Raw genomic sequence first — 71,687 nt, 5'->3', positions numbered from 1 at the left:
AAAGTGCAGGTGATTTACACGGAGAATACCAAACATTAGGAACACCTTTCTGATATTCAGTTGGGGTCATGGACTCTACAAGGTGTCAAAAGCGTACCCCAGGGATGCTGGCCCATGTTGACTCCAGCTCTCCTTTGGGTGGTGGAACATTCTTGATTAACAGTGGAAACTATTGAGTGTGAAAAACCCAGTAGCATTGCAGTTCTTTTTTATATATAATATGTTTATTTTCCAATAGAAAAAGAGGACAAAACAAAACTTAACTCACATATACAAAATAAAAATCCTATTAGGTGGTACATATTATAAGAAGACAGCATATAGTCATTCCAAGCAGTGTAGTTAAGTCAAAAATAAATATTGAGTGGAGTACAGCACAGAGTAGCAGCAGATCATCAACCCAGTTATGAAGGGGGAATAGACCATTTATCCTGTATCAGCTGCCATATTTAGTAAAACATTGGACTTCTATTGGAGGTATCGTATCTTTTCCATTAGCATTACATATCCTAAATCCAATCATCGAATTTTTTTTCAACTTAATTGAGGAAAATAAGAACAATCCAAAATGTATTTTTGATACTGTCGCAAAGCTAACTAAAAAGCAGCATTCCCCAAGTGAGGAAGGCTTTCACTTCAGCAGCGATAAATTCATGAACTTCTTTGAAGAAAAATCATGATCATTAGAATGCAAATTACGGACTCCTCTTTATATCTGCGTATTCCTCCAAAGCTCAGTTGTCCTGAGTCTGCACAACTCTGCCAGGACCTAGGATCAAGGGAGACACTCAAGTTTTTTAATACTGTATCTCTTCACACATTGATGAAAATAACCATGGCCTCTAAACCTTGCATACTGGACCCTATTCTAACTAAACTACTGAAAGAGCAGCTTCCTGTGCTTGGCCCTCCTATGATGGACATAATATATGGCTCTCTATCCACCGGATGTGTACCAAACTCACTAAAAGTGGCAGTAATAAAGCCTCTCTTGAAAAAGCCAAACCTTGACCCAGAAAATATAAAAAACTATCGGCCTATATCGAATCTCCCATTCCTCTCAAAAATGTTAGAAAAAGCTGTTGCGCAGCAACTCACTGCCTTCCTGAAGACAAACAATGTATACGAAATGCTTCAGTCTGGTTTTAGACCCCATCATAGCACTGAGACTGCACTTGTGAAGGTGGTAAAGGACCTTTTAATGGCGTCAGACCAAGGCTCTGCATCTGTCCTCGTGCTCCTAGACCTTAGTGCTCAAATTAAACTATGAAGGACCTCTGCGTTACTCTGGACACTGATCTCTCTTTTGACGAACATATCAAAACTGTTTCAAGGACAGCTTTTTTTCCATCTACGTAACATTGCAAAAATATGAAACTTTCTGTCCAAAAATGATGCAGAAAAATGTATCCATGCTTTTTTCACTTCTAGGTTAGACTACTGCAATGCTCTACTTTCCAGCTACCCGAATAAAGCACTAAATAAATTCAGTTAGTGTTGAACACGGCTGCTAGAATCTTGACTAGAACCAAAAAATGTGATCATATTACTCCAGTGCTAGCCTCCCTACACTGGCTTCCTGTTAAGGCAAGGGCTGATTTCAAGGTTTTACTGCTAACCTACAAAGCATTACATGGGCTTGCTCCTACCTATCTTTCCGATTTGGTCCTGCCGTACATACCTACACATATGCTACGGTCACAAGACGCAGGCCTCCTTACTGTCCCTAGAATTTCTAAGCAAACAGCTGGAGGCAGGGCTTTCTCCTATAGAGCTCCATTTTTATGGAATGGTCTGCCTATCCATGTGAGAGAAGCAGACTCGGTCTCGACCTTTAAGTCTTTATTGAAGACTCATCTCTTCAGTAGGTCCTATGATTGAGTCTGGCCCAGGAGTATGAAGGTGAACGGAAAGGCACTGGAGCAACGAACCGCCCTTGCTGTCTCTGCCTGGCTGGTTCCCCTCTCTCCACTGGGATTCTCTACCTCAAACCCTATTACAGGAGGTGAGTCACTGACTTACTGGTGCTCTTCCATGATGTCCCTAGGAGGGGTGCGTCACTTGAGTGGGTTGAGTCACTGACGTGATCTTCCTGTTCGGGTTGGCTCCCCCCCTTGGGTTGTGCCGTGGCGGAGATCTTCGTGGGCTATACTCGGCCTTGTCTCAGGATGGTAAGTTGGTGGTTGAAGACATCCCTCTCGTGGTGTGGGGGCTGTGCTTCGGCAAAGTGGGTGTGGTTATATCCTGTCTGTTTGGCCCTGTCCAGGGGTATCGTCAGACGGGGCCACAGTGTCTCCCGACCCCTCCTGTCTCAGCCTCCAGTATTTATGCTGCAATAGTTTGTGTCAGGGCTAGGGTCAGTCTGTTATATCTGGAGTATTTCTCCTGTCTTATCCGGTGTCCTGTGTGAATTTAAGCATGCTCTCTCTAATTCTCTCTTTCTTTTTCTCTCTCTCTTTATTTCTTTATTTCTCTCTCTCAGAGGACCTGAGCCCTAGGACCATGCCTCAGGACTACCTGGCCTGATGACTCCTTGCTGTCCCCAGTCCACCTGGTCGTGCTGCTGCTCCAGTTTCAACTGTTCTGCCCGCGGCTATTGAACCCTGACCTGTTCACCGGACGTGCTACCTGTCCCAGACTTGCTGTTTTCAACTCTCTAGAGACAGCAGGAGCGGTAGAAATACTCTGAATGATTGGCTATGAAAACCAACTGACATTTACTCCTGAGGTGCTGACCTGTTGCACCCTCTACAACCACTGTGATTATTATTATTTGACCCTGATGGTCATCTATGAACATTTGAACATCTTGGCCATGTTCTGTTATAATCTCCACCCGGCACAGCCAGAAGAGGACTGGCCACCCCTCATAGCCTGGTTCCTCTCTAGGTTTTTTCCTAGGTTCTGTCCTTTCTAGGGAGTTTTTCCTAGCCACTGTGCTTCTACACCTGCATTGCTTGCTGTTTGGGGTTTTAGGCTGGGTTTCTGTACAGCACTTTGTGACATCAGCTGATGTAAGAAGGGCTTTGTAAATACATTTGATTGATTGATTTCAAAGTAAAATTTCCAAAAATGCAATATAAGCCTTTTGGTTAATAGAGTACAAAGAGAAACAGCCTTCCCTTCCTGGTTATTCCCATCAACTGTACCAAACAACGATCAATTGGTCTGGGGCTATCAAAGGCTTTAGATAAGTTATCAAAAATGAGAGCCCAGTAAGCATGTAACTTAAGACATGTCCAAAATAAGTGTGTCAAAGTCTCCTCATCCTGCTTGCACCTCTCACACAGTGTTGAGGTGTCCGGGAATATTGTATGCAGTTTCACTTTCGAGTAATGTAACCTGTGTATCACCTTAAACTGTACAAGGTTGTGTCTGGCATTCACTGAACTGTGGTTTATATTCCTGAGAGCTTCTACCCAGTCCTCACCTGAGAGCTTCTACCCAGTCCTCATCTGAGAGCTTCTACCCAGTCCTCATCTGAGAGCTTCTACCCAGTCCTCACCTGAGAGCTTCTACCCAGTCCTCACCTGAGAGCTTCTACCCAGTCCTCATCTGAGAGCTTCTACCCAGTCCTCACCTGAGAGCTTCTACCCAGTCCTCATCTGAGAGCTTCTACCCAGTCCTCACCTGAGAGCTTCTACCCAGTCCTCACCTGAGAGCTTCTACCCAGTCCTCATCTGAGAGCTTCTACCCAGTCCTCATCTGAGAGCTTCTACCCAGTCCTCACCTGAGAGCTTCTACCCAGTCCTCACCTGAGAGCTTCTACCCAGTCCTCATCTGAGAGCTTCTACTCAGTCCTCATCTGAGAGCTTCTACCCAGTCCTCATCTGAGAGCTTCTACCCAGTCCTCATCTGAGATTTCTGAACCAAGTTCTTGTTCCAAAGCCCTTTTAATAGTGTCTGTGGATACCCATATGTGGGCCTGTAGCACATCATACAGTCTAGAGACCGACCCTTTTGAATGGGGTTTGGATCAGGCTATCTAATGTAGGATTATTTGGCTTAATGCCATACTGTGGGATATGTGTCCTTAAGTAATTCCTGATTTGGAGGTATCTGAAAAAATGTGTTGTTGGCATGTTGAACTTACCCTTAATTGTTGAAATGAAACTAACTGACCGTCAATGTATAAGTTTACCAATTGTTGTGAGCCCCTTCTCCCTCCACTGTGAAAACACCACATCAATCCAATGCAGTGTGAAAAGCAATATTTCAGGCAAATTGAGCTGTCAATGGATGCATTGGGTATGTTAAGAAAAGACATCATCTGTTTCCAGATCCTAAGAGTGTGACAAATGACTGGGTTAGAGACATAAATGGCTTTTTTTCACACACCTGGGCTAATAACAAGTGCAGGGAGTGAGGAGTATCGACAGGAGACCTGCTCAATCATAAGCCATGAAGGCATATAATTTTGACGGATACCAGGTAAACTTTCTCTCCAGAAACGCACAATATTCAGATTGGCAGCCCAATAATACAGTTTAAAGTGAGGAAGGCCAAAACCCCCCTCTATATTGTACTTGCATGAAAGCTTCTTCTACTGCCTTATCCCATAAAAATGAAATTACTATTCAATCTAGTTTCTTAAAATAGCTTTGTGGTATTGGAAGAGGTAATGAAACCTGGGTAGGACAACCATTTTAATAGCATTTATACGACCAACCAAGGAAATAGGCAGAGTATTCCAAAAATTGATACTTTGTTTAAGCTGATCAATTTTCATGTCCCAATTCGTTTTCAATAGCCGATCAAATTTTTTTTGTCACTACAACGCCAAGGCTTATGAACTTGTCCATCACAGTTCTAAATGGGTAGATTGCAGAAATTGCATATCCACAGGACGTGATATCGGCATCAGTTCACTTTTTTGCGAGTTTATCTTGTAACCAGAGAAGGAGCCAAATGTATTTATCAAGTTAAGTAAGGGGGAAATAGAAGTTTTAGGCTTGGATGAAAACAAAAGAACATTGTCTGTATAGAGTGAGATTTTGTCTTTTATCTTAACAGGAGCTATATCAGCACGTACACAAATGAGAGTGGCTATAGCGAAGAGAGCAGGCGAAATAGGGCACCCCTGTCGACAGCCTTTGAACAGGTGGAATGACTGCGACATCTCCTGATTGGTTACCACGGATGCCATTGGGTGTGCATAAATAATTCTTATCCAATTAATAGATTACTTTCCAAACCCGAAATGCTTCAGAACCAACGTCATATACTTCCACTCAATCTGCCTTCTTTGCATCAAGAGCACTGCTTCAACTTTATGATCATGATACTGTGGTATCCCGGGAGTTTTACCCCGGGGGTTGGTGATAGAGTGGAGGTACGTACCGTATTTGGCCACTTAGCCGGCTGACACAACAGTTCTGTATCCTCAGCCAGTCCTGATCCCTCGACTGTCACCTTAAATCGAGCTGGGAAGAAGAATCCATATCGGGTGTTGGCCGCCCTGCATTTCTTGCGCAACTCATCATACTCTTTCCGTTGGTTCCTCACCTCCAAAGAAAGATCTGGGTAGAAAGACACCCTGGCTCCGTTGTAGTTAAGGGGGAACTTTTAACCAGCCAGCTTGAGGATGAGGTCCCTGGTCTGGGGATTGTGCAGCCGTGCAATGAATGGCCTTGGTGGCGCGCCTGTGATCTGTGTGCGCCATCGATCAGGATGGGCCGTTTTGAAGTGTTCACTCCCCAGAAAGATCGGTATCAGCTCCGATACAAATTCAGTGGGTTTCCCTTTCTCAGTGTCCTCCTGGATCCCAAATATTCGGATGTTCGGGCGTCTTGAATGCGATTCGAGCGTTTCCAGTCGGGCTTTCAGTGTTTTGTTGTCATTTTTGAACGTTGTGCACTGTTTCTCAATGTCCTGTAGCCTGGCCTCGTGATCAATTGTCGTCTGCTCGACTTCATGCACCCGTGGTTGCCTTCACAGTTTCAGACAAAGTCCCAATACTCTTTGAGATATCAGCCAACCTTGTGTCCACCTCTTTGCTTAGTGAGTTTATAGCAGCCAGTAGGTCACTTTGAGTAGGTTCTGTGAGGAGCTAGTATCTTCAGCTAACTCCTCGTGGGTCGGTGATGTTGACATTGGTTTGTTTTCTGCCTCATCCAAATTATCTTGTTTAGCGCCTCCTTTTTTGATGCCTTTTCCTTTTGCCAGACAATGTTTGAAGTTATATGTGGTGAAAGATTAAAATAAATATGATTTTGTTTCAAAATTGAGCAGATCTCAAACAAAACACGTCTATTCCATAGCACGCTCTCTAGCGCCCCTCCGCGTTGCAGTTCTTGACATAAACCGGTGCGCGTGGCACCTAATACCATACTCCATTCAAAGGCACTTAAATGTTTTGTTTTGCCCATTCGCCCTCTGAATGGCACACACACACAATCCATGTCTCAATTGTCTCTAGGCTTAAAAATCATTCATTAACCCATCTCCTCCCCTTCATCTACACTGATTGAAGTGGATTTAACAAGTGACATCAATAAGCGATCATAGGTTTCACCTGAATTCACCTGGTCAGTCTATGTAAGGGAAAGTGCAGGTGTTCTTAATCTTTTGTACACTCAGTGTATCTTATCACGTGCCTTTGCATATAGAGAAGATACTTTATTGTCAGTTTTGTGGACAACACACACTCAATTTCACTGTTCTCTCGCCGCCCATCTCCTCGCGCACACACTCTCTCTCCCTCTCCTTTCATTTTGCTCCATTCACCCTCTAACTCTTATAACCTGCTGACGAAGTGAAGCAGTAGGATGCCCGAGAAATTGTTCGTAATCAGATGGCAACAGAATGCCGTGTAGTCAGTGATAATAATAGCTTGTGTGACTGGCAGACCACCCTGAAGTTCAAAGTATCCAGTGTTTACTTATTTCCATTTTGTTCTTTTTTAATGCCTTCCAAAAGGCATCATTGGCAGAGTTTAGTGAGAGGACATGAAAACATTATACCTCCTTTACCCCAGAGGCAGTACACAACCACTGGCATGGAGCCTCCATTCGGGCACTTCTCCATGGGTACGCACCCCAACATTACACCCCTACCCCCCTGCCCCTCTCTATCTCCGGGGCACTTTTCCAACAAGAGATCATTAAGAGGCTTGTTTTAAGCTCATCAGAATTGTTTTAATTAAATTTGTCTGTTCATGTTGCTAAAGAAGGGGGTGTATGACCATTAACACAACATTAACAAGCCCTTAAAAACCAACTCAATACATTATGCATAAAGCTCTAGCCACATAAACAAGCTAACATTACTGTTTGGCAACATTAACATGCAGTTCCAGCAACATCAAAATACTCCCAAATCACAGAATGTTTACCACAGGGCCTTGGCGTTTGCACTGTTGCCGTCCATTCATGTATTTTGTACAATAATATGATGTTATATTTGATTGAATGATCGGTTAAATTATTTTTCTGTATTGGACTACTGAAATATTATGTGATTCCTTTGAATCAGATATATCTGTCCATAAAGAACATGCAGAGTTTGTAAAAATGGTACTAATAACAACAGAATAAGTGAGATCATTTTGACTTGTCAGCAGACCGTTCCCTTACAGTGTTTGACTCCCTTTCAAAGCTATGCTTCCCTACAAGACTATTCTTTGAAAGTAGTATGTATGTAATGTTGGTGGTGTCACCCTTCAATTACCCAATTTGTATGCTCTCTAAGAAGGCTTGAATCTTTGTTTGATGCACATGATAAAATGTTCCAAGATGGCGTAGCAGTCGGGTGTGTGTTTGTCTTTGTCTTATCCCGTGTCTTATCCTGTGTAAATTTTTTTACATATTTTAATCTCACTTTCTATCTACGAACTAAATATGCTTTCCTGCAACCCGCCTCACCCAATGTGGTACGGATCTGCTATTTTTATTCCTTTCTAACTGGAACCTTCATCAGGAGCTAGCCAGCTAACTAGCTACTAGCTATCAGTCTTTGTTAGCCACGGCTAGCGGCTAGCGGTCTTCACCTTTAGCTCGGACACCAGCCAGCTTTAGCTCGACAATACCTGCCGGTCTGCACAGCGCGATATCAACCCAGCGCATATCGGACTACTTCTCTCTACCACATTACCGGATTCCTGATGCAAGCTCTGGACCATTACACCGGATCATCGCAATCGAGTGGCTACTGTTAACTAACGCCTCTGTCCCGAAGCAAGCACCAGTTAGCCTTGAGCTAGCCTCGAGCTAGGCCCATACACCAGCTAACTACTTGGGCTACAATACCTCTTTTGCCAATTGGCCTGGACCCTTTATTGTCGACACGGAGCCCCGCCAATCCATCACGAGTGGTCTGCCGACGTAATCGTCCGATGTGGTTTCAACAGGCTTTTCCGTTGCGATGTCGCCGAAGACCCATCCGCTAGCCTCGGCCCGCTAGCTTTCTGAATGCCGTTGTCTCCTGCTCGCCTAGCGTAGTAGCGACTACCGAACGGCTCCCTGACTCACCTATTGCTGCTCTTTCGACCCAATGATCACTCGGTACCTGGTGCCTGTGATCACTCGGCAGCTGGTGCCTGCTGGATTGTTCACTAACGCGATACTTCTTTTTGTTTATCTGTCGGCCCCAGCCTCGAACTCAGGTCATGTGCGTACCTAACTGACCCTCTGCCCATTCATCGCCATTTACCAATTGTTGTCTTAGCTCTCCCGACCAACCCCCCACACATGCGGAGACCTCACCTGGCTTAACTGGTGCCTCCAGAGATACAATCTCGCTCATCGTCACTCAATGCCTAGGTTTACCTCCACTGTACTCGCATCCTACCATACCCTTGTCTGTACATTATGCCCTGAATCTATTCTACCACGCCCATAAATCTGCTCCTTTTATTCTCTATTTCCAGCGCACTAGACGACCAGTTCTTATAGCCTTTAGCCGTACCCTTATCTTACTCCTCTGTTCCACTGGTGATGTAGAGGTTAACCCAGGCCCTGTAGCCCCCAGTACCACACCTATTCCCCAGGCGCTCTCATTTGTTGACTTCTGTCAACGTAAAAGCCTTGGTTTCATGCATGTTAACATTAGAAGCCTCCTCCCTAAGTTTGTTTTATTCACTGCTTTAGCACACTCCGCCAACCCTGATGTCCTTGCCATGTCTGAATCCTGGCTTAGGAAGGCCACCAAAAATTCTGAAATTTCCATCCCCAACTACAACATTTTCCGTGAAGATAGAACTGCCAAAGGTGGCGGAGTTGCAATCTACTGCAGAGAGAGCCTGCAGAGTTCTGTCATGCTATCCAGGTCTGTGCCCAAACAGTTCGAGCTTCTACTTTTAAAAATCCCTTTCCAGAAACAAGTCTCTCACTGCTGCCGCTTGTTATAGACCCCCCTCAGCCCTCAGCTGTGCCCTGGACACCATATGTGAATTGATTGCCCCCCGTTAACTTGACTTAGAACCTTGAGCGTGGCTGAGATCGAACTGTTAGGTGACCTAAACTGGGATATGCTTAACACCCTGGTCGTCCTACAATCTAAGCTAGATGCTCTCAATCGCCCACAAATGATCAAGGAACCTACCAGGTACAACCCTAAATCCGTTAACACGGGCACCCTCACAGATATCATCCTGACCAACTTGCCCTCTAAATACACCTCTGCTGTCTTCAACCAGGATCTCAGCAATCACTGCCTCATTGCCTACGTCCGTAATGGGTACGCGGTCAAACGACCACCCCTCATCACTGTCAAACACTCCCTAAAACACTTCAGCGAGCAGGACTTTCTAATTGACCTGGCTCGGGTATCCTGGAAGGATATTGACCTCATCCCGTCAGTAGAGGATGCTTGGTCATTCTTTAAAAGTGCTTTCCTCACCATCTTAAATAAGCATGCCCCATTCCAAAATGTTTTAACTAAGAACAGATATAGCCCTTGGTTCACCCCAGACTTGACTGCCCTTGACCAGCACAAAAACATCCTGTGGCGTACTGCATTAGCATCGAATATCCCCGCGATATGCAACTTTTCAGGGAAGTTAGGAACCAATATACACAGTCAGTTAGGAAAGCAAAGGCTAGCTTTTTCAAACAGAAATTTGCATCCTGTAGCACAAATTCCAAAAAGTTTTGGGACACTGACACATGGAGAATAAGAGCACCTCCTCCCAGCTGCCCACTGCACTGAGGATAGGAAACACTGTCACCACCGATAAATCTACAATAATCAAGAATTTCAACATGCATTTTTCTACAGCTGGCCATGCTTTCCACCTGGCTACCCCTACCCCGGCCAACAGCTCTGCACCCCCTGCAGCAACTTGCCCAAGCCCCTCCCCCCTCTTCTCCCTCACCCAAATCCAGATAGCTGATGTTCTGAAAGAGCTGCAAAATCTGGACCCCTGCAAATCAGCTGGGCTGGACAATCTGGACCCTCTCTTTCTAAAATGATCTGCCGCAATTGTTGCAACCCCTATTACTAGCCTGTTCAACCTCTCTTTCGTATCGTCTGAGATCCCTAAAGATGGGAAAACTGCCGCGGTCATCCCCCTCTTCAAAGAAGGAGACACTCTAGACCCAAACTGTTACAGACCCATATCTATTCTGCCCTGCCTTTCTAAAGTCTTCGAAAGCCAAGTTAACAAACAGATCACCGACCATTTCGAATCCCACCGTACCTCCGCAATGCAATCTGGTTTCTGAGCTGGTCATGGGTGCACCTCAGCCACGCTCAAGGTCCTAAACGATATCATAACCGCCATCGATAAAAGACAGTACTGTGCAGCCGTCTTCATCGACCTGGCCAAGGCTTTCGACTAAGTCAATCACCGCATTCTTATCAGCAAACTCAACAGCCTTGGTTTATCAAATGACTGCCTCGCCTGGTTCACCAACTACTTCTCAGATATAGTTCAGTATGTCAAATCGGAGGGCCTGTTGTCCGCACCTCTGGCAGTCTCTATGGGGGTGCCACAGGGTTAAATTCTCGGGCCGACTCTTTTCTCTGTATATATCAATGATGTCACTCTTGCTGCGGGTGATTCTCTGATCGACCTCTACGCAGACGACACCATTCTGTATACTTCTGGCCTTTCTTTGGACACTGTGTTAACAAACCTCCAAACGAGCTTCAATGCCATACAACACTCCTTCCGTGGCCTCCAACTGCTCTTAAATGCTAGTAAAACTAAATGCATGCTCTTCAACCGATCGCTGCCCGCACCTGCCCGCCCGACTAGCATCACTACTGTGGACGATTCTGACTTAGAATATGTGGACAACTACAAATACCTAGGTGTTTGGTTAGACTGTAAACTCTCCTTCCAGACTCACATTAAGAATCTCCAATCCAAACTTAAATCTAGAATCGGCTTCCTATTTCATAACAAAGCCTCCTTTGCTCATGCTGCTAAACATACCCTCGTAACACTGACTATACTACCAATCCTTGACTTCGGCGATGTCATTTACAAAATAGCTTCCAACACTCTACTCAGTAAATTGGATGTAGTCTATCATAGTGCCATCCGTTTTGTCACCAAAGCCCCATATACTACCCACCACTGCAACTTGTACGCTATCGTTGGCTGGCCCTCGCTTCATATTCGTCGCCAAACCCACTGGCTCCAGGTCATCTGTAAGTCTTTGCTAGGTAAAGACCCGTCTTAGCTCACTGGTAACCATAGCAACACCCACCATTAGCACACACTCCAGCAGGTACATTTCACTGGTCATCCCCAAAGCCAACACCTCCTTTGGCCGCCTTTCCTTCCAGTTCTCTGCTGCCAATGACTGGAACGAATTGTAACAATCACTGAAGCTGGAGACTTATATCTCCCTCACTAACTTTAAGCATCAGCTGTCAGAGCAGCTTACCGATCACTGCACCTGTACACAGCCCATCTGTAAATAGCCCATACAACTATCTCATCCCCATATAGTTATTTATTATTGCTCTTTTGCACCCCGTTGTCCCTACGTGCACATCATCATCTGCACATCTATCACTCCAGTGTTAATGCTAAATTGTAATTATTTTACCACTCTGGCCTATATATTTCCTTACCTTCCTAATCTTACTACATTTGCACACACTGTATATAGATTTTTCTATTGTGTTATTGACTGTACGTTTGTGTATCCCATGTGTAACTCTGTGTTGTTGTTTTTGTCGCACTGCTTTGCTTTGTCTTGGCCAGGTCGCAGTTGTAAATGAGAACTTGTTCTCAACTGGCCTACCTGGTTAAATAAAGGTGAAATAAAAAATACATTTAACAAATTTTATTAAGTAGAAAAATGAAGATGTGAATGCCTTGCGACAGATAAGACTCTGGTCTTACGATGATGATGAAACTCGGAGTCGAACTCATAATGCAGGCATTAGTCATCCAGGTTTTTGTGTGTGTGTATGTCCGTGTGTGTGTGTGTGTGTGTCCCCGAGAGTGTATGACAGAGAGTGGAGTATGTAGTCTGCTAGTCTGTGTCCGCACTATGCTGCCGCTGATAGGCTTTCCTGTGATTAGAAAAGCAGCTGCAAGCGTCCGCCAGTGTTGACTCAGGGCCCTGCGGGGGCCGCCGTGTTTTCTTTCGGTGTTTAGGGGGCTGGGCAGCTGGAGTACCCGAGGTGATAGAAACTCACCAAAGGAAATTTGACGTCCACTGCTTTATTTTAGCCTTTTTGGGTCATCCCTGCCAGAGAAAACCTTCCTGAAGCAGAGAGTGAGGCCAAAATGCAGGATAAACACTAAACCCTCCAATCACAATACGACCCTCCCTGCTGGTGCTTATTTTGAAGAGGGATCACATTCAAATTTTGCCCTATTAACATTTCAAAGCGTGATCAAATAATGAAATAGCTCAAGTTCTCGTGCAAAATGGGTGCACCTTGTTTGAAAGTGAAACCTCGGGCACCCAATAGGAGGAGGAAATCTAATTTAATTTCCTCCCTTGTTGTCCATTACAGTGATTCGATTTAAGTGTTCCAAAAGACCTTTGACATCAGAAAGAAAGACACTGAAAGTCCTCTGAAGTTTATACAACTGCCTCGAGTAGGCTCCATTTTTAATAGTGGGCCCTCGTCCAACGTATATATTATTCCAACTTTCTTACTGCCACGAGACAGTGCCTGCTCTGTTCACATAGAGCCCATAGATGGCCCTCCCCATCCACAACGCTCTGCTCCACACCACTCTACCAAACCAGTCCAATCACACCGCTGCCAGTGGAGCACACACTGATTTGCAGTTCAAATAAATCCCGTGTCTTACGCTGGGGTGTGGCATCGTACACTTTTCAAGCTAGCCCATTCAGGAGCACACTTCTATTTTCATTTCGTCGTTCCTTTTCATCATGCTGTTTTCCCCAGGAAGTACTTAGGTTAATGTAATGTGCAAACAAACACCATGCCCTTTCATCTTGACACATTTCGCAGTCGTTACAGTACAGTACAGAAATGTCATGTTATTTAAAACGTGTCTACAGCCACCTGGAATTTGAACACAACGTGACTTGTAGACGTATCCAGAAATGAACCCTAAAAGTATAAGTCGTTGGAGGGGGTTCTACTAAGCTAGCATAAGCAATTGTTTTAACATGATGATACCATGGATCATTTCGCTATTTAATTTGGAATTTTAGGACCCTTGTAGGTACAGTGGGGAGAACAAGTATTTGATACACTGCCGATTTTGAAGGTTTTCCTACTTACAAAGCATGTAGAGGTCTGTAATTTTTATCATAGGTACACTTCAACTGTGAGAGACGGAATCTAAAACAAAAATCCAGAAAATCACATTGTATGATTTTTAAGTAATTCATTTGCATTTTATTGCGTGACATAAGTATTTGATACATCAGAAAAGCAGAACTTAATATTTGGTACAGAAACCTTTGTTTGCAATTACAAAGATCATACGTTTCCTGTAGTTATTGACCAGGTTTGCACACACTGCAGCAGGGATTTTGGCCCACTCCTCCATACATACCTTCTCCAGATCCTTCAGGTTTCGGGGCTGTCGCTGGGCAATACGGACGTTCAGCTCCCTCCAAAGATTTTCTATTGGGTTCAGGTCTGGAGACTGGCTAGGCCACTCCAGGACCTTGAGATGCTTCTTACGGAGCCACTCCTTAGTTTCCCTGGCTGTGTGTTTCGGGTCGTTGTCATGCTGGAAGATCCAGCCACGACCCATCTTCAATGCTCTTACTGAGGGAAGGAGGTTTTTGGCCAAGATCTCGCGATACATGGCCCCATCCATCCTCCCCTCAATACGGTGCAGTCGTCCTGTCCCCTTTGCAGAAAAGCATCCCCAAAGAATTATGTTTCCACCTCCATGCTTCACGGTTGGGAGGGTGTTCTTGGGGTTGTACTCAACCTTCTTCTTCCTCCAAACACGGCGAGTGGAGTTTAGACCAAAAAGCTCTATTTTTGTCTCATCAGACCACATGACCTTCTCCCATTCCTCCTCTGGATCATCCAGATGGTCATTGGCAAACTTCAGACGGGCCTGGACATGCGCTGGCTTGAGCAGGGGGACCTTGCGTGCGCTGCAGGATTTCAATCCATGACAGCGTAGTGTGTTACTAATGGTTTTCTTTGAGACTGTGGTCCCAGCTCTCTTCATGTCATTGACCAGGTCCTGCCGTGTAGTTCTGGGCTGATCCCTCACCTTCCTTATGATCATTGATGCCCCACGAGGTGAGATCTTGCATGGAGCCCCAGACCGAGGGTGATTGACCGTCATCTTGAACATCTTCCATTTTCTAATAATTGCGCCAACAGTTGTTGCCTTCTCACCAAGCTGCTTGCCTATTGTCCTGTAGCCCATCCCAGCCTTGTGCAGGTCTACAATTTTATTCCTGATGTCCTTACACAGCTCTCTGGTCTTGGCCATTGTGGAGAGATTGGAGTCTGTTTGATTGAGTGTGTGTACAGGTGTCTTTTATACAGGTAACAAGTTCAAACAGGTGCAGTTAATACAGGTAATGAGTGGAGAACAGGAGGGCTTCTAAAAGAAAAACTAACAGGTCTGTGAGAGCCGGAATTCTTACTGGTTGGTAGGTGATCAAATACTTATGTCACGCAATAAAATGCAAATTAATTACTTAAAAATCATACAATGTGATTTTCTGGATTTTTGTTTTAGATTCCGTCTCTCACAGTTGAAGTGTACCTATGATAAAAATTACAGACCTCTACATGCTTTGTAAGTAGGAAAACCTTCAAAATCGGCAGTGTATCAAATACTTGTTCTCCCCACTGTATATATTAGTTGTAGGCCAAACCGTTCAGACTCTACATCACAATTTTCAGGATGTCTCCTGGTCTGACAAACAGTGTTGGAGCTCTGTCGGTGGATTGAGACCCATGCAAAAAAACAAACAGATATCTTTAATTTAAACATACTTTTTTATGGGGATTTTTATATTATGTTAATTAGATTGACACGCGGGTGCTTCAGTCGACTCTAGTTTTTTTTTTTTTTTAAAGATTACGCAAGGCTCCATAATTTCAAATAATGAAACAACCAGTCTGTTTGGCTTGAGACTTGAGAAAAAAAAGACTTATGTTTCCTGACCAATCGTGTGGTGTAACAGCAGGTGACGCCAACAGCAGTAGACATTCTAGAATGCACTCCTGCAGTCTGAGACTGTCCAGTCATTGACATGCAACATTGTGCTTCGGACAGATTGTTCCTGTATTTGTCATGGGGTTTTCAGATGGCTGTCACTTGCCAGATTCAGTGCGCTGTGACATTTAGTGCCAAATTCGCAGAGGCGTTTAGGGGCGTGTTGTTTACGAGACCACTGATTGTTTTACCAGAAGATCATTTTTTATAGTTTTATTCTATTTATAGAGGAATAGTCTAAACCTGTGCAGTTGCCTCACCTCCACAAAAATCTATTTAATGTATTTCATATGTTAAAGATGATTACCAACATCTTCTTTAATGCGGTGTAGAATGGGTGTGACTACCTCATGCAAATAAAATGGCTGTGTATGAGTATGTGTGTATGTGTGTTTGTGTTGTGTTAGTGAGTATGTTTGCAGTCACCAGTCAGATGCATCCATCAGGAGGTATAGTCCAGGTGAAAATTGCTAGTCAGCTACCTACGTTCCTCTCTGATGCTGAGACTGTGAGTGCCAGACTGCCGTTAGTGGTGCGGTGGTTGTCTCATTCATTGCAGGGTTGAAGGGGAGATGTTTGGGATTCAGACCAGATATATTTGGGATTACCACCCCCACTACCTCTGTAGGCACTCTATCCAGGGAGAGTGGGACTGTACTCTTTCATATCCACTGGTCCCTCTCATCCCAGCATGGAGAAATGGACCTCTAGCTAGCCGTTAGCCACGTGTGATCATCCCCATCACAGGTAGTCTGCAGACCGGTAACTGACCTCCTAGTAATGAGCCTGACTGCCCCCCAGCACTGCTGCCTCAGCCTGTCTCCGTCTGGACTGGTCTGACCGGGGAACAGCTGGAGAGTCCCTCTGATTTATTTCACCTCACAGGAGTCAAAATGGCCCCTGCTCGTGTTTACTCTGCTAACTATCCAGTGCTGCGAGAGACAGAGGCCCGCCTGTGAGAGGAGGATGTCTCATCACGGCAAACCAGAGCTCAATCGCTGATCTAACACGTCAGCCCTGCGGCAAGCGCACACGCACATAAACAAACACGCTACCTCACTCACAGCACCACCGCCACACACAAACCATACGCTACTACTGCGGATCAAACCGCATCACGGTGAATCACACAATGTTTGCCCTGGACTGGACATATAATTTCATTGTGCGTCTTAAAGAGCGGGCGGTAGAGAAAGTGGTGCCGTCACCAGCAGGGAGCCCCCCACCACAAGCCCCACAATGTGTGTCTGTGACGCGCCACACATGGCTTTAGCTCCGAGGACTGGCTGAGCAAGTTGACCCATATCTCTGTCATCGATGCGAGTTTACCAGGCCAGACTGTGGGTCTGTGAGATATACCAGAAATAACCCATGACGCAGTAATATATAATTTCTAAATGTTGACAAGTGAAGATGTGAGTCGTTTCAGAAGACTTCAGACTTGTCTGTGGAACAGAATGATCGTGTTACCCCTGTCCTGCTGCAGCATCAGTTTTCCCACTCTCGCCTCAGCAGGCAAGTCCCATGCTGCTCTAACGGGCCAAGACAGTTCAAGTCACCCACAGCCAGACCGAGGGAAAGGGAAGGAGGGAGTCAGACAGACAGAGGGACATAGTTGTTCCACTCGCCCTGTCATTTTCTTTGTTTCATTACCCTTTTGTCAGAAACCAAAGCCCTTCTCTTAATGCGACCATGTTGTCTTTTCCATGTTTGAGTTCAGAACTCCTTATATTAGACCCAAAAGGTCAGCAGCAGCAGGGCCAGGGCGTGTTCACCCATCTGTGTTATTTAATACCCTGTCCTTCGCTCGGGCACCATAGCCACCACGGTGACAAAAAAAAAAGAGTCAAAATTATTCCGTCTGGTTTACCGAAATAGAAGTCGAAGGGAAAGAACGCCCCGAAAACGCCCCCACTCTCCCGTGGCACCCTGTTCTCACCAGAGTGGTATATAGCAGGTTAGGAGAAAGTGCCCATACCAATAGATGGGTTGGTTGTTTAGCAACTAAACTGACACGTGCGCAACTATGGGGCAAAACAGATGGGGTTGGCATACTTTGTTCACAACATGTAAACAATATTTAGTCTCCGATGTTAATTGAAAACGTAAATAAACAGACATATTTCTTCCCCATTGAAGCGTGTGCATTGTTCTCGTGACATTGTCAGCTAACCCATCTATGGCCCAGACAGACTGTGGCTAAATGGGTGGGCGGAACTGTAGTTAAGGTTCGCCACCAAGGCTTTCTTGTAGGCCAGACTCTACGCACATGGCACAAAGCACAGTATGATTAAAAACAATGATGTGTGACACACAAACAAACATCCTACTGCTGGTTATATATAGTTTGGTTGACATGCAGGGCTTTGCGTCACAGCCTCAATAACATGGCTGTGGCTTTGGGTCCAGTTCTGCTCTGTGTCTACGGTCTACTGTCCGGTGGGCACGAGCCAGGAGAGTCAGAACTTCAACTGTGTTATGCCAGCAAATTCAACATACCGTATCTATATTGTGTGTGTGTGTGTGTGTGTGTGTGTGTGTGTGTGTGTGTGTGTGTGTGTGTGTGTGTGTGTGTGTGTGTGTGTGTGTGTGTGTGTGTGTGTGTGTGTGTGTGTGTGTGTGTGTGTGTGTGTGTGTGTGTGTGTGTGCCAATTAACATTTAAATATTTTGCCTACTATTTTATATGTATAGGACATGCTTTATATAGGACATGCTTGTGTGAGGCATTACAGGGTTATGCTTTTTTATATCGAAAGAGTTAAAGAAATTAGTTTTGTTTACCTGGGAGGTTTTGTTCATGAAAAGGAAAAACATATACTTCTGCATCCTTAATTTCTTGTTTGTTGTTGGGTTTTTTTTCTCTTGTTTATGTGGCCTTCTATTCGGGCTTCGGCGTACTTACACACACATCCACAGACAGGGCCACTTTTTAGCTGTGTGCGACAGATTTCCACTCCAGCCGTGGGCCGGCTGACTCCATGGCTGACGTCAGTGCAGAGGGGCCCCGGCGCAGACACTTGTGGTGTGTCTGTGTGTGTGTGTGTGGGATGGGATACAGGGTTTTCTCGCTGGAAATCCCGGCTTACTCAGTGCCTGGCTCATTGTGGCTAGGTCACCACTGGCCTGGGTTTGCTGCTAGGGTAAGAGCTTAGACGCTAGACTAGACTAAGACACATGGGCTTTAGTCTCATCAGGTGTCATTGTAATCCATGTAATCTGATTATATTTGACCTCTCCTGTGGGGAGAGTTATGACGTTTTGAAATGGCATTGACAGATACCATTAGAACACCAATGTTTAGAAAGACATGCCAGGTTTTGGGTAGGACTTGGGTAGGACTTGGCGTCTACAGAGGCACACCCCGCTATCAAGTCCACAGCCTATGTCTGTCTGTGCGTATGTGGCTATATGTATATATATATGTGTGTGTGTGTGTTTGTTTAATCTGTGCCAGCAAGACTGCCTGGCGAGCATACCACCCTGAGTTGGTGAGACGGGTCAGCAGTGTTTAAACAATGGCCAGATGAGAATAAACAGAGCATGACCACGGGACGGTATGGGAGGGAGGTAGAGATGAGGTTCTAGTCCACATTTAAAAACTGACTCACTTTCAGCCTCCCAGACATGGGGGTGAATCATTCCAGATTAAGGGGCCCTACAATTAAAGTCCCTGACACACATTGCTATTTTCTTTCCAGCCCATCCCAACACCTTCTCATCAAAAACAAACACTCTTTTTCGTTCTTCTCTAGACTCCTTGGGGTCTGCCCACCACAAAATTTAACTCAGTGCGGATCATGTTTTACTATACATTCGACCACCAACAATCTCAAGCAGTATTCTTCTGTTTCGTCTTATGTTGCCATGTCATGGGGTTGTAGCCACATACACACACACACACACAAACACAGCACAGTACACACACACACACACACACACACACACACACACACACACACACACACACACACACACACACACACACACACACACACACACACTCACAAAGAGACAGGATTGAGCGCAAATTAATATAAATGTATATTTTATCTGTGGAATTTAAAGCTAACCCCTAACCCTTCCAATTCAAACTGGTTGTGATAGGAGTGAGTGGGAGTGAAGTAATGTGGACCGAAACATGCTGAAGCAATAATACTCTTTAATGTGTTCCATCTCTGATAAAGCACTGTACCTGGTGCCACTCTGGCTACCCCTCCACCTCATACAATCACACTGCTAGACTACAGCATCTCCCATACACACACACAGTCACTCAATCCCCAAGCACACAGTCACTCAATCCCCAAGCACATAGTCACTCCATCCCCCGTATGCTGTACTCACCTCAAATACACAGCCACACATACAGTGCACTCAAAGACATATTCACTCGCCACACTGCAAACACACACAGAAAGAGACATAAGCACACTACACTGTCCCAGTTCTATGCCACACAATTACACTCACTCTTACAAACACAGAGAATTAAAGTCAAACATGAAATAGCCTACACACATGCATGTAGACACTGCCTATTTCTTGTACCATGTATGGTACTGTACAAAGGTATGTTACACATTTTGTTCAAAGTGGTTCCTCGCTCTTTGTCGGTTCCCAATAATGGATGAAAAGACCTGAAGAGTGGTCGTATATCATTCATATAAGACGTTTTATATCTATAGAGAGGACCATACGATAATGAGGAATTCCTCCTCTCCCATCCAAGATAGGGCTGAGAGATGGAGATGAGTAGACAGGAGGTTTGAGTCAAAGGCAGCTGGCCTGGCCTCTCCACTGCTGTGCGGTATGCTGCTGTGATGTGGCTATGAAAGGTTAGGCTTCTGGGCTGCAGAGGCTACCAGGAGGGGGCGACTTCTGGGTTCAAACTAGAGCTCTGCTACCTGACCCGAGCCGGACAGGCCCCAACATTATACGTTGGGTTAGGGTAGGGCCTGTATTTTCATCAATTTGTACAATAATTTACTAATTTACTAATTTTCTAAACTTTATTGTTATGAATTCCAATTTGTTGTGGCTAAGAAGCCACCCCAAAAATGTATTTCATACATTTTAAATTCAGGCTGTAACACAACAAAATGAGAAATAAGTCAATGGGGAATGAATACATTCTGAAGGCACTGTATGGGGTTTTGTGTGTGTGTGTGTGTGTGTGTGTGTGTGTGTGTGTGTGTGTGTGTGTGTGTGTGTGTGTGTGTGTGTGTGTGTGTGTGTGTGTGTGTGTGTGTGTGTGTGTGTGTGTGTGTGTGTGTGTGTGTGTGTGTGTGTGTGTGTGTGTGTGTGTGTGTGTGTGTGTGTGTGTGTGGGTCTCTTTTATATCTCAGTTGTTTGCCGTGCTGATAGAGGCAAAGGCAGGTATAATGTTTGCCCTGCTTGTCTGTTTCACATTATTACTTAACTGTACTACATTTAAGACTGTATTTTATGTGTTTTAGACCCCGGGAAACCTTTTCATCTGGGAGAATGTGTTTTTTTCCCTCCCTAATTTGAAATGCTTGATCTTCAACACACCTGAAGCAGCAACAGGAGAGGCCTGCCTTTATAGTGGAAACATGCATGTTTTATGATTTCTATCTCACACCTTTGAAATCCATTTAAAGGGCCGCTCTCTGATACCATAACTGTATCCAACTGGGTGAGTTTGAAGTGTTTTTTACACTAGAAGCGAAGAGAAATGCAAAGAAGATCAATGTTTCCCTGTAATTCGACATTACAGTATCTGAACCAGTGGTCCAACACAGCCTGGTCTCATAGACTAGACGTGACATAGTAAATGTAAATGCGGGACACTCAAATTAGTATGGTTACATAAGACAGAAGATTACATAAGGCAAAAACAAAAGTAGGATGGTTGGTCAGGTTGGATGGGTAGGCATACAATGCAAACGTTCAAATCTCATCACGGACAACTTTAGCATTTTAGCAACTTTGCAACTACTTTCTACTTTTTAGCTACTTTGCAACTACTTGGCATGTTAGCTAACCCTTCCCCTAACCCTTTAACGTAACTCCTAACCTTAACCCGAACCTTAAACCCTAACCCCTAGCCTAGCTAATGTTAGCCATCTAGCTAATGTTAGCATTAGCCACATAGCTAACATTAGTCACACCAAATTGGAATTCGTAACGTATCATATATTTTGCAAATTTGTAAAATATTGTACGAATTGCAATCTGTAATATATTGAACAAATTGCAATTTGTAACATTTCATACTAATTGTAACTCGTAACATCATATAAAATGGATAATGGACATCCACAAATTAAAACATACCATACGAATCATATATACCATATGAACATATCATACTAATTGGAGTGTACCGCGTTTACATTTACTATGCTACGTCCTACCCCTGAGTCCATGTTGTCCCACAAGGTTTGATCCATGATCTCACCTATCCATTCATGAAAACAATAGCGTTTTAGTAGTCTCATTTGAACAGGAGTCCCCAATGCTTTGTGGCCAGCCAACAAAACCCATCCACTGAGACACATGACCCTGGTCTGCATTATTACTGTATTATCAAAGGTACGCCAAAACAATCACCACGATGGGACAGATAATCATGGTCACTGGCTTAGTCACCACTATGGAGAAAGACAAACTTCCCCCTCGCTGTCTAGCCATTTTGCCCCATGCCACCAGTCAATTCCTCAGACAAATTGAAACCATTTTACTGGTTTGGCAAGTTTAAGCCAACGGACCCACGGGGTATGTGCGTTGTCGGGAGGACAGGAGGTGAAAAAAAGAGACCGAGATGGTGTTTGTTCCTCTTCATGGAGTTTGAGACACTGGCCTGTCTGGGGAATTCATTTCCTGCTGGGCTGGGCTGCGATGTAGGTGAGAGGTGGGAGTTGGGTTTCCTGCCTTGTGCTGATGTAGGGGTGGGCCGTGGGGTGGAGGAGGCTGGCTGGAGGGCGGGCGGGGGTGTATTTGGGGAAATGTCTGAATCGGCTTCACAATTTGGTGAGAAGAATGACGTTTCGGAGGGGCGAGTGGGTTGTGCAAACATGGCTACTGACCTTTTAGGGCGTCATTTTGTCTCACTGATGGAGCTCAGGATTTTCAGCACAATGATGACTGATACTTGCCCCTTCGCTCTCCCATATAGAAAAATAAACCAGGGATGGCTGGCTGGACAGACAGCATTTAGAGAGCTTCACAATGAAACACATACTGCCATTGTGAAGTGGCCTTGGACTTTACTGGAGAAACCATAGACCTCTGAGTCTGAGAGGTCTGAGACTTTCCCCCCTATCTGTGATAACTGGCTTGGATGTGTGGGAAGGTTGTGCTGCTTCAACTGAATCAGAATGTAGGTTAGATCAACAACATGGGGACTTCCACCACTATACAGCAAGAATTTGCCAGACAAACAGTGCCACCTGTTGGCCAAACACACTGTGAGTGAGTGGAGTGCACACATTTGTTTTCAGTGAAAGCCTTAAAGACATGTTCCGGTACTTTAGTGACTAAGGAAGTAATCTTTAAACGTCCCTCTTTGGGCTGGATGTGTCAATGTCTAGTTCATACTGCTGGAGCTGCAGGCGCTAGGAACACAAGCATTTCGCTACACACGCAATAATATCTGCTGAATATATGTATGCAACAAATACAATTGGATTTGATTGGGTGTAGTTCATACATGTGTAACAGCTGTCCAGGGAAGACAAGATAACTGGTCTCGGCACCAGTAGTGTAACAGATGCGATCATACTTCGTGACTCTCTTGCGTTGTGTTTTTAAAGAAAAGGATGTCCAGCCAGCGATGCCAGTTTATTTGTGTTTATTCTGACAATAGACACAAGGAAGCGCATTAGATGTTCAGGACAACAGTATGTTGATGGCTGTAGATTTGTGATTTGTCTGTTAGCATGGAAATAACTGTGAATTAGCAGGGAGCTAATGGGACCATTACAATTAGAGCATGCTAATTGTGTACGAGACAGCAATAACAGACAAAAGCAGATCGTAGGATGTCCCCAATATCTAACAGGTACCATACACATATATACTGCATATACACATCAGGACATGTGCATAGTGAACTCGTACACATATATGAAAATACAATACAGTATTTCAGAACGTGACCTACCACTTGAATGTCAATATCAAGAGTGGGAAGAATTTACATTTGCAATCTCCCCCTATCTGCAACCATGACCAATGGCATAACACCTCATTGATATGTAAATTCAACCAACCAAAATGAACACTGTATACAGACTTTCTTTTTTTCTATTGTGTTATTGACTGTGCGCTTGTTTATTCCATGTGTAACTCTGTGTTGTTGTTTGTGTCGCACTGCTTTGCTTTATCTTGGTCAGGTCGCAGTTGTAAATGAGAACTTGTTCTCAACTAGCTTACCTGGATTAAATAAAGGTGAAATAAAAAAATTATATATATTTTTTAAATACATAAACATCCAATACATATTTATGCAGTGTCAAGTGTCAAGTGGAAACATAAACCAACCTTGTTACACATTCATAATCAATTAGCAGAATGACTGTCTTACCTCAATTAGCCATGAAACTGTTTACTTGAAGTTGTCCCGTGTCATTTTCCCTACATTTCCCCCATATGGGACAGCCCCCTAGCAATTTGTGTTCTAGCCAATGAGCTTCAGCCCCTCGCATTTGAGTGACAGCTAGTAGGAGGCCTGCCCAGCATTATCAAATGAGGTTGCAGGAAGGGCCCAACGACTCAGTGTACATTAGAGAGAGCGAGAGCAATGAGGTGGTGCACATATCTGCACATAGTACACATTTTTCGGGGACTACTTTTAGAACTACTGGCTGAAAAGTATAGAAAAGTACCAGAGAATCTCTTTAAAGGCCCAGTGCAATCAAAAATGTGATATTCCTGTGTTTTATACTGTATATACGATAATATTGTGAAAATTATAATACCCTTTTTTATTTTACCTTTATTTAACTAGACAAGTCAGTTATGAACAAATGCTTATTTACAATGACAGCCTAGGAACAGTGGGTTGAACGACAGATTTTTACCTTGTCAGCTCGGGGATATGATCTAGCAACCTTTCGATACTGGCCCAACGCTCTAACCACTAGGCTACCTGTAAGAGCTGTTTGAAAAGACTGCCTAGAATTTCTGACTGTTGTGGTGGGATGGAGTTTTGGCCTGCTTGGTTAATAGAACAATAAGAAAGAGTTCCAAACCTTTCTGCCAAGAACAGCTAGATTTCAGTTTCCCCCTCCCCACTCAGACCACTCCCAGACAGTCCTAACAAAATTCTTGCTTAAGAAATTGCTCTTTGCTAAGAAGCGATTTTTGTTTATTTTTGATCATTTTAATTGAAAACAATCCCTGTAAGGTACTTAATTGTTACCCAGAAATGATTTGATATTGAAATAAAACCGGCTGCATTCGACCTTTAAAGGGTATATTCTGCCTGTTTGTTTTTGGGAGTGTACAAATGACACACTGCTGCTGTAACAGAAATTGAAGAGGTAGAGAGCCCACACTCCTTGAAGTTCTACCCATCAGAGGCCTTGATGTCGAGGGAGGAAAATTGGCAAGTCAATTCTGATCAAACAAATTGTAGTCCAACTGCTGGCTGGTTTAAGGCTAAAACCCCATCCAGTGTGTTGTGTATGCCAAAGCCAAACAATATTGCGGCCAACATGCCAGCAATGCAAGCCTCTCAAGGTTTCCTGCTCCCTGAAGAAGTGTCTTTGTTGTCACTGGCAAAGCACCTATAAAAGGTTATGATGTGAACTGGTGGGACCAAACATTTAAAATGTCCCAGATTGCAAAGTTCACGGTAGATAATGTCCATTCTATATCTCTAATTTGTATATCCAATGTTTTCAACCTTGTGCCCTACTATTATGCCCCTGGGTCGTGTTCAAGAAGGGTAATCATTTAAAAAAAGTTTTGCAATGGGAAACTAAAATTTGACTTTCTTATTGGATAAGTCCATGTAGACCCTCCCTGTTTTAGTCTGTCGTCTTCCAATGTGGTGCTTAATGAACGTCCCAGTGTATCACAGCAACCTTTCCATCTCTGCAACAACGCAAGTGCTTAGGCCAGGCATGTAGAGGAATGGTGGTGAGACTAGGGGCCAGACCCAAGCCGTTACATAGTCAGGTACCCAGACGGGCTGGTGGCATTATTTTAAAGAGTGTGAAGAAAGCAGGAAGAGAAAGTCATTAAAGCTCTTTAGTTGAAGGCCATTAAGCCTCGACAAAAGAGATTCCAATAAAGTGTTTAATTGGTTGAAACAAACACAGATGAACTACACAGCTTCTCGATAGTGTTAGTCGGCCATTTGTAACAAACCAAGCACTCTCCATGGTGCTTGATCGTGCAGAATCTAGAATTCCATGCTACAAAAGACCATACAATGCTGATATACAGTATGTAGACTCTGCAAGACACAGAAAACCATCACATACACTGGATCATAGCCTGCCTCATCTTTTATTTAGGATCGTTATCGCCTTCTTTTATCTTAGCTAAGTAGTGTTTAAAATGTCACGCGAGTGACTAGAGCATTAACACGAATCAGTCGGTCCAGCTCTGACAAATCAGAGCAAGCCCCGGGCCCAGACTGAATGGTTGGACATAAAACACATCTACGGAGCTGTGTGGAGCAGAAAAAGACCACCCTTCCATCTGTCAATCTGGTTTAACGCCGGAATAGGCCTGAAAGGAGACGATGAGAGATACTATACAGGTGCCTTCAGAGCAGAACTCAACTTGCCAGGTCTTTCAACATTGGAAATGGAGCTACAGGGGAGTCCACCAACGCAATTGATTTCGTTTTTCTGAAGGTCATGATGCCCTGTTGCCTGGCCTGCTTCCCAGTCGGGGATGAACAACATTAGATAGACATTTGGTCTATGCTGCTAACTAGTGGACAAAGCAGGAAAAACAGGCCTCACTGGAAACTGGTACAGAAAATCCATACGCAGAAATGTTATCCAACCAACTTGCTAAATTTACAAGTGTGTGTTTATGTATGCACAGGACAGATGGAGACTGACAGAAGAGCAATGATTTAAGTATATTTATAATTGTACACGATTTCTTAAATATCTACGATAAAAAAGGCCCGACCCCTTGCACATTCATGATGATATAGATCTGAAGCTGAGCCCTTAACTCCCCACCATGGTATAAAAGCAAAAAGAAGATTGATAAAATTAAATTATTGTGTCTCACAGAATTGGGGGTGGAAGGAGCACAGATGATTCACTGGGGGGGAGGGTGGTCCTGAATCAGGGCAAGGGGTGACAGGGAAGGAGGGGGGGGGGATACAAATATTGGTTAAGGGTATTGTAACTGATGCAGGGAATCTTATTGGGTTAAGAGTGAGTAAATGGCTCTAGTAGATGTAGTCCAGGGTTGGGCAAGTGTGGTTAAAATGTTCCACGGTTTGGTTAAGTGTGGTACGATGGCTGTAGGAGATCGATGCGTGTTCCAGGATTGAGTGGTGTCACGGGGGGTTCCTCAGAGGTTTTTGTTGAAGATTGTAGGGCTAGTAGTGGTTGTAGGGCAGTCTGATTCTTTCCTTCTCCTTAACTCCCTGTCAATGTCTAAATGAATCCTGGGAAGAGGTGCTGCAGGAGCAGGACGGCTCCCACCACCATGAGGCCACAGAAGAACAGCACCAGCCAGATAGGGAAGGATCCTGGGATGGTGGAGATGCAGAGAGAGAGAGAGAGAGAGAGAGAGAACGAAGGAGGGTGAGGGAAAAGACAATACTACTCACGATGCTCTATCAATGCTACCAATTCAAACCACTTACTTCGGTTGCGTACAGTGTGCATCTGACAGCGGCAGTCCACAGCCACACTCAACATGGCTGCCTCGTTGTTCCCTTTGAGGCTCTGGCCTTTGGGAGTGTCAGGCAGGAAGGCCAGATCGGTCACCACAATGCCGTGGGACTCCTGCACATAGTACAACTTCTACAGAGACAATGAGACAAGATAATTAGGGAGTTCCACAGGGATACGCTAAGGCAGCTAATTATTTGTGTGTGTGTGTGTGTACCTGTAGTGAAAAGGCGATATAGATTGCTACTGATCCCGTCACTGTCCCAAGGCCGAGAAAGGTTCCAGAGTCACTGTGGAACACAGCGAGAACAAAAAAGAGCTGGTTAACAGGGAAGAACAAATATCTAATACAAACACATTTATTCAGGGATAGGTGGTATACCCTATTTTAATATACACTGCTCAAAAAAATAAAGGGAACACTAAAATAACACATCCTAGATCTGAATTAATGAAATATTCTTATTATATACTTTTTTCTTTACATAGTTGAATGTGCTGACAACAAAATCACACAAAAATTATCAATGGAAATCAAATTTATCAACCCATGGAGGTCTGGATTTGGAGTCACACTCAAAATTAAAGTGGAAAACCACACTACAGGCTGATCCAACTTTGATGTAATGTCCTTAAAACAAGTCAAAATGAGGCTCAGTAGTGTGTGTGGCCTCCACGTGCCTGTATGATCTCCCTACAACGCCTGGGCATGCTCCTGATGAGGTGGCGGATGGTCTCCTGAGGGATCTCCTCCCAGACCTGGACTAAAGCATCCGCCAACTCCTGGACAGTCTGTGGTGCAACGTGGCGTTGGTGGATGGAGCGAGACATGATGTCCCAGATGTGCTCAATTGGATTCAGGTCTGGGGAACGGGCGGGCCAGTCCATAGCATCAATGCCTTCCTCTTGCAGGAACTGCTGACACACTCCAGCCACATGAGGTCTAGCATTGTCTTGCATTAGGAGGAACCCAGGGCCAACCGCACCAGCATATGGTCTCACAAGGGGTCTGAGGATCTCATCTCGGTACCTAATGGCAGTTAGGCTACCTCTGGCGAGCACATGGAGGGCTGTGCGGCCCCCCAAAGAAATGCCACCCCACACCATGACTGACCCACCGCCAAACCGGTCATGCTGGAGGATGTTGCAGGCAGCAGAACGTTCTCCACTGCGTCTCCAGACTCTGTCACATGTGCTCAGTGTGAACCTGCTTTCATCTGTGAAGAGCACAGGGCGCCAGTGGCGAATTTGCCAATCTTGGTGTTCTCTGGCAAATGCCAAACGTCCTGCACGGTGTTGGGCTGTAAGCACAACCCCCACCTGTGAACGTCGGGCCCTCATACCACCCTCATGCACATTTGTGGCCTGCTGGAGGTAATTTTGCAGGGCTCTGGCACTCCTCCTCCTTGCACAAAGGCGGAGGTAGCGGTCCTGCTGCTGGGTTGTTGCCCTCCTACGGCCTCCTCCACGTCTCCTGATGTACTGGCCTGTCTCCTGGTAGCGCCTCCATGCTCTGGACACTACGCTGACAGACACAGCAAACCTTCTTGCCACAGCTCGCATTGATGTGCCATCCTGGATGAGCTGCACTACCTGAGCCACTTGTGTGGGTTGTAGACTCCGTCTCATGCTACCACTAGAGTGAAAGCACCGCCAGCATTCAAAAGTGACCAAAACATCAGCCAGGAAGCATAGGAACTGAGAAGTGGTCTGTGGTCACCACCAGCAGAACAACTCCTTTATTGGGGGTGTCGTGCTAATTGCCTATAATTTCCACCTGTTGTCTATTCCATTTGCACAACAGCATGTGAAATTTATTGTCAATCAGTGTTGCTTCCTAAGTGGACAGTTTGATTTCACAGAAGTGTGATTGACTTGGAGTTACATTGTGTTGTTTAAGTGTTCCCTTTATTTTTTTGAGCAGTGTATATACGCCACGTCTCGGCGTTCCCGAGATGCCATTGCACACCACTGTTGTACTACGCCGTTTTTTGTTAGAGTGCAAGATTCTTGCCATTTTCCTTCGACCTTTCTCATCAACGAGCTGTTTCACAGGACTGTTGCTGACTGGTGCAACAAACAAACATCCATTCTCGGTAAACCCTAGACAATATCGTGCGTGAAAAGCCCAGGAGGATAGACGTTTGAGATACTGGATCCGGTGTACCTGGCACCGACGATCATACCAAAGCTAAAAGTCACTTACAGTTGAAGTCGGAAGTTTACATACACCTTAGCCAAATACATTTAAACACAGTTTTTCACAATTCCTGACATTAAATCCTAGTAACAATTCCATGTTTTAGGTCAGTTAGGAGCACCACTTTATTTTAAGAATGTGAAATGTCAGAATAATAGTACAGAGAATTATTTATTGCAGCTTTTTTCTTTCATCACATTCCCAGTGGGCCAGAATTTTACATACACTCAATTAATGTTTGGTAGCATTGTATTTAAATGGTTTAGGATAAAGTAATCCTTCTGACCCCCCCCCCCCCCCTTAAAAGATTTAGATGCACTATTGTAAAGTGGTTGTTCCACTGGATGTCATAAGGTGAATGCACCAATTTGTAAGTCGCTCTGGATAAGAGCGTCTGCTAAATGACTTAAATGTAAATGTTTAACTTGGGTCAAACATTTCAGGTAGCCTTCCACAAGCTTCCCACAATAAGTTGGGTGAATTGTGGCCCATTCCTCCTGACAGAGCTGGTGTAACTGAGTCAGGTTTGTAGGACTCCTTGCTCGCACATGCTTTTTCAGTTCTGCCCACATATTTTCTATAAGGTTGAGGTCAGGGCTTTGTAATGGCCACTCCAATACCTTGACTTTGTTGTCCTTAAGCCATTTTGCCACAACTTTGAAAGTATGGAAGACCCATTTGCGACCAAGCTTTAACCTCCTGACTGATGTCTTGAAATGTTGCTTCAATACATCCACATCATTGTCCTTCCTCATGATGCCATCTATTTTGTGAAGTGCACCAGTCCCTGCTGCAGCAAAGTACCCCCACAACATGATGCTGCCACGCCCATGCTTCACGGTTGGGATGGTGTTCTTCGGCTTGCAAGCCTCCCCCCTTTTCCTCCGAACATGATGATGGTCATTATGGCAAAACAGTTCTATTTTTCTTTCATCAGACCAGAGGTAATTTCTCCAAAAAGTACGATTTTTGTCCCCATGTGCAGTTGCAATCCATAGTCTGGCTTTTTTAATGGCGGTTTTGGAGCAGTGTCTTCTTCCTTACTGAGCGGCCTTTCGGGTTATGTCGATATAGGACTCGTTTTACTGTGGATATAGATACTTTTGTACCTGTTTCCTCCAGCATCTTCACAAGATCCTTTGCTGTTGTTCTGGGGTTTGATTTGCACTTTTCGCACCAAAGTACGTTAATCTCTAGGAGACAGAACGCGTCTCCTCCCTGAGCAGTATGACGGCTGCGTGGTCCCATGGTGTTTATACTTGTGTACTATTGTTTGTACAGATGAACGTGGTACCTTCAGGCATTTGTAAATCGCTCCCAAGGATGAACCAGACTTGTGGAGGTCTACAATTTTTTTTCTGAGGTCTTGGCTGATTTCTTTTGATTTTCCTATGATGTCAAGCAAAGAGGCACTGAGTATGAAGGTAGGCCTTGAAATACATCCACAGGTACACCTCCAATTGACTCAAATGATGTCAATTAGGCTATCAGAAGCTTCTAAAGCCATGACATCATTTTCTGGAATTGTCCAAGCTGTTTAAAAGCACAGCCAATTTAGTGTATGTTAACTTCTGACCCACTGGAATTGTGATACAGTGAATTTTAAGTGAATTAATCTGTATGTAAACAATTGTTGGAAAAATGACTTGTGTCATGCAAAGTATATGTCCTAACCGACTTGCCAAAACTATAGTTCGTAGTAGTTGAAAAAAATAATTTTAATGACTCCAAACTAAGTGTATGTAAACTTCCGACTTCAACTGTAGGTCACTCGTTTTGCCCATTCTAACGTTCAATCGAACAGTAACTGGAAGCCTTGATGCCGGTCTGCCTGCTTTTATATAGCAAGCCACGGCCGCGTATCTCACTGTCTGGCATTGTGGAAATTATGTAAAAATAGATCAACTTTTGGCTTATGTTTGATTGTAGAGACGAGAGAAAGCCCCTTTGAAAATAACTTAGAATGTATGTGTAGCCACCCTAGGATCATGCACAACTCATAAAACAAATTTAGAAATGTTAATATTCAAAATCATAAAATAACAAAAATGTGAAAAATATTGTGATATGGTATTTTGGCCATATCGCCCAGCCCTACATTTATGATACAGTAACGTCAGAGAAATACCTTCAATGAGCAGTTAAGCGACCTTAGAGATGAACAAATAAGGCTCTTTCTCAATTCATCTTTGCTCAATTCCTCGCAACATTTCTGATTTTCCTCCTCGCCTTCTCAAAATGCATTGGAAAAGAAGGTCTGAGGGCATGAACATTCTCCAATACGGTTCAGAAGAGGGCAAGGAAATAGGATGCAGGTAATCAAGGAAAGATGAATTGAATCCTAGGTATCCTCTCCATCCTTCCTCACCTGACAGCCAGGGTGGAGATGACCTCAGTGCCGCAGGGGTTCGTCAGCATGGGTAGGAAGTTCTGGCCGTCCCATTTAGAGAGGTAGCATTGTGGAGGTTTTCTGTCTCGTTTGTGGGGGATCTGGACAGTGTAGAGCCTCAGGGTGTCTTTCTGGTCCTCGACATTTCCAAACCTAAACGGGAGAGCGAAAAAACAAACTCAGCAAAAAAAGAAACGTCCCTTTTTCAGGACCCTGTCTTTCAAAGATAATTCGTAAAAATCCAAATAACTTCACAGATCTTCATTGTAAAGGGTTTAAACACTGTTTCCCCATGCTTGTTCAATGAACCATAAACAATTAATGAACATGCACCTGTGGAACAGTCGTTAAGACACTAACAGCTTACAGACAGTAGGCAATTAAGGTCAAGTTATCAAAACTTAGGACACTAAAGAAGCCTTTCTACTGACTCTGAAAAGCACCAAAAGAAAGATGTCCAGGGTCCCTGCTCATCTGCATGAACATGCCTCAGGCATGCTGCAAGGAGGCATGAGGACCTCAGATGAGGCCAGGGCAATAAGTTGCAATGTCCCTACGAGACGCCTAAGACAGCGCTACAGGGAGACAGGACGGACAGCTGACCGTCCTCGCAGTGGCAGACCACGTTTAACAACACCTGCACAGGATCGGAATATCAAAATATCACACCTGCGGGACAGATACAGGATGGCAACAACAACTGCCCGAGTTACACCAGGAACGCACAATCCCTCCATCAGTGCTCAAACTGTCCGCAATAGGCTGAGAGAGGCTGGACTGAGGGCTTGTAGGCCTGTTGTAAGGCAGGTCCTCACCAGACATCACCGGCAACAATGTCGCTGGACCAGACAGGACTGGCAAAAAGTGCTCTTCACTGACGAGTCATGGTTTGTCTCACCAGGGGTGATGGTCGGATTCGCGTTTATCGTCGAAGGAACTAGCAGCACACTGAGGCCTGTACTCTGGAGTGGGATCGATTTGGAGGTGGAGGGTCCGTCATGGTCTGGGGCGGTGTGTCACAGCATCATCAGACTGAGCTTGTTGTCATTGCAGGCAATCTCAACGCTGTGCGTTGCAGGGAAGACATCCTCCTCCCCCATGTGGTACACTTCCTGCAGGCTAATCCTGACATACTGCTCGTTCTGTGTGTGATTTCCTGCAAGACAGGAATGTCTGTTCTGCCATGGTGCAGTCCATGAGGAGGAGATGCACTGCAGTACTTAATGCAGCTGGTGGCCACACAAGATATTGACTGTTACTTTTGATTTTGACCCCCCCCCCCCCTTTGTTCAGGGACACATTATTCAATTTCTGTTAGTCACATGTCTGTAGAACTTGTTCAGTTTATGTCTCAGTTGTTGTTGAATCTTGTTATGGTCATACAAATATTTACACATTATTATGTTTGCTGAAAATAAACGCAGTTGACAGTGAGAGGACGTTTCTTTTTTTGCTGAGTTTATGTGGTATGCTAGTGGGACCAGAGCCATAGGTCAGTGATGTTACAGGGTATGTGAATATTCGTAGGAGAAAGGAGTATGTGCTTGCCTGCAAGACATATAGCGGTATGACTTTGCTGCTATCTGAGGCATCTTCTCATGCCAACAGAGGCTCATGGCCAGCTGGTTGCCACTCCATATACTGCAGGCAAAGTCCCGGCCCACCGTCACAAGGTGCTACACAGAAACACAAAATAACACACACAGGTCAGAAAACACTTACCAGTTTAGCTTGCACATGATGTTTATAACCTCTTTATTACTGTGATTCCAACACAGACAGACATCGAGGTCATATACTTATTAGCTGGTCAGTACCTTGTTATTCGGACTGATGTCCAAGTCTTCAATTTCCCCCTCATGGGCTTTGAAGTCCAACTTCTCTTTTAAGGAGGGGTACTGGTGAGAGAGCAGAGGCATTACAGTCAAGCTCAAAACCTGCACAGTAACAATTGGGGAGAAGTCTCAACATGGCGGCCATTTTGGCATAACTTAAACTCACCTCCCACACTCTGATGTGTCCGTCTGTTCCGCCAGTCAGTAGGAGGCTGAGATCGGGACTGAACCTCACACACTTCTGGAGGGGGTCCTGGGGGTTGAAGTCCGACTGCACCTCCCCAAACGTGTCAACAGAGATCTGGGTGGTGTTATCCTTCATCTCGGACACATTGCCCCTAGAAGCAGCAGCTCCCTCACTACCCTTACCCCCTTTCCCAGCTCGTCTCCTAGCTGCGCCCTGCTCACTGCCACCCCCTGCTGGAAAATAAGGGGCATAGTGATGTGTTCATGTAAGGCATTGTTGCCCAATCATTCTCTTTGGGACCCAAAGGGGTTGCACATTTGAGTTCTCTCCCTACCTCAAACAGACGTGATTTAAATAATCAAAGGTTTGATGATGAGTTGATTAGATTAATTAAGTGTGTTAGTGCTAGGGCAAAAATAATAATATGCAGCCCTTTGGGTCACCAGGACCAGGATTGAGAAACACAGATGTAATAGGTGAAATGTAAGATAGGAATGACGTTAGAGTAAATGTATCTGTAAAGATAATTTGAACTTTGTATATAAAGAGGTTTATAAAAGTGAATGGCAGGTTTTTGGGGGTGTTCCTTCCTTACCGTCTTTGGCTGAGGCCTTGCCCCTGGTCTGGCGTTGTCTGAAGCGCATGAGGCTGCATTTGCCGTCCTGCCCTGCGGCGATCACATCCCCGCCTATTGCCAGGTTCATGGTGGCACGCGTGTCTGTGTCATGAGAGTGCACCAGGGTGGCACAGTGCTGGTCTCCTACCAACTCCAAACCCAGGAAGTGCTGAAAAAGACAGTCCCAACTTAACTTAGCAAACACTGTACAACATTACTCAGATTTAATTAGATCAAAATAAATGCTGAATCACACGTCTACAATGTTTCTGCATTTTCACACTTACAGAATACATGCAAGGTAAAAAGGTGTGAAAAGACTAGAAATTGAGAGATTGTGCCCATAGAGCAGAACCATTACATGATCACCTAAACATTCAGTAGCTTACCACTGCATTCTTTATGCCCGTCTTGGAAGCGCCTCCCCCTCCTGCAGTGATCACCCATCCTGTTTTGGGGTCGACTTTGATTGTGTAGAGGGGGAAGGGGGCCCTATACAGGTCTGGCATCCTCCATTTGCCCATGGCCCTTGAAGGAATCAATCCACTTCACGGCAAATTCCTTGTCTGTAGAAACAGATGCATGAGAACTCAAAATACAAGTCAAAAAACAATATTTACACAATAGTAGCTAAATCCTTGCTTTTAGCAAATGCTGGTGTACTTACATACACTAGCGTTGCTTTCAATTGTATTTGGTTGCACAAAACAGTCCATGGGAAGCCAGAAGTTAAATACAAATTTCAGACAGCCTAGGATGTTGCACACCCTTGGCTGAACGCAGTTTGCAACGTCCCAAGTTGTCCGAAAATGGTGGTGGACAATTGTGTATTAAGACAGTACACATATTTTTCCTGTTTTAGAAGATACTGACCCTACCATTACACTGAGCTGCACTGAGGGTGGAACACAATAATGGTTACATTAAGACACTATGGAGCCGGGGTGATATGGGTCGGAAAACATACCTCAATGCAGGGATGGGATACGCCACTGTACTCCAGAGTGTACCTTTATCCATACTGCACCATTGAAAAGATTGAAATACCGCTAGTTTTCCTGGGAAACTGCCATTTTCGGCTTCATGCTAGCTGAAGATGAAAAGTAAAGTTTTCTGGAAACTGGCAGTATTTCAATCTTCTCGGTGGAGCAGTGTGGATAAAAATAACATTTGGAGTACAGTGGCATATCCCATTCCTGCAATGAGGTACGTTTCCCGACCCATATCTCGCGCCGACTCCAATGTGTGTTAATGTAACCATGATTGCGTTATGATCTCAGGTGTAAACAAGAGTAACGGTAGGGATGGTATATTCTGCCTGGCAACCCTAGCGCGCTTGCTACATCGTTTACTAACTAACTAGAACAGTTTTTATTTTAATGTTAGCTCGCTAAACATCCCATCGCGAAAGTATTGTTAGCTAGCTAGCTACATAACTTGAAACCTTAGCAATTGTCACTGCACAATACATCTGAACAAGACCGTTTATCTAGCTAGCTAACTCGCCATCTAAGCTTTTAGCATGCCAGCCTACCATTAGCTACTTGAGCATGAATGGTGTAGTTGATACCCAATATATTTGAGGTCTTGCAAACTCCACCTGTGTAATCTGCTCCGATTTCTCTTCTGATGCCAACTATTTCATTTCGTTGGCTATTATTCCCATTATGAGCTGTCACTGGCTGCACACATCTAATGAAAATAACGCTCAAGTTGCTAGCTAGGTAGCCAGCTTGCTACTTCCCTACAAACACGTCAGCAGCGTGCAACCTGAGCGATCACCTCATTAAAGACGCCCCTGTACGTACACTGTCAAATATTTTTTAAGAACTATCGCTAGATAGACCACACCCTGTTGTTTCCAATAAAATAAAAGTAATCACAGTGGGCAGAGCCAAGCACGACCTAGCGAGATCCTATTGGTGCGTTCTAGTATTATTTGCATATTACCGTTTGGGAACGCCTACTCTGTGAAGTGCGCGAGCGCAATAACTCAATTCGCCATTGCTCTACCAAACAGCGCATTTTTATACATTTATTTTTTAAACTTTGGCAAAGGGTAAGGTCTACAAAACCTGGTCCACTCTGTTCGTAACAGATTCTAGTTTGGGGAACAGAAAACTGTATTAAGATTAAATGTTTAATCGATGAGAAGATTTGCAGAATGTTGGCCAAAATCCATCTCACTCCATATTCTCCCACTGCCAGCCACTGGGCTTCCTCTAATAACCATATTTGGTGGTGAGTGGAAATACTAACCGGATGCTTCAGATTTATATATCCGGTGAAACATCTGTCTCATTGTTCTGTGACAATATTGATTGAACTGTATTGTTGTTTTTTTCTAAATACAATAAACATTTTAATAGCATTGCAAAACAAGAGACAAATATTTGCTACATGTTTTACATAGATGTATTCTATTCTACATAGATCTAAAAACTTCTGCAGATCATGGACAGCAGAAAATATTTGCACAGGCCTATATTGGCCAAACAATGTATTGATAATAACACTTTCCTTGTGCAAATAATCGGTTTCTTCTTTGTCCTCTGTGGCCAATGCCATGGGAAACAATATGCACATCTGATGTCCTATTCTGATTCTGCCCAACAGGGTCATTCAAAGAGTTACAGTGTACCGGCTTAATCACATGAGAGGGATGATGAAAAATATGGTCTCTCTAAAACAATCATACATTCATAGTGATACTGAGAGAATGATTGTGATATTGTTATAGGACAATGTTTATTTATGAATCTAGAGAAAACATGATAAGAGACATGGTTAAACACAATAAACAGGCTAAATGTGTCACTCCCTTCCCTTGCCCATTTATAACTTGGAAGAGATCATTCTGAAAAATCCGCTTTAGCAAAGCAATCAATTGTTATGCCTCCGAATAAAATCATGACATTACATAATCATCTGTCAACTGTTAAAGGATGTACCCTAATCCATTGCCTCCCGTAACCTGTGTCTAATTTTGCACACCATCGCCATCTGTCAGCCTTTGCTGGTGCTAAAGAGCACTCGTTTAATAATTATTGTTGGCTGTTCTCTGGGGAAATCTGTCTCTCCAAGGCAACATCAGTCTTGGGATCCAGCAATTAATGAATCACTTTTACAGAGAGGTTACCTACAAGCCTCATCTAATTCTCAATTGGCTGCATCACTCTAGGCACATATCGGTAGCAGTAGGTTCATTCTCGATGATTAGCACAGCTTAAAAAATATGTTCGCAAGTGTTCTCGTGGCCTCTGCTTCCTTGACAAAATCCAAATTGATACATCATGTACTTTAAAAAAAAATGATGCAAAGGATAGATCAAGGGGTGTGTTTATGGGGGGGGGGGCATAGTAACAAGGGAGAGGACAGAGGGCCCTGTGATATTGGGTATCACACACCCCAAGCTATAGAGGGATGAATACAGGGGGAAGTATGATTGTTCAATTTGGGCCTGAGAGGCAGGGAGATGTTGATGAGTTTGTTCCCAGTAACAAAAAAGGTCAATGGTCTGGGTATTGATCACACGTTCAATACAGGGTTTCAGTGGAATAGTCAATACAGGTCTGATGGCGGTGTCAACGAAAGAAGCCGGTCTCGGGCAGGTTCTGCACAGCCAGTAGCGTTTCTGGGACACAAACAAATGACCAAACACAACAACCTGAACACATCTCATAGTCCAAAAATAATAATAAAGAACGATGCCATATGGTGCATGAACAGCCCTGGAGCGCCTAGACTCAGTTCCTGCTCCACACACACACATTGTTTGGCATTTTACTGCATCGTTAGGAGCTAGTAACAAGCGTTTCGCTTCACCCGCTGTAAGATTTGCTAAATTGTGTAAGCAACCTTTGATTTGAAACAGGGTGGGTGTTGTGTGTGAGCAAAATAAACTGATCAAATCAAGTTTATTTTATATAGCCCTTCGTACATCAGCTAATATCTCGAAGTGCTGTACAGACACCCAGCCTAAAACCCCAAACAGCAGGCAATGCAGGTGTAGAAGCACGGTGGCTAGGAAAAACTCCCTAGAAAGGCCAAAACCTAGGAAGAAACCTAGAGAGGAACCAGGCTATGAGGGGTGGCCAGTCCTCTTCTGGCTGTGCTGGGTGGAGATTATAACAGAACTATGCCAAGATGTTCAAAATGTTCATAAGTGACAAGCATGGTCAAATAATAATCATGAATCATTTTCAGTTGGCTTTTCATAGCCGATCATCAAGAGTTGAAAATAGCAGGTCCGGGACAGGTGGCGGTTCCATAACCGCAGGCAGAACAGCTGAAACTGGAACATAGCAGCAAGGCCAGGTGGACTGGGGACAGCAAGGAGCCATCACGCCCGGCAGCCCCGACGCACGGTCCCAGGGCTCAGGTCCTCCGAGAGAGAGAAAGAGAGAGAGAAGGAGAGAATTAGAGAGAGCCAAGATTTTCAAAATGATGTTGTGTCTTCTGCTGCTGCTCTTGTTTGGATTGTTCAAGCCGATGGGGAAACAGCTGTCGATAAGTAGCTATCAATTGTTCCCTCCTAAAGACCGGTTCAAGTGACATGCATATTTATTTCATGGTGCTTGTTGGATCTAGGGGTAGGCCCAAGGCTTCCAACCTTTTTTTCTAATTTAACTATAGAAGTAGATCATTTGATGTGATAATGGTCAGAGTCAATTAGTGTACTCAGACATTGTGGTGTTAAGGCCAGGAGGCATAAAAACACTATGCGAACTTTAGTGGCAATTAATCAATAAAATCAAGTGTCATATTAGAGCATGCTCGTCCAGTCATAATGAATAACCATAGGCTATTTACATTTAGTTATCCCATTTGGAATTGTCTGTCCCTATTTCTGACTTTGTACATGGGAAGCAAAGGGAGTGGGTGATCTAAAGAGGGGGACGGGCTTATCGGGGGTAGAAAGTGAAGACCGAGGGCGAAAAAGCAGAGCTGGTCCGTGTTTTCTGCAGAAGGCGAGAGTCCATTGTAGTCTATTACTCGTCGAGAGGGACATGTTCATGTTATTCTTATAACAAACACCCAAAATGCACTGTTTTGATTACAAGTGACATCTAATCCTGACAAGAGCGAGCACCACCTATAGGAGATCGAAAGTGTCTTTTTTTCTTCTTCCATGGCTCGGTAAACGGATGCAACAATATGCGGATGGTTTTTACATCATCTGGTACAAAATCTCTGTTCACAGGCGGCATCTTAAAAAGGATAGATAGACAGGCGATGCCAAACGTCGAGTCACTGGAGAATGAAAACCTACATTGAAAGATCACGTTCGTCTTTGGCCATCGCCACATGTTAAATGGATACAGAATGGGTAAATAATGACGCTTATTGTTTTCAGTCATTCGATCATTTATATGGGTATGACAATAGCGGTCCTCCTATAGCACCTTTTCAAAATAGAAATGTAACCAAACGATTTAACCCTGAAATCACAGGCAACAAACTCATCAATATGTGTAATGAGGGCAAGAAATATGATGTCCCTATACTGTAGGCTGGAAAACCGCGTTGCTTAATAATACGGCAAAAAAAAAAATACTGTGTTAAGTATTTTAAATGGATAGTCACGATGGTGTCATTTTGGAAATCCATTTTACAAGTTCTATTTTTTTTCTCTCTTTCATAGAGCGCAACATGTAGCCTATTTCCTGCGTGCGCTGTAAAATCAGAAGTCACGCATAGTTCTCCGGGGTTATTCTCAACTGAGGACAGAGGCGCAGTTCTCAAGATAAATATTGGTAGGTAACGACAGACATTGCTCTCAGTATCAGTCTGTCAACTACAAAGAAGAAACGAACCTGGGCCTCTTTTGCACAGGCTGTCCATATTTCCCAAGAACTTTCTTAAAAATCCCAATTTTTCCCAACGTGGATTGCTAGTCAGGTGACTTCTCAGGTGGGGGGGGCACAATTCATGATCAAACAGCATCCCATATTCTTCACTTCTTTTGAGTTTTCACCATGGAAACCCCATGTGAACAATGGTGATGACCTTGATACAATGAATATGGAGAGAAGGGTGGCAATGTAAACAAAGTTTTGCATTCGAAAAGAAGAAAAGCTATATTATCGCCCTCACTTCATTCTTAGTTAGTTTTCCATGGGCTCACTTAAGGGAAATGAACATGGTCCAGGAGAACCTTTAAATCTCCTTTTGTCTTAAGTCTACATTTGGAGGAGGACATTGGATTGGGGAATCAACTGACAGAATGAACTGACACTGTCAGAGACGTGTAACTAACAAATATGTGAGCAAAGCTATTCCAAAGTGCAGGGTCTGACAATCAAGACACTACGTGTGATTTTAAAGGACATTTGGGACACCTCAGGGCAAAAGGTTCAGATTACACACAGGAGAATAAAAGGGAACCCGATGAGAGAGCACGATGTAGGCCTACGTTTGAACCTTACAACAGTACCTTGAGGAATTTTACACCTGCAGAACTACAAAACAGATTTCCACTTTTTTTTACGACGAGGTCACAGGAAGGATACAACACTTAGTCAGCATTCACGATGCCTCGCAACCGGGCCTTCTCGGAGCCTGAGTACTCAGCAGAGTATTCGGCGGACTGCTCTGTGACCCTACCATCGGACCCGGGCCATGCCGTGGGGCGCACGCACGAGGTAACGGTTCGCAGCCAAGGGTGCTGCCTCTGCCTCCCACGCTTCATGCGTCTCACTTTTGCACCCGAGTCTCTGGAGAACCTCTATCAGACCTATTTCCGCCGGCAGCGACACGAAACCCTGCTGGTTCTGGTTGTGTTTGCTGCCCTGTTTGACAGCTACATCATTGTCATGTGCGCTGTGGTCTACACAGATGAAAAGCTGGCCTCTGTGGTGGTGGCATCAGTAGGCCTGGCATCAGACATCTTACTCTATGTGTTGTGCTGCTACGGCCTGCTACCCGACCGCATCTCACGACGTGTGGTGCCCTACGCCCTGTGGGTGCTCATAGCGGCCCAGATCTTCTGCTACCTGGGCCTGAACTATGCCCGCTTCCACCAGGCCAGTGACACAGTGGGCTGGCAGGCCTTCTTTAGCTTCTCCTTCTTCCTGACACTGCCCTTGCGGCTCACGCCCATTGTGCTGATCACATCCGTGTCGTGCGGGGTCCACACCCTGGTGCTGGGGGTCACCATTGCACAGCAGCAGCAGGAGGATATCCAGGGGGCTGCCCTCGGGAGACAGGTGAGAGTGGGGATGGGGCTGAGGACACACCTCGGGTGGGGGATGAGTTGCAGCGGGAGTGGGTGAGGGGTGAGGGGGATTGAAGTTGCAGGTAGAGTGGGAGCTGGGTAAGAGTGGGGGCTGAGGACACTTGCAGGAGGGGAAGGAAGTTGCAGGTGGAGAGTGAGACGGGTGAGAGTGGTTCAGGAAACACCTGGGGTGGGTGGACACGAGTTGGATGAAGTTGCAGGTGGAGTTGGAGACAGGCAGGTGTGAGGGGGGGGGGTGTGAGTAAGGTAGATAGTAGGGTGGCAGGTAGAAAAGGTGAACAGATCTTGTGAAGTAGCTCATAAAAGAAAATGACTAGGAACAGTGCAACATGCCATACTTGCAACACAAGGAATGATGAGCAATTACTAGGGTATATACGGTAGATTTAATAAGAAACCTGACAGTGCAGGTAAGTCATGCTAGCTTTCCTGATCACATCAAATGGTGTGTTGAAATAATTTCATCATGCAGAAGATTAGCCTCCACTCTATGTACTATTTATGTCACGTTTTGCCCTGTAATTGTCTTACAGCATCTACAATGAATAGGCATTACTGGTGAGTCTACAAACAGGCTGAATGTATCAAATGTTTCGGTGACAGAGCAGAGGCTGAGAATAGACTGAGGTTTGAGTGTCTCCTAACAATTAAAAGAAGTCTGAGGTAGAAGTATCAATGGCACAAAAAAAGCCTCTGGTTTCGTCATTTGTCTGTATTTGATATTTTAGAGGTCGTTCTCTTGTTTGACATCAACACTGTTCTCAAAAGGTCCACCGTTTTTTGGTTCTCAGTATGCTCATGTCTTTGTCATAGTCTCACAGTAATCCAATGAGAGGCAGGCAGCCCAATAAAAGGCCAACCACCCTATCGGAGCTTCAGTCTCGGCGAATCAACTGTTATTCAATGACAAAACAGTGCAGTATCCACACTTTGTTTGAAATGTAACTCATCAGCAGCCACCTCACTGCAATCTATACGAGTTTGGTAATAGTTTAGAGTGCTGGTTTCTTTTTGCCTGTCTGCCACATTCATGGCTGCAGAAAGTCCGTAAGATACCACTAGCCTAGGTCATGATAAGTCTACACAAGGGTCCCCCCTACAGGGTTCAGAGTGTGTGTGCATGCGTCCGTATGTCAAATCAAATTTGCATTTGTCACATGCTTCGTAAACAACAGGTGTAGACTAACAGTTAAAAGATTACTGTGCGTGCCTGTTTGTGTGTTTTTTTTTTTTATATAGTGCCTGTGTTGTGTGTAAGTGTGTGTGTGTCTAATGACTCTGTTGCGTTCTCCAGCTGCTGGCCAACGTAGTGATCTATGTGTGTGCCATCACTGTGGGCGTCATGTCCTACTACATGGCAGACCGGAAACACCGCAAGGCCTTCCTGGAAGCACGGCAGTCCCTGGAGGTCAAACTCAATCTGGAGGAACAGAGCCAGCAGCAGGTGAGACTGGCAGACTGAGACGTAGGAAGTTTTGGTAAAAACATATGGCGGGAGGACAGAGGGGCATATACAATATAGGGCAGGAGACACATATTCAGAGAGAGAGAAAAGTGACAGAGGTTAGTAGGTTTGAATGGTAGGTTAGAGAGTGGGGGGGGCAATAAGGAGTGTGTGGCAGTGCCAGAGTAGTGCCCTGGTTTGAATGTATGTGATTCTGATTCAGACCTGTTTTATTTATGTTGAAGCCAAAGGGAATTTAAACACAATACTTAGTATCTACAGTTCCATTTGATCTACTGTTACACTACACTAAGCTAGTTAAATGTGTGTGAGCGTGCATGTGTGTGTGTGTGTGTGTGTGTGTGTGTGTGTGTGTGCACTTTGTCTGTTTGTTAGCTCTGTGTCAGCAGTCATTTCCCCTCCCTCCCCTGTCTCACAGCTGTGGCCATTGGGCATTCTTGATTGCTACTATTTATGGACCAGAGGGTCACTGCTATAGAGCTGAGAGGAAAGGGGTGATTATGGAGGGAAGGAGGGAGGAAAGGAAAGGAGGGAGCAAATGTGTGTATGTGTGTGTGTATGAGAGAGAGAAGGGCTGATAAGACCATGAGAGGAGAAACTCCCAGAATACTAATGGAGAAGCATGGGCTGCTGGGAGACAAGGACCGCCAGCCAATCAAGGAGCATCCGGTCGCTGCAGGTTACCATGGCGACCGGCCTCCTGAGACGATGTCCGCAGTAATCACTCTGCTGACTCTCTTGCCCATTTTTTTTGTCCCTCTCCGTCAGGTTTTGATAAGAACGTAGAAAACCCCTGCCACGTTATTTGTTTTCCACCCTCTCTGTGTGTGTGTGTGTGTGTGTGTGTGTGTGTGTGTGTGTGTGTGTGTGTGTGTGTGTGTGTGTGTGTGTGTGTGAACTCAAGGTTTTTGTTTGCCTGATGCGTTTGTGTTTTCCAATGTTTATGTTTCTAGTCTTGGATCATCAAGGGTGGAATCTGTTCAGATGGACTTATGTGATGATGAGTGATAGTTTTAGGCCAATCAGATTTGTGTACAGGTACAGTGCTTTTAACAGGGAGAAAAGTTATAGGCCTATTTTTTGGGCTGACAATTGTACCATGTCATACTGAGACCAAGGTCTCTTTTACAGATGAGCCTTAAATGACAGAAAATACACACATCAAAACGCAAGCAGAAAGAAAAACATGGTCATAGAAAACAAACACATTCATCAGTAATAAGCATTTGTAAAGTCTCATCTCCCGGGTGGCGCAGTGGTCTAGGGCACTGCATCGCAGTGCTAGCTGCGCCACCAGAGTCTCTGGGTTCGCGCCCAGGCTGGGCTGGGTTCGCGCCCAGGCTCTGTCGCAGCCGGCCGCAACCGGGAGATCCGTGGGGCGACGCACAATTGGCATAGCGTCGTCCGGGTTAGGGAGGGTTTGGCCGGTAGGGATATCCTTGTCTCAGTATATAAAAAATGTAATAAAATGTATGCACTCTACTGTAAGTCGCTCTGGATAAGAGCGTCTGCTAAATGACTAAAATGTAAAATGTAAATGTAAAGTAAAAAATATAAATCATTCTCAATCAGCTTAATGAATTCCCCTAGAGGCACCCAAATATCAAATCTAAGAACATTTTGAAGATTATTCCACAGATAAAGTGCAAGGAAACTAAAAGCTGATTTACCTAACTCGGTAAGGAATTTCCTGAATTAGTCATCCCAGAGACCGGGTGTGGTAACTCGTATGTCTAAAGTTTAGTAAAGAAGTTAGGTACAGTGGGACTTTTTGTAAAAGGGCTTTCTAAATAAAAACATAGCAATGTATCAATCTACGTGACTTCATAGGGCCAACCAACTGTCTGTCGGAACCCCAGTAAGACTAGCTGTCGCTAATGGGGATGCTAATAAATCAAATGAATGCATTGACGAGTACAAACATTTTAGCCTGTAATAAAGCCGGTGCGCTATGATAAACTGCATCTAACAGCTTTAATGAAGTGGCAGCTGACTTCATATAGATGATGTTGCTGTAGTCTAGGACCGAAAGGAACGTCGACTGAATAATCTGCGTTCTACTATTTGGCGAGAGGCAGGACCCATTTCTATAGAAGAAGCCCATTTTTATTCTCAGCTTCTTAAGTCATCAATATGCTTTTTAAAAGACAGCTTTAAATCTATCCAGATATTTGTAAGCAGGGACACAATCAATATGGACACCATCCAAATGACATGCTAAAATCATCAGAGTTATTTTGTTGTGCTCTAGAGAACAACATATACTTGGTTTTACCTGAATGCAATACTAATTCCAGGTCAATACATTTTTTCTGTAATACAATGAAAGCAGACTGTAGACCAGATAGAGCCTGGTCAACCGTGGGGGAAATAGCATACACAACAGTATCATCGGCATACAAAAGTGCAGTTTTCTTTAGAAGTCGATATTGTTCATGTAAAAAGCACAGGACCAGAATCGACCCCTGTAGGACACCTTTCGTAATATCTAGGAAATCGTATTTAACATCATCAGTAGATATACACATTGAGTTTTAAGCCAGTTACATGCAATCTGGTCTAGGTCAATTGAGGAAAGCCTCTGAATTAGCCATGAGTGATCAAAAGTATTGAAAGCCTTTGACAGGTCAATGAAGAGGGCAGCACAATGTTGCCTTTTATCCATACAGTTAACCACATCATTTATAACTAAGGAGGCAGCAGAGATAGTGCTATGACCTGGTCTAAAACCCAGCTGATGTACATTTAGAATACATTTCAAAGATAAGAAAGATCTTTAGCTGAGAATGAATCAAGGATTCTAATATTTTTAGCTAGGCAAGAAAGTTTAGAAATAGGGTGATTTTAATTATTTAGATCACAAGGGTCCGCACGTTTGTGAAGGGGGAGTACATGGGCCGCCATCCAAACCTTGGGGATAGTACCAGATATAATCATCAGGTAAAAAATATGGGTTAATGATTCAGTAATCAGGGGGGCAGAGAGCTGCAGCAAAAATGGATCAAGCATTTCAGCCCATATCAGATTTTTTTTTACCCGTCTTAATGCATATCACATATAGTAAATTGTTGAAATGAAAACAAAGATTCACTAGAAGTTGATTGATTAACCATCAAGTCAGCTAGAGGCTGGCAGAGGAAGAGCAGTTGATTGACTTACCAAGGTCAATTAAACCACCATTTCTCGCAAATAAAAAGCCTGCCAAGATAAAATTATGATTAAAAGTATCACTTATCCCATTCTTCTCAGTTATGATGCCAGAGTCAGACTGAACTTGCTTAGGAAGGGAAGAGGAATTTGTATGCTACAATGCAGTTACTGTTTTCCAAAATTTTGAAGGATCACCAGCTGTCGGATATAGAGCTTAAAAGGTAGCTTGATTTAGCTTTCTTAATCGAGATAGTACATCTGTTTCGCAAGTTTACATACACTCAATTAGTATTTGGTAGCATTGCCTTTAAATTGTTTGACTTGGGTCAAACGTTTCAGGTAGCCTTCCACAAGCTTCCCAAAATAAGTTGGGTGAATTTTGGCCCATTCCTCCTGACAGAGCTGGTGTAATGGAGTCAGGTTTGTAGGCCTCCTTGCTCGCACACGCTTTTTCAGTTCTGCCCACAGAATTTCTATAGGGTTGAGGTCAGGCCACTCCAATACCTTGACTTTGTTGTCCTTAAGCCATTTTGCCACAACTTTGGAAGTATGCTTGGGGTCATTGTCCACTTGGAAGACGCATTTGCGACCAAGCTTTAATTTCCTGACTGATGTCTTGAGATGTTGCTTCAATATATCCACATAGGTTTCCTTCTTCATAATGCCATCTATTTTGTGAAGTGCACCAGTCCCTCCTGCAGCAAAGCACCCCCACAACATGATGCTGCTACTCCTGTGCTGCACGGTTGGGGTGGTGTTCTTCGACTTGCAAGCCTCCCCCTATTTCCTCCAAACATAACGATGGTCATTATGGCCAAACAGTTCTATTTTTGTTTCATCAGACTAGATTACATTTCCCCAAAAAGTACGATCTTTGTTCGCATGTGCAGTTGCAAACCATAGTCTGGCTTTTTTATGGTGGTTTTGGAGCAGTGGCTTCTTCCTTGCTGAGCGGCCTTTTAGGTTATGTCGATATAGGACTCGTTTTACTGTGGATATAGATACTTTGTACCTGTTTCCTCCAGCATCTTCACAAGGTCCTTTGCTGTTGTTCTGGGATTGATTTGCACTTTTCGTACCAAAGTACATTCATCTCTAGGAGACAGAATGCGTCTCCTTCCCGAGCGGTATGATGGCTGTGTGGTCCCATGGTGTTTATACTTGCGTACTATTGTTTGTACAGATGAACGTGGTACCTTCAGGCAATTGGAAATTGCTCCCAAGGATGAACCAGACTTGTGGAGGTCTACAATTTATTTTCTGAGGTCATGGCTGATTTCTTTTGATTTTCCCATGATGTCAAGCAAAGAGGCACTGAGTTGAAGGTAGGCTTTGAAATACATCCACAAGTACGCCTACAATGGACTCAAATTATGTCAATTAGCCTATCAGAAGCTTCTAAAGCCATGACATCATTTTCTGGAATTTTACAAGCTGTTTAAGGGCACAGTCAACTTGGTGTATGTAAACTTCTGACCCACTAGAATTGTCATACAGTGAATTATAAGTGAAATAATTACCGCCACACCGGCGGAGCATACTCGGACCAAAGCGCAGCGTGATCTGGGTTCCACATATTTATTGAAGTGGAACTTAGAACAATACAAAATAAAGAAACAACGAAACGTGATGTAAATGAAGTGCTCAAAGGCAACAACACAAAAACAAGATCCCACAAAACACAGTGGGGAAATGGCTGCCTAAATATGATCCCCAATCAGAGACGACGATAAACAGCTGCCTCTGATTGGGAACCATACCAGACCAACATAGCACTAAACAACCTAGATAGGAACACACCCCCCCCCCCCTAGTCACACCCCGACCTAAGCAAAATAGAGAATAAAACAGGCTCTCTATGGTCAGTGTAACGGTCCTGACCTGTTTTATGTTGTTTTTGTATGTGTTTAGGTCAGGGCATGTGTTTTGGGTGGGCAGTCTATGTTATCTGTTTCTATGTTGGTTGTGGTTGCCTGGTATGGCTCTTAATTAGAGGCAGGTGTTTTGCGTTCTCCTCTAATTAAGAGTCATATTTAGGTAGGGTGTTCTCACTGTTTGTTTGTGGGTGATTGTCTCCTGTGTCGTCGAATGTATGTACCATACGGGACTGTTTGGCTGTTCGTTTATTTTGATGTCGTCTGTTTCCTGTCCGTGAGTTTACGTTTAGTTATGTAAGTTTATGTTCAGGTTTCGTCAACGTCGTTTTCTTGTTTTGTATATTTGAAAGTGTTTTGTTTCGTGTTGCCATCGTCGTTTCAAATAAAAAGATGGCTTATTTCCCTACTGCTGCATTTTGGTCTGATGATCCTTCTCTCCTCTCCTCGTCCGAGGATGAGGAGAGAGACAGCCCTTACAGAATCACCCACCAAACTAGGACCAAGCGGCAAGGGAATGCTCAACAGAGCAACAAGGACTCCTGGACTTGGGAGGAGATCCTGGATGGTAGAGGACCTTGGGCTCAGCCAGGGGAATATCGCCGTCCCAAGGAGGAGTTGGAAGCAGCGAAGGCTGAGAGGCGCTGGTATGAGGAGGCAGCGCGTCGACGCGGTTGGGAGCCCGTGAGTCAGACCCAAAAATTTCTTGGGGGGGGGCACACGAGGAGTGTGGCAAAGCCGGGTAGGATACCCGAGCCAACTCCCCGTGCTTACCGTGGAGGTAGAAGGCGTCGTACTGGTAAGACACCGTGTTATGCGGTAAAGCGCACGGTGTCCCCAGTACGCGTGCTTAGCCCAGTGCGGGCTATTCCACCTTGCCGCACTGGGAGGGCTAAGTTGGGCATCGAGCCGAGTGCCATGAAGCCGGCCCAACGTATCTGGTCTCCAGTACGTCTCCTCGGGCCGGCGTACATGGCACCAGCCTTACAGGTGGTGTCCCCGGTTCGCCTGCATAGCCCAGTGCGGGCTATTCCACCTCGCCGCACTGGCAGGGCTACGGGCACCATTCAGCCTGGTAAGGTTGGGCAGGCTCGGTGCTCAAGAGCACGTGTCCTCCTTCACGGTCCGGTATACCCGGTGCCACCTCCATGTACCAGTCCTCCGGTGGCAGCCCCCCGTACCAGGCTGTCTCTCCGGGTTCTCTCTCCAGCTGTTTCCTCCTCTCCAGCGCAGCCAGTGCCTAGACCACGCACCAGGCTGTCTCTCCTTCTCCTCCCTACAGAGCCGTCCTGCCATGACCAGCCAGAGCCGTCCTGCCATGATCAGCCAGAGCCGTCCTGCCATGACCAGCCAGAGCCGTCCTGCCATGACCAGCCAGAGCCGTCCTGCCATGACCAGCCAGAGCCGTCCTGCCATGACCAGCCAGAGCCGTCCTGCCATGACCAGCCAGAGCCGTCCTGCCATGACCAGCCAGAGCCGTCCTGCCATGACCAGCCAGAGCCGTCCTGCCATGACCAGCCAGAGCCGTCCTGCCATGACCAGCCAGAGCCGTCCTGCCATGACCAGCCAGAGCCGTCCTGCCATGACCAGCCAGAGCCGTCCTGCCATGACCTGCCAGAGCCGTCCTGCCATGACCAGCCAGAGCCGTCCTGCCATGACCAGCCAGAGCCGTCCTGCCATGACCAGCCAGAGCCGTCCTGCCATGACCTGCCAGAGCCGTCCTGCCATGACCTGCCAGAGCCGTCCTGCCATGACCTGCCAGAGCCGTCCTGCTATGACCTGCCAGAGCCGTCCTGCTATGACCTGCCAGAGCCGTCCAGCCAGGACCTGCCAGAGCCGTCCAGCCAGGACCTGCCAGAGCCGTCCTGCTATGACCTGCCAGAGCCGTCCAGCCAGGACCTGCCAGAGCCGTCCAGCCAGGACCTGCCAGAGCCGTCCAGCCAGGACCTGCCAGAGCCGTCCAGCCAGGACCTGCCAGAGCCGTCCAGCCAGGACCTGCCAGAGCCGTCCAGCCAGGACCTGCCAGAGCCGTCCAGCCGGGACCTGCCAGAGCCGTCCAGCCGGGACCTGCCAGAGTCCCTCAGCCGGGACCTGCCAGAGTCCCTCAGCCGGGACCTGCCAGAGTCCCTCAGCCGGGACCTGCCAGAGTCCCTCAGCCGGGACCTGCCAGAGTCCCTCAGCCGGGACCTGCCAGAGTCCCTCAGCCGGGATCTGCCAGAGTATCTCAGCCGGGACCTGCCCCTTGCCGGGACCTGCCCCTTGTCCCGGTGCTGCCCCTTGTCCCGGTGCTGCCCCTTGTCCCGGTGCTGCCCCTTGTCCCGGTGCTGCCCCTTGTCCCGGTGCTGCCCGTTGTCCCGGTGCTGCCCGTTGTCCCGGTGCTGGTCCTTATCCGGGTGCTGGTCCTTATCCGGGTGCTGCCCCTTCTCCCGGTGCTGGCCGTTCATTTAGGGGATGTTAGTTTTAGGGTGGTCATTGGGAGGGGAAGACAGAAGCGGGGAGTGACAATGGTGGTGTGGGGACAGCGTCCAGAGCCTGAGCCACCACCGTGGTCAACTGCCCACCCGGACCCTCCCCTGGACTTTGTGCTGGTGCGCCCGGCGTTCGCACTTTGAGGGGGGGGTTCTGTAACGGTCCTGACCTGTTTTATGTTGTTTTTGTATGTGTTTAGGTCAGGGCATGTGTTTTGGGTGGGCAGTCTATGTTATCTGTTTCTATGTTGGTTGTGGTTGCCTGGTATGGCTCTTAATTAGAGGCAGGTGTTTTGCGTTCTCCTCTAATTAAGAGTCATATTTAGGTAGGGTGTTCTCACTGTTTGTTTGTGGGTGATTGTCTCCTGTGTCGTCGAATGTATGTACCATACGGGACTGTTTGGCTGTTCGTTTATTTTGATGTCGTCTGTTTCCTGTCCGTGAGTTTACGTTTAGTTATGTAAGTTTATGTTCAGGTTTCGTCAACGTCGTCTTCTTGTTTTGTATATTTGAAAGTGTTTTGTTTCGTGTTGCCATCGTCGTTTCAAATAAAAAGATGGCTTATTTCCCTACTGCTGCATTTTGGTCTGATGATCCTTCTCTCCTCTCCTCGTCCGAGGATGAGGAGAGAGACAGCCCTTACAGTCAGGGCGTGACAACCTGGCTGGCATGAAAATAAACCACGGGGTAAAGCGTCTCTCCATTCGCTATTTAAGTGGGTAGATGACATGTAATTTTTACTGCTGCCCCTGTTTTGAAACAGGTGCATGATAATGGTCCATTCTAAATCAAAACAAATTTCACACATGTATTATTTAGTACATGTAAAGACAAGATTAAATTAAAGAATAGTCTGATGGGTGACAATATTATCTTATCACTTGTGAATTATGTATTATAATTTCTGAATGATGCCCAGCATAAGAAATAAAGCCTTTTTTTGGGGGGGGGGGGGCTACCCTTTCAAATCATAGTCGCACACCTCATGTAGCCTAGCCCATGGGCCTATATGTTTTAATAATGTTTGTATCACAACTAAAGTGGCCAAATAACTTCTTAAAATGAAGCACATTAATCCGCTTTGCAAGGGTTGTAGAGCCTAACTGGCATACATAAGCAGCATGTGAGTTTCAAGTTTGGGGAAGATCATTTTCACCTTAAAAATGCACCTTGATAATAAAAGCATGACATGCATAATTGCATTTGTGGTCGCTTTTGATAATGGTGTTTTCCGCTAATGGAATGTTCACACTTATAGCCTACTACCATGTGCATATTGCTGCACTTATAATGTGAAGAAATACTCTAATAGTTTATCAGCTTTTTAAGCTAAACGTTCTGATCGGATGCGTCAGTCACATTGCGTCGACTTTTGTACAATGGGGGATAGTAGATTGACATAGGCTAGTGCTTTTATGTCCTGGGAAATGTTCTTGTTTCTTACAACTTCATGCTAATCGCATTAGCCTACATTAGCTCAACCATCCCGAGGTCGGGACACCGATCATGTATTTGTTAACCACTCATCACAGAATAGCCGCGTCCACACTCCCTCAAATCGTTTGGAGAAAATATCCTTTCAATTTTATTCAGCTTTGTTCAATTGTATTCTTCATACGATAAAATAATGCCATGGAATTCTAAGCAAATCTTGTCTGCTAAATGAACTAGTGTAGCCCACAGCCATTTGGCATAGCCAAATCAGGACCTAGCATAAGGACAACTCAGAGTATGCGATTCTGTTCTTCTGAAATTGAGTACATTTTCTTTATATCATGCTTCTGTCTAAAATAGATAATGGATTTATTGTGACGGTGTAGGCTATATTACATGGGTTTATTAAACTTTTTAAAATGTAGATGTTTAGAAGGTCAGTATCAGTGGCTTGTAGGCTATATGTGGAAGCCAGGAGATGCTAAATGTGTTTGTTAATTAGCGGTCAATTACCGTGAAACTGACAGTTATTTGCTTGACAATCAGCGGCTGACGAAATTTTGTGACTGCCACAGCCCTAGTCTCTCCAGAGATGTTCGATCGGGTTCAAGTCCGGGCTCTGGCAGGGCCACTTAAGGACATTCAGAGACTTGTCCCTAAGCCACTCCTGCGTTGTCTTGGCTGTGTGCTTAGGGTCGTTGTCCTGTTGGAAGTGAACCTTCGCCCCAGTCTGAGGTCCTGAGTGCTCTGGTGCAGGTTTTCATCAAGGGTCTCTCTGTACATTGCTCCGTTCATCTTTCCCTGGATCCTGACTAGTCTCCTAGTCCCTGCCGCTTTTAAACATCCCCACAGCATGATGCTGCCACCACCATGCTTCACCGTAGAGAGGGTGCCAGGTTTCCTCCAGACGCAACGATTGGTGGCAGCACCAAATAGTTAAATCTTGGTTTCATCAGACCAGATAATCTTGTTTCTCATGGTTTGCGAGTCCTTTAGGTGCCTTTTGGCAAACTCCAAGTGGGCTGTCATGTGCCTTTTACTGAGGAGTGACTTCCGTCTGGCCACTCTACCATAAAGGCCTGATTGGTGGAGTGCTGCAGAGATGGTTGTCCTTCTGGAAGGTTCTCCCATCTCCACAGAGGAGCTCTGTCAGAGTGACAATCGGGTTCTTGGTTACCTCCCTGACCAAGGCCCTTCTACCCTGATTGTTCAGTTTGGCTGAAGGGCCAGCTCAAGGAAGTCTTGGTGGTTCCAAACTTCTTCCATTTAAGAATGATGGAGGTCACTGTGTTCTTGGGGACCTTCAATGCTGCAGAAATGTTTTGGTACTCTTCCCCAGATCTGTGCTTCGAGACAATCCTGTCTCGGAGCTCTACGGACAATTCCTTCGACCTCATGGCTTGGTTTTTGCTCTGACATGCATTGTCAACCATGGGACCTTTTCATATAGACAGGTTTGTGCCTTTCCAACTCATGTCCAATCAATTGAATTTACCACAGGTGGACTCCAATCAAGTTGTAGAAACATCTCAAGGATGATCAATGGAAACAGGATGCACCTGATCTCAATTTCGAGTCTCATAGCGAAGGGTCTGAGTACCTATGTAAATAAGGTATTTCTGTTATTTATTTTGTATACATTTGCAAAAATGTCTAAACCTGTTTCGCTTTGTCATTGTGGGGTATTGTGTGTAAATTGATGAGGGGGGAAAAAATATTTGATCTCTTTTAGAGTAAGGCTGTAATATAACAAAATGTTGAAAGTCAAGGAGTCTGAATACTTTCCAAATGCACTGTATGTACTGTTTTGAGCACATGGTAGTCAGTCATCCATGTTTATTTCGTTATGGTATTTCTTTTTCCAAGATCTATTGGTTGAAGGGTGATCGAAGTAGATATATTTGGAAGTGGATGCTTTGGGATGGCAACGGACAGCTTCCTTTTGTTATAGAAAGTGGTTTGATTAGGTCACTGAATCTTTTTATTGATTCTGATTGAGCATTGATTGATTCTGCTGCCAATCACACAAAATGTAAGTTCCTTTATTGTAAGCTGTGCGTGCGTCTATTAAGGCTCTTTAGAGTCTCCTCGTATCCACTGAAACCTCGCCACTCTCCCTGTCCTCCACAGGAGCGTCTCTTGCTGTCCATCCTGCCCAAGCATATAGCAGACGAGATGTTACAGGACATGAAGAAGAAAGAAGCCAGTCAAACAGGACAGAAGGAGAAGCAGCAGTTCAACACCATGTACATGTATCGCCACGAAAACGTCAGGTAAGACACAGTAGCCTCAGACTCTCTATGTACAATCTGTAGACCCATGGCTAGGAGAACATAACTTATAGAGTATACTATGTTATATATAATAAAGAGGCAGGATATCTAGTAGGATGATGTGATGACAGCATGTATCCCCTTTCTCCTGCAGTATTTTGTTTGCAGACATTGTGGGATTCACTCAGCTGTCATCATCATGCAGTGCCCATGAGCTGGTCAAGCTCCTCAATGAACTGTTTGCCCGCTTTGACAAGCTGGCTGCCGTGAGTCACACACACACCCACAGACAAATATATTACTTACTGACAAAAAAAATGTATATTGGTCGGCATGTATTACCACTAATCTTTTAAACAGATTTATTGATAGATTAAAGTACATTTACATGAGTAGTCACATCTTTTCACATATAGATGAAATCACTTTGAATGTTCCAGCCCCTCCACTAACTACCTCACTGTGTGTGTGTGTGTTTCTGTGTAGAAATACCACCAGTTGAGAATAAAGATCCTGGGCGACTGTTACTACTGCATCTGTGGCCTGCCAGACTACAGAGAGGACCACGCTGCCTGCTCCATCCTGATGGGCCTGGCCATGGTGGAGGCCATTTCGTGAGTACCACCCAATGGAAATGTAGACTGTAGAAACTGTAGAGTGGTTTGTGGTATAGGCTGCATGTCAAAGGACATTCACCTACTTAGGGTCAAAGATGGCATACTACTGTAGAACCTCTTACTTGCATGTGCTAAAAACAGGTCTGACATCTACAATATCTGGATAAATGGTGAGAAAATCATACGCAATTCATATTGTCTACCAAGGTTTGATGAGCTTTTAAGTCCAGACCTTTCAGTTTTCCGAATGACCTCCGTTTCAGACATGTTCACATCTCAGAGGTCCTTCTGTACTCGTGGTGGATCGGGTGTCATTTGAGATTTGCACATGGAGTAGGAGTAACGTGATGTGCCGGAGGCAAAACGAATGGCAGAGGAAAGAATGGCTAGGGTGGTTCTTCTTGGCTCTGTGTCACGGTGACTGTGTTGTCCTGTAGGTATGTTCGTGAGAAGACCGGGACAGATGTGGACATGCGTGTGGGGGTACACACTGGCACTGTCCTGGGGGGCGTCCTGGGACAGAAGCGGTGGCAGTATGACGTCTGGTCCACTGACGTCACCGTGGCCAATAAGATGGAGGCGGGAGGAATACCGGGGTAAGAAGGAACTGGTTTAAACCCCTCTAAGTCATTACATTTCCCTAACTCTATTTACAGATCTTTACTACAACTTTAGATGATGCGCAGGCAAGATTGACCTGCCTCATGCACTCATATTTGTCAGATGTGTTTGTGCCCAATACAAACTCTATATACCTATTGGTAGCAATAAGTCATGAATTATGAAGTCGGTAAGGAAATGTTGATGTACTGAATATCAAATAATTGACAGCAGGAATTATTCAAAGTTTGCAATAGGGAGGGCATAGGGTCAGCCCCCACCCGTTCTCCCATTGATAGACCAGGCTCTCTGACCTCTAGCCTATAACCCCTGACCTTTGCGGCAGGCGTGTGCACATCTCCCAGGCCACCATGGAGTGTCTGCACGGGGAGTTTGATATGGAGCCGGGGAACGGGGGCGACCGCTGTGAGTACCTGAAGGAGAGGGGCATCGACTCCTACCTGGTGGTGGTGCCCAAGGGCCCCCTGGGAAAGAGCGGCATCAACGGGGTGGTGAGTATTGCCTCAGCACCTAGTTTTATTCAACCTTTTATTCTTACAGGTTCGTCTCACTGAGATAAAACCTCGGTAAAACTTTATTTTACAACCAGGTAGTACTTACTAAGAAATAACTTTTGTCTTTAACTTTGATACCAGTCTCCAATTTTGTTGAATTCTTTGAGGTGATTACCAGCGTAGTTTCCTAGTTAATACCATGGAAATGTCAGGTTAGTAACAGCTTACAACAAGCGTAAGAAAGCGTAACAAATTGTCAATATTTTTTTTCTTCTCCAGATTCCTCCTTGTCAACACACCACACCACAGTCACTGTAACACACCTCACATTCTCTCTTCTCTCTCTCTCTCTCTCTCTCTCTCTCTCTCTCTCTCTCTCTCTCTCTCTCTCTCTCTCTCTCTCTCTCTCTCTCTCTCTCTCTCTCTCTCTCTCTCTCTCTCTCTCTCTCCTGCCTGTCTCTTCGTTTTCTATCAGAAGTTGTCTGTGATGTCGTCCAATGGGAACTCTCCATTGTTGATCAACACCACTGAGTGTAATGGGAGTGTCCACACAGCCTGCACCACACCAGACGAGCCAGAGGAGCTGGACACACGGGTAACACATGACCTTTACTGTAACCCCTAACACACAGGATTGCAACTCTATGTACTACAAGTGCACAGTGTGTGCGGGCCTTTGTTCCAGTTTAGGATTAGTACACCTATTCAAATGATTAACTAATCATTGTCTTATATTCAGACCTCGATTTGTTTATTCAGGGGTGTTAGCGCTGGGCTAGTACAAAAACCTCCAAATGCTTTGGATGTCTCCAAGACAGGAGTTGCCCAAAGTGTACTACCTTCCCTACTTCAAACCTGAATGAAGAGTGGCTCCACCCAGATTCTCCACCCTTCTCATTAAGTGTGCACTTGCACACTCCCCATCATGGATCTAAAAGCATTGAATTGGTGTAAGTATTGGCTGGAGAGAGTTTCGACACTTGTTAAATCCATGAGAGGGAGTGTGCAAGTGCACACTTTAGAAGAAGTGTGGAGAATCGGGGTGCATCCAGTGAGTGGTGTAATGACAGACCCGGAATGCCACCTTCTTGTGACCCCAGGTGGTGAACCCTTCGTTCCCCAACCCTCGGCGGAGGCTAAGACTGCGGGACCTGGCCGAGAGGGTGATTGATGCCCAAGAGAACGAACAGGAGCTCAACAAACTGCTCAATGAGGCACTGCTGGAGAGAGAGACCGTACAAGCGTGAGTAGACAGAGAGGGAGGGTGTGTGTGGGGTTGCAAAATTCCAGGAACTTTAAATAAATTCCCTGGTTTTCCTGAAATCCTGGTTGGAGGATTCTGGATTTCATGCTTATTCCTTCCTGATTTCGGGAATCCCCCAACCTGGCATTTTGGGAAAACCAGGGAATTTATTTAAAATTCCCAGAATTTTGCCAGCCTGTGTATATCTATGTATGAATGTGTGTGTGATAGTCATAGAGAAACACCCAGTAGCAGAGGGTGTGTGAGTGAGCCATGTGCAGCCAGGTATGAATCCTCTGTTATGTGAGCAGACAGACTGTCTGAACCCTCCCTCTACCTTGTCAGTCTGAAGGGGAAACGGACCAACCGTCTGTCCCTGCGCTTTGTGGACCCTGAGCTGGAGACCCGCTACTCCGTAGAAAAGGAGAAGCAGAGCGGAGCTGCCTTCGGCTGCTCCTGTGTGGTGCTCCTGTTCACTGCAGCCATGGAGGTCCTCATAGACCCTCGGTGAGTTCACCTAAACTCTCGTTCTCTCTCTCGCTCTCTCTCTCTTTCGTTCCTTATGTTCTGTGTGTTCCTGCGGTTGACAGGATGATAGCAAACTACGTGACCCTAGCTGTGGGAGAGGTCCTGCTGCTCGTCCTAACTGTCTGCTCTCTGGCGGCCATCTTCCCTCGAGTGAGTGCCCCTTCCCCCCCCGCTCCACTATCGCACCTTGCTCAACATCCAACCAGAGAGCAGCTAGCCTTTCAGAGCGAGCAACAGTTAACCCACGGCCAAATCATAATTTATCATCGAACATTTTCCACAACATAAGAAATCTGTAGATATGAAGATATTTGTTGTGGTATACTCTTGAGTTAAAAAATAACGTAGTTGTGATAGTGGATCGGCATACCGTAGTTAAATACCTTAAATGTGCTAAGCATCTCATGATGCTGTGCATTTGATCTTTTCAGACACTCCCAATGTTAGGTAAGCTGAATGTGGTAAAGAATGTGTCTAATCAGCACCCCATACGTTCGTTCTTTTGTCACGCATCAACGCTTTTGATCTAACCTCGTGAGCCAGGTCATGGAAAGTCAAATGTATTGACTGCTACAGGCAGTTATGTAGCTACCACTATCGACTGCTCCTGTCACCCTAACAGCAAGACTCCTCCCCCATCCCCACACTGCCCACAAGGGTTTTGAACCCCATGCACTGTATCTGTGCACCGTGTGCAATGCAGACACACAGTCACACACAGACACACATACAGTGCATTCGGGAAGTATTCAGACTTTTCCCACATTTTATTACGTTACAGCCTTATTCTAAAAATAGATTCAATTGTTTTTTTCAATCATCAATCTACACACAATACCCCATAATGACAAAGCAAAAACAGGTCTTTAGAAATGTTTGTAAACTTATTCAAAAAAAAAAAAATGCTATCACATTTACACAAGTATTCAGATCCTTTACTCAGTACTTTGTTAGAGCACCTTTAGCAGCGATTACAGCCTTGAGTCTTCTTTTTCTACAGATCCTCAAGCTCTCTCAGGTTGGATGGGGAGCGTCACTGCACAGATATTTTCAGGTCTCTCCAGAGATGTTCGATCAGGTTCAAGTACGGGCTCTGGCTGGGCCACTTAAGGACATTCAGAGACTTGTCCCGAAGCCACTCCTGCATTGCCTTGGCTGTGTGCTTAGGGTCCTTGTCCGGTTGGAAGGGGAACTTTCGCCCCAGTCTAAGGTGCTGAACACTCTGGAGCAGGTTTTCATCAAGGATCTCTCTCTGTACTTTGCTCCGTTCATCTTTCCCTCGATCCTGACTAGTCTCCCAGTTCTGCCACTGAAAAACATCCCCACAGCATGATGCTGCCACCACCATGCTTCACCGTAGGGATGGTACCAAGTTTCTTCCAGATGTGACGCTTGGCATTCAGGCCAAAGAGTTCATTTTGGTTTCATCAGACCAGAGAATCTTGTTTCTCATGATCTGAGAGTCCTTTAGTTACCTTTTTAGAAAACTACAAGCGGGCTGTCATATTCCTTTTTACTAAGGAGTGGCTTCCGTCTGGCCACTTTACCATAAAGGCCTGATTGGTGGAGTGCTGCAGAGATGATTGTCCTTCTGGAAGAACTCTGGAGCTCTGTCAGTGACAATCAGGTTCTTGGTCATCTCCCTGACCAAGGCCCTTCTCCCCAAATTGCTCAGGTTGGCCGGGAGGCCAGCTCAAGGAAGAGTCTTGGTGGTTCCAAATTTCTTCCATTTAAGAATGCTGGAGGCCACTGTGTTCTTGGGGACCTTCAATGCTCCAGACATTTTTTGGTACCTTTCCCCAGATCTGTGCCTCGACACAATCCTGTCTCGGAGCTCTACGGACAATTTCTTCGACCTCATGGCTTGCTTTTAGTCTCTGACATGCACTGTAGACAGGTGTTTGCCTTTCAAAATCATGTCCAATCAATAGAATTTACCACAGGTGGAATTCAATCAAGTTGTAGAAACATCTCAAGGCTGATCAATGGAAACAGGATGCACCTGAGCTCAATTTTGTGTCTCATAGCAAAAGGTCTGAATATTTATGTAAATTAGCTCCTGAGTGACGCAGCGGTCTAAGGCACTGCATCTCAGTGCTAGAGGTGTCACTACAGACCCTGGTTCAATCCCGGGCTGTATCACAACCGGCCGTGATCGAGAGTCCCATAGGGCGACGCACAATTGGCCCAGCATCGTCTGGCCTAGGGGACGGTTTGGCCAAGGTAGGCCGTTATTGTAAATAAGAATTTGTTGTTAACTGGCATGCCTAGTAAAATATTTTATTTTTAAAATAATCTATTTCTGTTTTTTATTTTTAATACATTTGCAAACATTTCTAAAAAAACTGTTTTTGCTTTGTCATTATGAGGTATTGTGTGTAGTAGATTGATGAGGAAAAAATATAATTTGATCAATTTTAGAATAATGCTGTAAGGTAACAATGTGTAAAAAGGGAAGGGGTCTGAATACTTTCCGAATGCACTGTACACACATAAACAAACAGATGAACAACTATTATATCAAGGGTGAAATGCATGTCAACATGTCTGTGCCTGTCCCAGTACAATGTCAACCACACGAACACCAGAAATCCCACACACTCACACACACACATACACTTTACCCCAGAGCGTAAAAGCAAGAGCTTTTAGTGCTACATAATGAAATGCTTTTACTTGAAGCTGTATGGACCAGGTTATTGTTCAGCTGCTGAGAGAATGTACTGTACCCAATGAGATGAGATTTAACCATTGGAGATCTGAATCCCCTCGGGCGACGGTAGTTCCACTCCAGTGACAATTCTTTATCTATGGAAAATCAATCCCTCTTCATCATATAGATGTTCATAGAGAAGCCCTCTGGTTGGACTGATGCGTGACTCCCCATGGCATGATTGATGGTTCAATGAGGAAAACCAATATGTCTCGTCCTCAGTTTGTCCCAGCTCATCTGAAATGACCGTTGACATATACAGCACTATGTCGTAATATACTGTACTGTCACTAACATGAAAGTCACTATAGTACAGATGTAGGATCTTCATTTGAAAACTCAGTTTTTATTTAATTTAACTAGGCAAGTCAATTAAGAACAAATTCCGATTTACAATGACAGCCTACTGTTGCAGGACAACTTTCCTGCAAATTCAGGAAATGTACAACTTGTAGTATATTTGCGGTTTAGAAAGGCTTCTGACGTTTACCACTTTGACATTTCAGACTTGATTTTCCCTTTATGAGAAGTGTATCAACCCCTACAAAAAATTTCCAGTAATCAAAATCCACATCATTCACATTTCCTGTTGCTGCAGGATTATTTTCCTGCTGTAGCAAACTGGCTCAAATTAAGATCCTTCATCTGTACAAACTCACTAGGAGAAATACCCTGACCGCTACTATGGTTTCCATCTGATGATGCGTTTTGAAAACTGAGCATCATTACGATGATGATTACAATTGTATTACTTCGTTGGTTACGGCGAACAAAGACGACCGGCGCCATCAATCATAGTTAAAACGTTTTTAATGTTCCGCCATTGCCCCACATATACCACAGGTGTCGTAAAAGAGTATTGTGAAACATGACTCAAAACCACATCAATACAACGATGATAGGTAGATAGATATTACTGGTAAGTTCACGTGACTGGTTAATGATATTACTGTTGATGATCAACATGTTATTTTTCCTCCTAGGTTTTCCCTAAGAGGCTGGTGTCTTTCTCCACATGGATCGACCACACCCGCTGGGCACGGAACACTTGGGCCATGGCAGCAATCTTCATCCTCACCATGGCCGACATTGTGGACATGGTGAGAAACGCTCATCGTTAGTCCCGTAGAAAAAAATCACAACACTGGCTTTCTGGTGTGGAATTATGCAGTAGCATGCCAATACACAAGCCTTCTCATGAAGCTGGGTTTGACTTAAGGGTCTGTTTTTGGTGTTGACTTGCATGCATACCGTCCATATGCAACAGCGTGCATTGCAGTTAAATGTTTTAAATTCATAATAAAGCAACAAGATGGGAGTGAAACCAGGGATTTTTTAAAAGGGGTCCATGTAAGCTTGGAGGAAGCACTAGAAATCGATTGAGTGGTCTTGCGTTAACATTTGGCCTCTATCCCCTCTGTCCACGCCCTGTAGCTGAGCTGTCCCCGTCCCTCTGGAAACGCCACAATGGCTCCTCCTTCCTCTGTTGTCCAATCCGGGCCAGAGGGCTGTCTGGACAACCCCAAGTACTACAGCTACATCGCCGTGCTGGCACTCATGGCGACCACCATGCTGGTACAGGTCAGCCACATGGTCAAGGTCACACTCATGCTCCTCATCACCATAGCGACGGGCATCGTCAACATCTACAGCTGGAGGGACATTTTTGACCGCTACGATATGGCCCGCTTCCAGGACTACAGGTGGATGTGGTTGTGGTGTTATAGGCTGTAGACCAGGTGTGGGTGGTGGTCATCAGTTTATGGATGTGTGGTCATCATTTCTTTTCAATTAGTAAAACTGCAATTGGAATTTCAGTTGACTGAATTTAAATTAAATTGACCGCAACTCTGATTGTCATGTTTAGTGTGATTATTGTTGTTCTGGAAACAATGTGAGCATGCTTGTGATTTCTGACTATCTCTGTGCTCTGTTTTTAGTTCTTATCTGGTTCCCTCCAAATATGCCATGACTATCATGATCTTCGTCATGATGATCAGCTTCTACTACTTTTCTCGACATGTAAGTTACTATGGCCGAAGTCTACTAGTTTATATACCTTCCAAGTCGTCACCACCTTCTCTAGTCTCCACATGTTCTGCTTCTCCTCCATTCTTGTTAACCTCTCCACCTCTATTTGAACCTCTTTCCTGTCTCCCGCCACCATGTCCCTGACTTTAGGTGGAGAAGCTAGCCCGTACTCTGTTCTTGTGGAAGATTGAGGTCCACGAGCAGAAGGAGAAGGTGTATGAGATGAGGCGCTGGAACGAGGCGCTGGTCACTAACATGCTGCCAGAGCATGTAGCACGCCACTTCCTGGGCTCCAAGAAAAGGGACGAGGTGAGACATCTTCACCACTGTAGATACAGTACTTGGTTCGCCCTTCGTGTCGTCTGAGAAGTTATACTTTTCGGTCATCTGTCCAGAGAACATTCTTCCAAGAGTCTTGATGATCTTCCAGGTATGTTTTTTGCAAACTTTAGTCAACTTTTTGGACGACATGGGTCCCATTATGCCTGGCGAAAACCAAACACTGCATTCCACAGTAAGAACCTCATACAAACGGTCAAGCATGGTGATGGTAGTGTAATGGTTTGGGGACGTATCCAATTTGTTAAGTTATTTTGTAATCTCAGGTTTCCTTAATCTAATATTAGGTTTTGGTTGAAGATCTGATAACATTCAGTATAAAGAATATGCAAAAACATAGAAAAACTCAGGGCTCTTAATTCAAATTTTTCATTGGTAGAAAATATATATTTTTATCGATTGAGATATAGCCTACTGTATGCTGGGCCTTGAAGTATGCTAGCTACTTCTGAAGCACACGTTATGCCCTTGAAACTAATATGGAAACCTGTAAATGCAATTAGGAGTATATGCGACCAACATTGTCACACTTTATAGCCCTGACCGTAACTACCATGTAGCTACAATGTAAATACTAGGGCTGTGACGGTAATGGGATTTTGGATGAAAGTTATTAGTCATCCAAATACACATGTTCACTGTTATAACCGTTCTAATAGCAAAACAATTATAATACATGTACAAAACATGAGTGTACAAAACATTAGGAACCCATTCCTAATATTGAGTTGCACCCCCTTTTGCCTCAGAACAGCCTGGACTCTACAAGGTGTCGAAAGTGTTCCACAGATGCTGGCCCATGTTGACTCCAATGCTTCCCACAGTTGTGTGATGTTGGCTGGATGTCCTTTGGGTTGTGCACTATTCTTGATTTCACACTGTTGAGTGTGAAAAAACCCAGCAGTGTTGCAGTTCTTGACCTACTCAAACCGGTGAGCCTGGCACCTACTACAAATACCCTGTTCAAAGGCACTTTAAATATTTTGTCTTGCCCGTTCACCCTCTGGATGGCACACATACACAATCCATGTCTCAAGGCTTAAAAATCCTTCTTTAACCTGTCTCCTACTCTTCACCTAAACTGATTTGAAGTGGATTTAACTGGTGATATCAATAATGGATCGTTGCTTTCACCTGGATTCACCTGGTCAGTCTGTCATGGAAAGAGCAGGTGTCCCTAATGTTTTGTACACTCAGTGAATATATTTAAGACGCACATTTTCTCCTCTCCTTTGCTCCTGACTGCATGTGCTGCTGCTGCAGGGAGTGGGGTGTTGCCTAGGCAACCGAATCCTCGTTTGCTACAACACCTTGCATGTTTCAGCAAGGAGAAACAAAGTTTCATCACGTTGTAGAGTCCATGTTACAGCAGAAACTGACTCAACTGCGCTAATGGCCTGCCATCCCGTCTTCAGTCAGCTGGTCGTTCATATACAGTACCAGTCAAACGTTTGGATACACCTACTCATTCAAGGGTTTTTCTTTATTTTCACTATTTTCTAAATTGTAGAATAATAGTGAAGACATCAAAACTATGAAATAACACTTATGGAATCATGTAGTAAGCAAAAATGTATATAATTTATATTTGAGATTCTTCAAAGTAGCCACCCTTTGCCTTAATGACAGCTTTGCACACTCTTGGAATTCTCTCAACCTGCTTCACCTGGAATGCTTTTCCAACAGTCTTGAAAGAGTTCACCACAAACCATCTCAATTGGGTTGAGGTCGGGTGATTGTGGAGGCCAGGTCATCTGATGCAGCACACCATCACTCTCCTTCTTGGTCAAATAGCCCTTACATAGCCTGGAGGTGTGTTGGGCCATTGTCCTGTTGAAAAACAAGTGATAGTACCACTAAGCGCAACCCAGATGGGATGACGTATCGCTGCAGAATGCTGGGGTATCCATGCTGGTTAAGTGTGCCTTGAATTCTAAATGAATCACTGACAGTGTGACCAGCAAAGCACCCCTACACCACCTCCTCCATGCCTCAAGGTGGGAACCACACATGCGGAGATCATCCGTTCACCTACTCTGCGTCTCACAAAGACACGGTAATTGGAGTCAAAAATCTAATTTGGAATCATCAGACCAAAGGACAGATTTCCACCGGTCTAATGTCCATTTCTCGTGTTTCTTGGGCCAAGCAAGTCTCTTCTTATTATTGTTGTCTTTTAGTAGTGGTTTCTTTGTAGCAATTTGACCATGAAGGCCTGATTCACGCAGTCTCCTCTGAACAGTTGATGTGTCTGTTACATTTATTTGGGCTAGTTTGAGAAACCGATGCCTCAGAAGTCCTCAACTGGCAGCTTCATTAAATAGTACCAGCAAAACACCAGTCTCAACGTCAACAGTGAAGAGGCGACTCCGGGATGCTGGCCTTCTAGGCAGAGTTCCTCTGTCCAGTGTCTGTGTTCTTTTGCCCATCTTAATCTTTTCTTTTTATTGGCCAGTCTGAACATCCCGGAGTCGCCTCTTCACTGTTGACATTGAGGCTGGTGTTTTGCGGGTACTATTTAATGAAGCTGCCAGTTGAGGACTTGTGATGCGTCTATTTCTCAAACTAGACACTAATGTACTTGTCCTCTTGCTCAGTTGTAAACCGGGGCCTCCCACTCCTCTTTCTATTCTGGTTAGAGACAGTTTGCGCTGTTCTGTGAAGGGAGTAGTACACAGCGTTGTACGAGATCTTTAGTTTCTTGGTAATTTCTCGCATGGAATATCCTTCATTTCTCAGAACAAGAATAGACTGACGAGTTTCAGAAGAAAGTTCTTTGTTTCTGGCCCTTTTGAGCCTGTAATCGAACCCACAAATGCTGATGCTCCAGATACTCAACTAGTCTAAAGAAGGCAAGTTTTATTGCTTCTTTAATCAGGACAACAGTTTTCAGCTGTGCTAACATAATTGCAAAAGGGTGTTCTAATGATCAATTAGCCTTTTAAAATGATAAACTTGGATTAGCTAACACAACGTGCCATTGGAACACAGGAGTGATGGTTGCTGATAGTGGGCCTCTGTACGTCTATGTAGATAAAAAATCAGCCGTTTCCAGCTACAATAGTCATTTACAACATTAACAATGTCTACATTGTATTTCTGATCAATTTGATGTTATTTTAGTGGACAAAAATGTTGCTTTTCTTTCAAAAAACAAGGACATTTCTAAGTGACCCCAAACTTTTGAATGGTAGTGTATATATATATATTTACGGATATGACAGTTATTTAATTGTCATGACGGTCTTCATCCATAACCATCGTTTATATGGTAATTGTGCCAGCCCTAATAAATGCATGGGTTTTAAGGCAGTCAATGTGAAGTGGGACCAATACATGCATAGTTCCTGAAGTTGAGAAAGAGGTATCAGCCACGGTCACTGTGTGCGGTGATCAGCCACCATGTTATCACAGTGGTAAGGTTTGTTCAGCTATTGCAAAGGTTACAGCTGGAGTTATACTCTTGACTTATCTATGTCTGTACATCTGTTAATCTGAAATATATATATATATATATATACCCACCCCTTCCAGGAGCTGTACAGCCAGTCATATGATGAGATTGGTGTGATGTTCGCCTCCATCCCCAACTTCTCGGACTTCTACACAGAGGAGAGCATCAACAATGGGGGGATTGAGTGCCTCAGGTTCCTCAACGAAATCATCTCCGATTTTGACAGCGTAAGAAGCTCGTGAATGCATAATTTCGACTTGTAACAGTCATGCAAATGTTGAAACTAGCTTGCTATGACAATGGAAGTACTGTATGTTATTACTCCCTATTCCCGAGGCATGTATAGGAATTAAAGATGCAGCCTAACACTTTGAGACTTGACCTTTCAACCCGTGACCTTTTAACCTCTGACAGCTTCTGGACGAGTCTCAGTTCCGCTGCATCACCAAAATCAAAACCATTGGCAGCACCTACATGGCAGCGTCAGGGGTCACTCCCGACGTCAGCAACGGCTACGCCTGTCTGAAGGTCAGCTCAGGCTTAAACTAGCCGTGTAAACTATATCATGTAAACTCCTATAGTATGACATAATCCTGTGAACTCCTATAGCTAAACAGCAGAACTCCTGATGAACTCAGTCTAGAGCATTTTATACTGTTTGTGGTAGCAGGTCAGAAATGTGATCAAGAGCTTCAGGACGGATCTTTTACAGAGGATATGTTCATTTTATGGGTGATGATGATCGTAGTGGTGGCGATGATCAAATGAATTCACTCGGAAACTTGACGATGAAGATGGTTAAAGTAGAGGGCTCTGTTGTGCAGAAAGAGGAGCTGACCGACAGAGAGCGCTGGCAGCATTTGGCAGATCTGGCTGACTTTGCTCTGGCCATGAAGGTCACGCTCATGAACATCAACTACCAGTCCTTCAACAACTTCATGCTACGCATAGGTCAGTGCTAACCTTTCAGCCATATATTTTAAGGTGAGAGGAGAATGGAGAGCGTGTCCTGGTTTTGTACAGCATGCATATCACGTATCCCATACTTCCTCCTCTCCCCAGGTTTGAATAAAGGCGGGGTGCTGGCAGGAGTGATTGGTGCCCGGAAACCTCACTATGACATCTGGGGCAACACTGTGAATGTGGCCAGTCGCATGGAGTCCACAGGGGTCATGGGTAACATCCAGGTAAGGCCTCTCCGTACAGGGTGCGACGAGATGCAGGATGGGATAAGTCTTGAGGTGACAACCAAACAATCAGTTATAGCTGTAGCGCGTTGGCCCGTTAAGGTAGTTGATGTACCTGATTTCTGGTGAGGACCGAGCAGGAGCACTTGATAGCCTACAATGAGTGATACATTGCAGTCACCTGCAAGATCTCAAAACCACATACAGCAATCTGATACCCGACTGCGCAGTCGATGATGTGGCATGCAACCATTGGTTGACTGCAATGTAGTCGGCCTGGAATTGTTGTTTCCCAGATGGCTATAATAACACAAGAATAATCCTACTTTGTTTGATTACTATTTAGATCTTGGGGTTTGACATCAGGGAATAGTTTTAAGTGGATTACCAAATCTGGGTAGGAAACACATGTTGGATGGATCTGTATGCATGTGGAGATTCATCACCTACAATTTGATGTGATTCTACTGCCCCCAGGTGGTGGAAGATTGCTACCACATCTTGAAGGAGTACGGATTCCGTTTTGTGAGGAGGGGACCTATCTTTGTGAAGGGGAAAGGAGAGCTGCTTACCTACTTTCTGAAGGGTAGAGAAAAACAGGGCTCCTTCATCAACGGCTCCTCGGTCACCCTGCCACACCAAGTGGTGGACAACTCCTGACCTGCGTGTCAATGCTCACAGAAACACACACGCATAATCAGAAACATACATTCTAATGTATAAGTGAGATCTGAATTCATGCTTATACCAACACTCTTTCAGAATTGCAAAGTATGTAAGAGGATATGTACATCTTGCAAAGAAAGAAGGGTTGTCCCGCCTCCCCAACCCTGCCTGTTCAAATATTTTTTTTTGGCAAACTACAAAGCTTTTCAAAATAGTGCTCAGCTTTTTGCACTACAGACTTATGAACACATATCACGCTACTGTATAGTCACCCATATTTACACACAGTCTTAGACAAACACATCTTATTCAGAAACACAGTCTGACAAACACACAGTCGTGTATTCACTACAATGCCATCCTTACCACGCACTCAAGCCAGATGCATCATGGCTGTTGGACTAAATGCCTCATTTTGAATACTCTCCCCCTTTTACAAAATACTTTATATTTGGGAAAATAATGGATTTCATTGTGTTTGTTACAGTATCTCCAAACTGCTTGGAGATGGAGATGACCTGAGATAAGATGGTAGAGTGTTTGAGGGTTAATATATATATGTGTGTGTGTGTGTGTGTGTGTGTGTGTGTGTGTGTGCTGAACAAGCCTGCAGTGAAAGTATTCTTTCTCACTTTTTTCTGATCCGGAATCAAGTAACATGCCATGCCGTGTCTCTGTTTGCTATGAATTTGGAACACATGCCTTCTATGTTCTTCCCCCCCTTTGTTTACATTGGCACACATCACTTCTTTACGGCATCTGAGTCTATGTTGACAGTGGGCACAGAACCCAGGTGTGAAATTGGAGACAGGTTGAATGTTTTTGTGTTTTTTGGAGGCATTGCAGGTGTGTCACCAGGTCTTTGTGAGTAGCTGACACCTTTGGCCATTATGGGTATTCCCGGTGGGTAGAAATGCAGTGCCTTGAAAAAGTATTTGCCCCCTTTTGGATTTTCTCTGTATTTACATGTTTTTGATACTAAATTAGCAGATCTCCAACTAAAACCTTATATTAGATAAAGGGAACCTGAGTTTACAAAATAAACTTATTTTATTTATTGAATTAACAACGTTATGCAACACCCAATTCCCCTGTGTGAAAAATGTATTAACCCCTTACACTCAATAACTGGTTGTGCCACCTTTAGCTGCAATGACTGCAACCAAATGCTTCCTGTAGTTGATGATCAGTCTCTCACGTCGCTGTGGAAGAATTTTGGCCCACTCTTGCACGCAGAACTTCTTTAACTCAGCGACATTTGTGGGTTTTCAAGCATGAACTGCTAATTTCATGTCCTGCCACAACATCTCAATTGGGATTAGGTCTGGACTTTGACTAGGCCATTCCAAAACTTCAATTTTGTTGCTTTTTAGTCATTTTAAAGTAAACTTGACTTTTGGATTAAAGTTGACGTACGTTTGCCAAAAAACACCTGGAAGATCATCAAGGCTCTTGGAAGAATGTTCTAATGAACAGATGAGTCAAGTGTATAACTTTTTGGAAGACATGGGTCCCATTATGCCTGACGAAAAACCAAACACTGCATTCCACGGTAAGAACCTTGTACCAATAGTGAAGCATGGTGGTGGTAGTGTGATGGTTTGGGGATGCTTTGCTACCTCAGGACCTGGATGACTTGCCTTTTAATAGAAGGAACAATGAGTTATGCTCTGTATCAAATAAAAGGTTATTGGTCACATACACATATTTAGCAGATGTTATTGTGGGTGTAGCGAAATGCTTGCTGCATCAGCGAATTCTACAGGAGAATGTCAGGCGTTCTGTGAGCTGAAGCGCAGCTGGGTCATGCAGCAAGACAATAATCCAAAACACATTTTGAAATTTGAAGATTTGGAATGGCCTAGGCAAAGTCCAGACCTAATCCCAATTCAGATGTTGTGGCAGGACTTGAAATGAGCAGTTCATGCTTGAAAACCCACAAATGTCGCTGAGTTAAAGCAGTTCTGCATGAAAGAGTGGGCCAAAATTCCTCCACAGCAACGTGAGAGACTGTGCAACAACTAAAGGAAGTGTTTGATTGGAGTCATTGCAGCTAAGGGTGGCACAAGCAGTTATTGAGTGTAAGGGGAAATTACTTTTTCACATGGGCATTGGGTGTTGCATAACTTTGTTTATGAAATCAATTAAATAAGTATTTAATTGTTGTGTTATTTGTTCACTCAGGTCCCCTTTATCTAATATTAGATTTTGGTTGAAGATCTGATAATATTCAGTACAAAAAAAAAAAGCTAAAGTAGAGAATTAAGGGGGCAAATTACTTTTTCACAGCACTGTATGTTTGTTTGTTTGTTTGTGTGTATGTAAGGTGGATATGTGGACAGTATTGCAGGTGCAGGTGAGTTTATTTTGCTCGTATTGTGTCCCCATCAGTGTCTTTTCTCTGAAATTGAATGAAAGTACAATAGTTTATTCTTCTACAACCCTCTGTCCTCGCTTGCCCCTTACACAAATTAAAACATTCCTGGCCCTTTAATATTTTTATAACTAAGTTTAATTCATGCTGAGATTCTATTTAAAGTGATGGGATAAAGGACTAATGAGTCTCTAAGTTGTACATACAGTTTACTGTTCATTACATTAATTTATTGCAGTCGTCAGGGACAGATTTCCTTTTTCTTTTTTAAACCAATGTAAAAGTGCCAATGTTGAAGGAATGGCTTTGGTCCCTGTACATGTGGCCAAAATGCAGGTCTTTGCTGTTTCTCGATTTGTATTTTAAAGAACCTCAGGCTTGGGAATAAAATGGCACTTTGAATGGTCTGTAAACTATCTGTGTTTGAGTTTAAAGATAAGTTATTAATGTATTTAATTTAAATTATTTGTCATTTTCAAGTGTATTGATAAAAAAAAACGAAATTAAACCATGGTCCCTAATACTTTCTTTATTTAGTGTGTTTTGAGTAGGTCTGTTGCCTCCTCTTTGGATAGCGTAAAGTTGTTGCATATGTTGAGAGTGTGACATCTGATCCATTTCATGCAGAAGTTGCAGAACCTAATGAACACTATGTTTAAAAGACGTCTCAACCAATTTTGCTTGCTGAGAAGAGATCCCCTTTTTGATGTAGCTTGAAAAAAACTTAAAGGGGAAACCTGCAATTGCAACTTCCAGTTTTAGACTTTTAAATTAATGATATATATAATCATTAAGTTATGCTACCTGTGGCGGCAGGTAGCCTAGTGGTTCGAGCATTGGGCTATAATTCCTGTGTTGACAAGATAAAAAT

At 44.5% G+C, this 71,687-nt stretch overlaps 2 protein-coding genes across 7 annotated transcripts; one reads left to right on the top strand and one right to left on the bottom strand.

Annotated features, from left to right (window-relative positions):
* Nucleotides 1-26,637: 26,637 nt before the first annotated feature.
* Nucleotides 26,638-36,490, bottom strand: LOC139564236 (guanine nucleotide-exchange factor SEC12-like). Of its 4 annotated transcripts, none has more exons than XM_071383589.1 (10): nt 36,249-36,490; nt 35,038-35,214; nt 34,628-34,817; nt 34,012-34,262; nt 33,828-33,908; nt 33,559-33,686; nt 31,990-32,163; nt 27,639-27,711; nt 27,394-27,553; nt 26,638-27,276 (listed from the first exon to the last, which is right to left on the bottom strand). In XM_071383589.1, the coding sequence occupies exons 2-10, from the start codon at nt 35,170-35,172 to the stop codon at nt 27,182-27,184; spliced, it is 1,287 nt and encodes a 428-aa protein (XP_071239690.1). In that variant the 5' UTR covers nt 35,173-35,214; nt 36,249-36,490; the 3' UTR covers nt 26,638-27,181. The 4 variants fall into 4 exon arrangements, with proteins under 4 accessions (XP_071239690.1, XP_071239687.1, XP_071239688.1 ...); XM_071383586.1 differs by having other exon boundaries at nt 34,012-34,265; nt 36,249-36,488; XM_071383587.1 differs by having other exon boundaries at nt 34,012-34,265; nt 36,183-36,459.
* Nucleotides 36,491-39,568: 3,078 nt separating this feature from the next.
* Nucleotides 39,569-71,324, top strand: LOC139564269 (adenylate cyclase type 3-like). 3 transcript variants are annotated; one of them, XM_071383650.1, is made up of 21 exons: nt 39,569-39,977; nt 40,293-41,856; nt 43,180-43,329; nt 54,407-54,549; nt 54,704-54,815; nt 55,036-55,163; nt 55,604-55,762; nt 56,113-56,278; nt 56,757-56,876; nt 57,382-57,524; nt 57,870-58,031; nt 58,115-58,202; nt 61,749-61,865; nt 62,200-62,468; nt 62,706-62,787; nt 62,947-63,105; nt 66,670-66,816; nt 67,004-67,117; nt 67,414-67,540; nt 67,652-67,776; nt 68,254-71,324. In XM_071383650.1, the coding sequence occupies exons 2-21, from the start codon at nt 41,182-41,184 to the stop codon at nt 68,434-68,436; spliced, it is 3,369 nt and encodes a 1,122-aa protein (XP_071239751.1). In that variant the 5' UTR covers nt 39,569-39,977; nt 40,293-41,181; the 3' UTR covers nt 68,437-71,324. The 3 variants fall into 3 exon arrangements, with proteins under 3 accessions (XP_071239751.1, XP_071239752.1, XP_071239750.1); XM_071383651.1 differs by having other exon boundaries at nt 39,569-41,856; nt 56,760-56,876; XM_071383649.1 differs by having other exon boundaries at nt 39,569-41,856.
* Nucleotides 71,325-71,687: the final 363 nt, after the last annotated feature.

Source organism: Salvelinus alpinus, chromosome 35 (genome assembly GCF_045679555.1).
Source record: "Salvelinus alpinus chromosome 35, SLU_Salpinus.1, whole genome shotgun sequence".
Lineage (NCBI taxonomy): Eukaryota > Metazoa > Chordata > Actinopteri > Salmoniformes > Salmonidae > Salvelinus > Salvelinus alpinus.
Note: the sequence above shows the minus strand (reverse complement) of the source record. Positions and strands in the feature narration are given on the sequence as shown.

What these genes read in the sequence shown, in the direction of transcription:
- LOC139564236 (XM_071383586.1), bottom strand. Translation starts at nt 35,172, where the DNA reads ATGGGCAAATGGAGGATGCCAGACCTGTATAGGGCCCCCTTCCCCCTC. An exon ending in CAAGGCCTCAGCCAAAGACG is followed by an intron (nt 34,266 to 34,627) that starts GTAAGGAAGGAA and finishes CTTATTTTCCAG; the next exon opens with CAGGGGGTGGCAGTGAGCAG. An exon ending in GACACATCAGAGTGTGGGAG is followed by an intron (nt 33,909 to 34,011) that starts GTGAGTTTAAGT and finishes CTCTCTCACCAG; the next exon opens with TACCCCTCCTTAAAAGAGAA.
- LOC139564269 (XM_071383650.1), top strand. Translation starts at nt 41,182, where the DNA reads ATGCCTCGCAACCGGGCCTTCTCGGAGCCTGAGTACTCAGCAGAGTAT. An exon ending in GCCATGGTGGAGGCCATTTC is followed by an intron (nt 55,164 to 55,603) that starts GTGAGTACCACC and finishes GTTGTCCTGTAG; the next exon opens with GTATGTTCGTGAGAAGACCG. An exon ending in ACGGCTACGCCTGTCTGAAG is followed by an intron (nt 67,118 to 67,413) that starts GTCAGCTCAGGC and finishes TCTGTTGTGCAG; the next exon opens with AAAGAGGAGCTGACCGACAG.